Source organism: Cupressus sempervirens, chromosome 6, assembly GCF_028749045.1.
Source record: "Cupressus sempervirens isolate cs-2001-9-10 chromosome 6, ASM2874904v1, whole genome shotgun sequence".
Taxonomy (NCBI): Eukaryota; Viridiplantae; Streptophyta; class Pinopsida; order Cupressales; family Cupressaceae; genus Cupressus; species Cupressus sempervirens.
The window spans coordinates 328,579,428-328,651,516 of NC_143123.1; the positions used below are offsets into that span (position 1 = coordinate 328,579,428).

Here is a 72,089-nt window from a genome sequence, read left to right on the forward strand (position 1 = left end):
TTTTATTGGCTGGCCATTCAGAATCAAATCCTCACTCAAGATAATCTTATAAAGAGAGGACATATTATGCTTAATAGATGTTTTCTTTGTAAAAAATAGTTAGAGTTGGGAAACCATCTTTTCATTCATTGTGTTTACTCTAGGGAGGTTTGGGAATTCCTTACCCAGAATTTGGAGATTAACTGGTCCATGTCAGACAATCTCCTAGATTTTTTTAGTCAATGGAAAAGTCTATTTAAATCTTCTATTTTGCAAGAATTAGGCACCTAGATTTTGCCTCACTTCTGCTAGAGTATTTGGAAGGAAAGGAATAAAAAAATCTTTAGGGATAGAGAGGAGCCAACTTTTGTTCTTGGGAGGAAGATTTATACAAACATAAAGGAAAACTATCAAATGAAGAAGGAGGGAGAAATTGAAATTGGTGGTAGAAAGATGGAAAAGGAAAAATATAGGAAGCTAAAAAGATAGGAAGCCAGATGGCTTCTTCACTCGAAGGGATGGTACAAAGCTAGCTTCAACAGTGCCTCTAAAGGAAATCAAGGTCCCTTGGGAAGTGGTGGAATAATAAGAAATAATTTTGGTGAGGGAGTCATGAATTTTTCTCTTCTATTGGGATTCTAGACTAATCATTTTGTAGAAGCCAGAGCAGCGTGCCGTATGGTTAAACTGGCTTTTGAAGTCGAGATAATTAAACTTTGGTTATAAGGGGACTCCAATAATATGATTAATTATATAAATGGAAAATCTCTTCCTTCTTGGTCGATTGCCAATCAAATTGAAGAGACATGTGACACTCTTGCAAAATTTGAGACTATCTACATCACACATGTGTTTAGAGAAGCAAATCCAGTTATGGATTGGGTTGCCAACAAACATGTGGGTTCTAACAAGTTGATTACTTGGCAATCAAGAAAAGATATTATAGTGGAAGCTAAGACCCTTATCAACCTGGAAAAAATCTAGGGGTGTATAGTGGAGATCTAATTGCAATAATGAATATTAAAAGAATTTGGGAAATAAGTACGAGTCATAAAGGCTTTTTTGGTTTTCGCAAGCAGCTGAAGTTATCATTGTCTTTTCAACATGTTTTGTGGGTCAAAATCTTCAATTACTATTTTTGTTTTTGTAAGGTGAATTATTTTGGTGCTTATTAAAGAAACAGTGCCAAAATTTTGTCTATTAAGGAGTTGCAAAGCTTAGAATATATGAGAATTTTAGGAGCTAAAAATGAAGAGATGGTGGTAGAACATTGTAGAAAGGAATAGGTGGGGGAAGTGGAGGAATGGAAAAATAGGGGAAAAGTTTGGAAAAAGTTGGAAAAGGGAGGGGTTGAAAGTTACATTGCAAAACTTCATGGTTTTGATCTTGAGGTCACCAAAAAAATGGTCAATTCATGGAAACATGGCAAGGTGAAGGTGAATGATGTCTCATTTTTGATCACAGAGGAGGTTTTTGCTATGGTTACTAAGATTCCTATGGAGGGTTTCAAGTTTTACAGGGATAAAAAAATCTCAACCAATGCAGTGAAGAATTTTGTGAAGTGTACTAAAGAAATGAATGAACTAATTAAAAGTGAGATATTCTATGTGACGAATTCCATCAAGAAGCTTCAGAGGTATGTTTTGCGTGTTATCATTGAATATATTACTCTGGACCCTAGGTTTGATCAAGTAAGAACCCATCATTTTGTTCTTCTTAATCATTTGCAGCATGATAGTAAAATTTCTTTCCCTTACTATTTATTTACCTCTATGAGTAAGGAAATCAATAGCTTTAAGAAGAAACCTACTATCAACCCTGCTCTGCATGAGGGATTATTGCTACTTATCCATGAGTACTTCAAAGCTAGGATGGTTTGCAATAATCCCTCGCTGGATGTGGAAGCTAACAATGGTAGCTCCAACTACTCTTCTGATTATGATGATATTCAGAGCATAAGCTCAAAGGAGGAGGGGAATGTTTCTGCTGGTAAAAATGTTAAGGGTCATGCTAAGAAGCCATCCTCTGTTATAACCTCGAGAAGAAAGAGCCCTAGGGACCATGACCAAACCTCTAGTAAAGATGATATGGATTATAATGAGGATGAGGAGGACATGGCTTTTGATGATGAGGGAAAGGAGATAGAAGAGGAGATTAAAGAGGAACATGTAGGGAAGAAACAAAAGAGGGATGATGCAGATGATGAGAGGGTTTCAAATTAGAAGCTAGATGTTATGATTCTCCCTCCCTCCCCTGTTCATCCTCATTCTCATCCTGAGGAGAAGAAAAAGGATAATACTGGTGATAAAGAGGGGGAAGTGCTTGTCAGAAATAGGAGAAAAGCTTGGAGAAATTTCAATGTTAGGACTATGATGATTGGAATTTTTAGAGAAGCAATGAATCCTCAGATTCTGGTGGAAGACCAGGAAAAACCTTGGCTTGAAGAACTCATTGACCTTGCTATTTTGGCCATGACTGATAATGCTAGGGAGATAGGTATGAATCTTTTGAACAATGCTCGTAACAACATGATTGATAATTTTATATTAATCAAGTAGCTATACCATGAGTTGGAAGAGGTCAGAGAGAAGGTTTTTCTGTTGGAGGGCACCAAGAAGAAGACTGAAAATGAGAATCAGGAGGATAGAGTAAGTCTAGCTAAGAGGAGAATTAAGAATCTTGAAAACTAAAATCATAATTTGGCTAGTTAGATGATCTCTCTCCTCAATTCAATCAATGACAATATTCTCTTCTTAACCAGTGTGCTAAAAGACAGAGGACTGCTGGCTAGTGAGGATGGAAAGGACAAAGGTAGAGCCAAGTTGGATGAAGATATGGCCACTAATATCACCTTTACCAATTTGGACCAGGAAATTGAGAAAGTCCAGGAGCAGATGGTCGAGGAGCACTAGAAGATTTATGAGGTTGCCTAGACCATGCAAGACCTTGAGAAGAAGAACACAGAGTAGCCCCTTATTTTTTTTCTTTTTGTGTTTTTGCTGTTTCTTTTTTGGCTTTTGCTAAGTTTTGTTAAAGATAGTTATTTTTTCTAGCCTTTTTTTTGGCCTCTATTATTGGCTAGGCCTCGTGCTTATTATCAGCCATTAGACTTGTTTAATTTTGGCTGGGCTTCTTTTGCTTATTTTCAGCCATGTTTATGTAATTACTTTTGGGTTTCAGGGTCCTTGTAAAACTTTTTTATCTTATCAAAAATAATTGTATTGAAACCATATAACAAGTAACTTATTAAACCTTTAACATTATAAATAAAATTGCAAACCTAAATACTAAAATTTCCACATATACAATAGTTTAAAAATAAAGTGTAATCTAATAACACTCATGTTTAAATTAGTAAATAGATAACTTATTAAACCCTTGATTCCCAACATTGAAATTGAGATTTAAAGAATCTACTACACTAGAATTTTAAAAAAACTAAATTTTATCATGTAACTTATTAAAGATTGACCCCAAAGTTTGGATTGAAATTGAAATTAAAATATCTTAACACTAAATATAAAACCTTAAAACTAGTAAATTGAAATGAACTCTATATCCCTTTGAAGTGAATTTGAAATAAAAAATTAGATAACTTATTAAACTATTAATTCCCAATATTGGAAATAAAATTAAAAAGATCTAGTGCACTAAAATTGAGAATCTAAATCATGTAGTCAAGAATAGAGAACATCTAAAAGAGATTTCCAATCTTGCATCTTAATGTATTATATTGGAAATCTCAAACACAAAAAATAGGAAATGAACACTAATGCAAGAAATATCACTAGATTACCATCATGTTGGCCTAAAAATACATATATTACAAAACTAAGACATGTTCTATGATCACCATTATCAATATACAACTTCAACAAGTTATATGCATTTATTGCTTTCATCAACCTAATTACAAATAACCATTCATCAAAATCAGGACACTCATATAGACAACACGACCTTGGTTTCTTCTACCAATCCATTATTCCTTTGACAAGGACCACTAGATACTTATATACAAGATTACCATCTATAGGTTGTCTTATCTAATAATTAAATTACAAGATAACAAAAACTATAACAAATAGATAGGCCAAGACTAAATCTATAAGAATCCTTCCAAGTAGATACATTAAATCATTTGAACACACAAGAGGGTTAGCCATACATGTAGCACATGAAGAAAAAACATGAATACACTTAATGCACAAAGTACACATGTAAAACATAAAGTATGAAGTTTGAAGAAACTACATGCTTAGATACATGCAAGACATAAATATTACACAAGCTATTAGCAATGGAGTATTCAAATGAGTTATGAAGTAGGTACATGTGACTACACATAAGACATGAAATGTACATATAAGGCATGAATCTTAAATATACATAGGGAATGAAGGCATATAAATGCACACAATGCATGAAGTATACATTTTAGGCATAAAGCAATAATTATATGTTATACACTTAAAGCACAAGGAAACACACTTAATTACATACCCACACATGAATTAGTACATAAATACTTGCCAAAAATGTAAGGCATTAAGGAATCAATAAGTACACATCAAACATATCATACATGTAAGGGATGAAGTAATTCATAAATATGTATTAGTCATGTTAAACATGAAGAAATAAATACACATTATTAAGTACACACATCATTCATGTAGAGTAATAAAGTTGAAAAGTAGGCATGAATTATACACCTAAAGAGTATCTATCAAATTCTCTCAAGGTAAGCATGTAGTTTAAGGACATAAATATAGAAACACAATGTTGGACTACTCAGTTATACCCTTGGTTCTTAAGAAAAGTTGCTGAATATTGTTGGTAAATAGATTTGTCACTTGAAAAATATGTGGTTTGGCCCAATGGAATGAGTGTGGAAAATAAATTTCTTCAATAGTTGGATCAGCCCTTGATATGTGGCCTTCCTCTGCATTTAGACGAGCAACTCCCTAGTAAGATACAATTTTTTATTTTCAAATAGAGATGTATTCAAACTTATAAGATATGAGGAAAGTTACTAAAAATGAATGCACCAAATGACATCCAAGCCTTCCTTTATCAACTTAAACTACTACTAAGAACAATCAAGAAATATGCTTGAAGATAACCATTAGCACAATTTTGATTCAAGATTCATGAATATTTGCATAATACCATGAAAATACTCGTTGCAAAGAAAATCAACACTTCAACAATTCATATTTAGAAAGAGAACCCAAAATGCACTTTCCTTTATTTCTTTCCACCAAGACATAAGAGGAATTTATAATTACAAAGACAACATCTGTACACACTTTCCAAAAATCATCTTGTCACAAAAATTATACATAAAGTGTTCCCTTATTCTCAAATCCAAAATGTCCCCCATTACATGTGATATTCATGAATTTATAATATATTCTAGCATAATCAAATTTTTGAGTTCATAACTACTCAAAAATTTGGAGTTTGGACTATTCTAAACATGATTCATAACCAACTCTAACTTTTATGACTCTAATGCTCAAACTCTAACTTTCTAACCTTAACTTTCAAAAAGTTATCTAATGCTCAAACTCTAACTTTCTAACCTTAAATTTTAAAAAGTTAAGGTTGATAGAAAGAGAGTAAATTTTAGTGTGTAGAGAGAGAAAAAATTAGTATGTAGAGAGAGAAAAGTTTTAATACGAAGGTTTTAGTACATGGAGAGAGAAAAGTTCATAGAGAGAGAAGGTTTTAGTATGGGGAGAGAAAAGGTTTTTGCAGTTTAAATTTACTCTAATTCTTGAACTAAACTTTCTTTTAACTTCTTGGGTAAATTATCAAGGTAAAAATTGGCTCTCTTTGGGGACAAGGACTATGTAGGATGTTGAACAAACCCAGATTTAAGCAAGAGAAGTGCTTTATCACAAGGGCTATAGAGTCACCTGAAAAGGAGATAAATACATGAAACAAGATTAAGCATGCCAAAATTGAGAATACAAGCCAAAAAAAGGGAGGAAAATTCTCAAAAAAAACTCCAAATTAAAATATGCACAAAGTATGGAACCCCTACCTCTAATAGCTCTAGCTCCAAATGATTCATGAAAACCCATTGAATGGCTAGGAAAAGTATATGCCATGGTAATTTAAAGGCGATGACTCCCTATCACTCATGAACTCAAATGTAGGTTTGCTCCTTGGATTCCAAATTTTTGATTCCTAACATACTCCATTTCTTTGGACAAGGGAATGTATCCAAATAACCATGCCTTATCAAAGATCTTTGACTTGAGGACCAAATTTTTTTCCTATTGCATGTCATCAATGATTTCATCTTAAAAGAATTACATAATTATATTATGAAGCTTCTAAATGCAATTTTGGTCCTTTTCTCCATCTCGAAAGCCCTCTTGTTGGATTTTTTGTGATCAATCATCATAAATGCTTCAACTCTTTTCTAATACATATAGGCCTTCTTTTTCAACTATCATGGTCCTTATTGAAAATCCTGAGCAATACTTTGGGTTTGAAGGTAAATCTTCCTTGCATGAATTGCATTAGTCAAGACTCATGAGCATGTAAACCTAGGATGATATATCCCTCTTCACAATTTGGTTGTGGTTGTGGAAGTGTCAGGTTCTCATCTAGTTCATTTTCATATTTATCTACTTCTTGATTTGGACATACTTTATGAAAATTTGACCTTTGTGCAAATTGACGTGATGCTTCTATAGAACTATCTCCTCCATCTGAACTATGTAAAATAGCATGATCCTTTTTAATTAGTATAGTCAACTAAGGAGTAAATGTCTCTTTGGATGTATGTATGTTTGTATATGATGAATCATAATCATGATCAACAACTCGAGAGGACTTACAATGAGAGTCACCTCCTGAAGCATTAGGAATTTGATCAAGAGGGAATCTTGAATATGTTTGGGAATTACCATAAACCTCTATTTTAACCACTCACACTTTCCTAGTTACATTCCTTGAGATTGTCTTCAATATCTTTACTTATAGAAAAAGAATGGATCCTTTCCAAAACTGCCTCATCCTTGATATTAGCATTGTTCATATCTAGAGAGTTATTTTCAATGCTAGGATAGATAGTTTTAGATGACTACAATGGAAAAATCTCTTCTAACTCCTTATGATAAACTACTTCCTTAATGTTTTCCTTGACTTCAAGAAGATCATCATAAGTTCTATTATTTAGTAACATACTTGAGGAAGATATGCATGAGTTCATATTTTGAATTTTATCAACATTTATCTCCTCTTCAAAGGTCCATAATGGATGAATGAGAAGATCTTCTTTACAGAGGAAGTCATCATCTAGAGCATCAAGACACCAAATTGGAATAATGACCACCTAGGATTCATCTTTTGACACTCTCTCTTCATCATTCTTTTCAAATTGTGGGTCACAACATGTATGTAAAGATTTTGATGCCTCTTCACCAAGATCCTTGATTTTAGATTCACGAATGACTTCTATTTTCTTCTGTAGATTTTTGAAATGCTTATTATAAGGATCAATAAAATATTATTTTCCTATTTCATTCACTTTTTCTTGATTAGTTTCTTGGCATGCAAATTTTGATGAATCTATCTCAAAATTTTTCTCATAAGATATTTCAATAGCAAGAAAGTGATTCTTGCCTTTATCTTCTTTTTCAATATCCTATAATTTTTAAAGTAATGAAGGGTTTAATTCAGTAGGGTCAAGTCTTTGATTACTATAAAATATTTTAAAAAACTAAACCTAATTATGATCACTAGAAATACAATCCTTTTGAGAAACTAGTGCAGGTCTTGAACTACTTTCTTAATCAACAACATCCAAATTTGATTCACATGAATCATACTTTTTAATGAAGTCTTCTTTATTCTCATATGGAGAACTTATTTCTGACAATGATCTTGGTTTGTATGAGAAAAATTGATCATATTTACTATCTTCTTCTTCTATCTTTTGCAAAGTTCAAAGTAAAGATGGATGAATCTTTTTTGGATCAAGCTACAAGCCACCAAAAAAACTCTTGAAGAAATCTACTTGTATGGGTTCATCAGGAGTCTTCTTCTTTGGATATGAAAAGTAATCATCATTACTATCACTATCACTATCATGTTCTACTTTTCCTTTGTACCAAACCATGATTCTAAATTCACAATTTTAGATAGAGTCACCAATACTAAATCTTATAAAATAAAGTTACCAACCTTCATTCTAGGGAAGGTACATTTTATCGACCATCATATTAATTATTGTTTACTTAACCTTGGATGTGACCAAGATTTTTCCCCTTCCTTCTTGGAATAATATCTATCCTTTCAATAACCACATTATTTTGACCAGTAGGATCTCTTTGCAAGATTTCCCCAAAATTCTTCTTCTTCTTCTAGAACTCGATTCACTTGATGATATTGATGAGCACTTCATCTACACCTCTAGGAAAAAGTATTCAAATATGAAATTATGTCTTCTTGTGTATCTTGGAAACCAATATTTAGTTGGAGAACTAGAAACATATTTTCATGCGGTAATACCATCTTGCTTCATCATAAGAAACTGATTAATCTTTTTGTTCATTTCCCTAGTGGAGTTGCCAAAAAGTTGTTGGTACGAAGATTTTTCACTTGAAAAATATGTGATTTGGCCCAATGGAAAGAGTGTGGCAAATCAATTTCTCCAACATTTGGATAGGCCCTTGATATATGGCCATCCACTACATTTAGAGGGGAAGCTCCCATATAAGATATAATTTTTTATTTTCAAATAGAAATGTGTTCAAACTTAGAAGATACGAGGAAAGCTACTAAAAATTGAATGCACTGAACAATTTCCAAGCCTTCCTAATTCAACTTAAACGACTAATAAGAATAATAAAGAACTACACTTGAAGATAATCATGAGGACAATGTTAATTCAAGATTCATGAATATTTATATAATACCATAAAAACACTCATTGCAAATAAAATCAATACTTCAAAAATTCAAATTTAGAAAGAGAACCCAAAATGTGCTTTCCTTTATTTCCTTGCACCAAGAACATAAGAGGAATATTATTACAAAGGAAACATCTATACACACTTTCCAAAATCATCTTGTCACCAAAATTATACATAAAGTGTTCCCTTATTCTCAAATCCAAAAAGCCCCCCATTACATGTGATATTCATGAATTTATAATCTATTCTATCGTAACCAACTTTTTGAGTTCACTACTACTAAAAAATTTAGAGTTTGGACTATTCCAAAGATGATTAGTAACCAACTCTAACTTTTATGACTCTAACTCTTAAACTCTAACTCTCTAACCTTAACTTTCAAAAATTCATCTAAATCTCAAATTTTCACTTTCTAACCTTAACTATAAAAAAATTAGGTTGATAGAAAGATAATAAATTTTAGTATGTAGAGAGAGAAAACTTTAGTATGAAGAGCGAGAAAAGTTTTAGTGTGTAGAGAGAAAAAAATTTAGTGTGTGGAGAGACAAAAGTTCGTAGAGAGAGAAGGTTCTAGTATAGGGAGAGAGAAGATTTTTGCATTTTAAATTGACTCTAATTCCCAAACTAAACATGTTTTTAACTTCTTGGGTAAATTATCAAGGTAACAAATAACTAACCTAGTTAGATAATGATTAAGGTAGGTTTTTCCTTTAAAATGGTAGGATTATGCTTTGATACCAACTATAATGTCCCCTAATAGAACTTTAATTCTTTATTGTAAATTGTATCAAGCTATTCAAGTTTGTAATCTCTAGTATAAATTGATATTTTTTGTGAAGGGTGTTGTTGACTAATCACTGAGTTTATTTTCACTTAGATTCTTCACCAAATGGGATGCATACTCTATTGTAAGCTCTTATCACAACATGGGACTATTGTCACCACAATCTTACACTATTCTAGACTCTTTAATAGATAGTGATGGGTTTTAAAAATTGTTAATCTTGTTCATTGTCACTATAATTAGATATGGTTGTATGGTGCCAATGAGATATGATGTTTAATATCTTTCAATTATTCTATTTGAGGTGTTCTTTTACTTTACAACCTCTCACAAATAGATTCATTAATTTTTTTTTGGGTACTTTAGTATTATTATACCGTTGGTGTAGGGTAGTATATTGTTGTGATTTATGCATAATTAGTTTAATTACTAATTTATTTCTACCAATCATAGAACTTGATTCTTTATTTTTTAGAATACATTTAAGTTCCAGATAGTTTGAAAATATTTTTCTTTCTTCTAATTCTTTATTTAGCTATTTTTTGGGTTTGTTTTAGATTAAGGTAAAAATAGGTTTTGAAGGGACCCAAAACCCTTTAACAAAAGCAAAAGATCAACATTAAGCACCACTAGGTTTTACATGGACCTAAAACCTAAAGTTTATCAAAAAGTCAAAAATCCAAGTTTTACATGGACCTAAAATTGCAAGTTTAAACCAAGCATACCTAGGTTTTACAAGGACTTGGAACCTAAAGTTTAAACAAAATCTAGAAAAAATAAAAAATAGAAACATCAAAACCACACAGACCAACAACTAGCACACCAACACCTACAACAACTCTTTAATGATCTTCTCCACCTCCTTTCCTACTTTTGTAGTACTCTGGATAATATCAACCATGATAGAACCATAAACCTCAGGTGCTTCAATAATCTTTTTCCTCATACTATGCCTCATTCTCTTAGTTGGCCCTCCTGGACTCCTCACCCCAACTATATCTAGAGACATAATCTACTCATTACTTTTCTTGCCTAGACTAGCCACTACAACACACAAGCTAGAGGTAACCTACTCCATTCTTTGCCCCCTATCCTTTATTAATTGACAGAGTTCCAACTCAGACTCCTTAAGTTTTTTAGGAATGTTTCCAACTTGTCTTTCCAGATGGGCCCTCGTAGCAAATTCATGGTCCAGTTCTTTCTGAATAACTGCAACTTTTTTCTTGAGCACCATGATCTCATTGTAGATCCATGAGTCACCTTGAAGAGATGCCTCCACTTTAAGCTTGGTAGTATGAAGGAAAGATAACTTCACTTGATGAGACTCATCCCTACACCCTTTAGCATGCCTATTCACCATGTCAATAGTAGTATCCTTATTTCCTATATTGACCTGGATCTTGGTGTTTGCATCCTTCTTCTCATTGAGCTCCTCTTTATTCTCCTTACTTAGCTTGTGCTCTTTCATGACAAGACTTTACCCTTGTTATTATTTTTAGTGTCCATGTCCATTTTCTCCTCATTGGAATTCCTTTTAGAAGGAGAAAGGTGAACACTTTGTTTCCCCTCTTCATCCCCTAAAGCTTCAAACCCCACATTAGACTCAATTTTCCTATCTTTACTAATCTCCACATGATCTTTTTTAATTGACATTCCATTGCTCCTAGAATAACTTTCTAGGTTAGAGCTGAGGTCCCTCATTTCCATTTTATTATCATCCTTGGTAGAATTCTCAGAATCCATAACTTCCTCCACATCTTTCTTTTTAATCTCTTGTTTGTTACCCTTTTTGGTACTCTTCCTGTCACTAGTGCCTTCCTCACTTATAAAATTAATTTTCTTTGAGTGGGGTTCATTATCAATCACTTTCTTTTTCTTCTCCATAGTTAGAGATGGTTTAACAACCTTGCTTTTACAGTAATTTTCAGTAAGTAAGATTAAACCCTCATGGAGCATAGGACACATGACTCCTTCTTCCTATGGGCTTAGAGGCTTTGAATCAAAGAGTATCTCAATTGTATTCTATCTTTATACCTAAAATGATTTAGGAATACAAAATGAAACATGTGGACTCTCTTAGCTCTACCATCAAGGATAAAATACTCACAAATGCATGATAAAACATCCCTCCAGATAACCTTAATCTAGCTTAGGTTGTAGAAATCACCATTCTTCTCCATCTTTTTCTCCTCTTCATTAGTTTTAGGGAGTTTATTGAAGGCTGCATTCAAAATATTTGTCTCCTTGCTGAATTTAAGACCCTCTATTGGAAGACCCATAATCTCAGTGATAAATTCCTTTGATAGCTTGATAGTGACACCATGCAACTTAACCCTATCTTCAATCTAATTTTTGAAGAAATACTTTGTAATGTGGGGCTTATACCCATGAAGTTTCTTGATATATGTCATGACTTTCCCTTTTTTAGGATATCCCATACATCTAAATTTGCCTTCCATTCTTTACAATCATTCGGCTCTTTCTTTCTTGGTTCCCCTCCCATCTTGTATTCAACTCTACACCTGCAAGTAGTCTGATAAATGGTAACCAAATAAAAAAGGTAAGGTGTATTTGATTTCAAAAAAACCTTTAACCTTGCATGTGTACCAAGTACAATCCATAATTATAGCCACCTCATGATACTCATAAAATCTGCCATATACTCATAAAATCCACCATAAACCTATCACTTCCCTTAGTAAATTCCTCAATCTTGAATGATCTTTCCTTTGCTAGCATGTGTCATATCATAAGTAACAATTGTCATCAACTCCACTTCCTTTCTTCGGTCATCTTGCCAAATCAACTTTGTTTCCCTATAGACCACTTGATTTGCAGTCCAGTTAGTAGCTTTGTTGCCCTCCTAAAAAATATGAGAAATAAAAACATTATCAAATTTTTTCATAAGGTATTTTATTTCCAATATAATTCCCTCAATAATCTAGATTATTAGACTCTTATTATTCAACATGTTAATAATATTAAGGGAGTCTCCTTCCAACCATATATTCAAAAAACTAGATTCCACTACCATCCTTGTAGTGAACAAAGCATTTGTTGCCTCAACTTTATGACTAGTAGACTTGCCTATAGGTATAGAAATAACATGCACAACCCTACTATCAATAGTATATTTGGATCCATTTTTCTACCAATTTTTTTGACCAACACTATGAATCCTCTTTATTTTTTGTTTTCATTCATGTGTTGGTTGCAAATTTTTTTCCCCCTTTGATCAAAATTTTGACCAACGTCAAATTACCCAAAGTGGGTCATAACAATTTTTTGACTAACTAAATTTGGATAAAGTTGATGTGAAGACTAGAAGTGCCAAATATGTTTGCCCACATTTTCTAAATTTTGGTGAGTGCATGCCAAATATGTTTGCTCATGTTTTCTAAACTTTGGTGAGTGTAGATATCGGATTGGCATTTCACATAGGGTTTTCCCTATTTTCTAAACTTTGGTGAGTGCAGATATTGGATTGGAATTTCTCATAGGGTTTTCCCATGAAATTTTTTTCTTGTAGGTACCCTATGTTGACTTGGTCCTGTGTGGAACCATTCTTTCAATACTAGCTACGAGCAACCGGTGATAGTGAATAACATTCAGGTGATTGACCATAGCCTGCATTGAAGGGATAGTCAGGTGTTGAACAAAGCATAACTTAATGGGAAGGATTGGTTCACAATTGATTTTAGGATTTGGGTGTTTGTAAATTGATTATTATAGGGTTTACTAGTTGATATTGAAAAGTGGGTCCTTTGTCTTAAAGGAGAAATTTTGTATTTTCATGACACATGACTCTAATTAACCTAATTAAGCATTTGTGAGCCATCAAAGATCATTATTCAACATAAAAAAAGTGAGGATTTGGCATGGGCTTATTGGATAAGGTATGCATGGTTGGAAGACAAGGAGCTCTTTTTATACTTTTTGATTTACAATTTCCTTCAGTCATCCATATTAATTACAACTACATAGTCAAGTGAACATACCATCCTACAACATAGTTTGTAAATATACTTTTTTATACATTTCCTAAACACTAGCATAATACCAAATAGTTGTCAGCTACTTTTATCAATGTTTCAAATATGTATCTAGCTCATTCAAGCATATTCTTATCATATTGTTCTTCTGGACCCTCTAATAACATGTGCTGCTATTGATAATCACCCTTTCTGTAGTTAGCAAACATGAAAGCAATTAACCACTAAGGTCACTCAATAGTTATTCTTTGAACATTGAACAAGAAATGAACTTTTTGTAAGCTTCCTTGATAAATAACTTGACCAATTTTTGAGAATAATGCATACTAAATAGAGAATGAGTAGTCCAATCTCTTGAACTCCATTGTTTTAGATTATGGTAAAAAAAGGTTTTGAAGGGACCTCGAAACCATTTCGCATCCTCAAAAAAGGAAAAAACAAGCCATCCAATAGGAAAGAGTCCTTAAACCTACTAGCAGCAGAACCAAAATTAGGTTTTACAAGGACCTGAAACCACTAATAAAGTCCAAATAAAGTACCCAAGTTTTACAAGGACCTAGAACCATTAGTACAATTTAAAAACTAAAAGCCAAAAAATAGGACCAAACATAGGAACCAGAAGTAACGACCAACTAATAGGATCTGAACAGGAACCCAACTAGAAAAGAAGACCCAGGAAACTATTGCAGTTGTGTAATCATCTTAACTACCTCCTTACTAATCTTAGCCGTGTCCAATCTTGAACTCCATTGTTAAAAACTACTATCAAGATCAAAAATAAAATCCTAACCATTCCAATGTGAATTTAACATATGTGCACCTGCATTATTCTTGCAAATGTACACTCTTCCAATAAGTCCAATAGATTCCTTCACAATTGGTGTCTTAGTGCATACTACTTAGAGAATGAGTAGTCCAATCTCTTGAACTCCATTATTTATACTACTGGAAGGATCACAAATAAAATCCTAACCTTTCCAATATGAATTTAACATATGTGCACCTGCATTTTTCTTGAAAATGCACACTCATTCAATAAGTCCAACAGATCCTTCAAAATTGGTGTCTTAGTTGCAAATATACACTTATCTCCTTCCCAAATCTTGAACCAATACTCATATTGATAGAAAACTAAGCACTTTTTTGTTCATAACACTTCCATGACAAGGAATAAGACAAGCTATTCATGCTACGAAATACACTTTCATTGTAGTCTATAGTAACAACAATATCCATGTCTAAATTAACTTTCTTTTATATTGTACATCAAGAGCACTACATATCACATAAAAATGTATCCTAGTCCCTGTAGTCTGATTAGCTCATAGCTGATAGCTTTTAGTTAGTTTGTAGTGTTTATTGGGTTTAGTGTTAGTTTGTAGTGTTTATTGGGTTTAGTATATTCTTTGCACTATCATTAATCTTTGGAAAAGGCCAAACAAAGATATAAGACCATGACTATCACCCTTATTAGGTCAGTAAAGAGATGTAAATTTGGATCTACTGATATTTTTTATTAGGAAAGTCACTTAATGAGATTTGAAATTGTGATCTTATTCAAGAACACAAGTCTTCTCAAGTCCTGTGTCATAAATATAGGACTTATAAGTACTCTAAAAAGTATAATAGTTAACAAAAAACAAAAATATTGTCCCATTTTATTTCTATGACACAAACTACCTAATAATTACTTTTAAAGTACGGTCCCACAATGATGACTTGTCCTGCACAATAAGCCATAGAAGAACATAGATACAAACAAAATGATTGAAGGTAACCAATAATCACAAAAATCTACAACATAAAAAAAAATAGAAAGTCCAGAGGTTTGATTCCATCCACCAGATCATGACAAAACAAATTGTGGACACTCTGCACACCCTGAATGAGAACATTGTCAATTTGGGGGATTCTTTGATGAGAGCCGGCCTTGGTGGGGACATGATGCAGAAGACCAGGTTGGACTTTGGCCAAGAAGTGGCTACTCAGAAAGACTTCAAGGACTAGGTGAACTAGGTGGAAACCCATAACAAGAACCAGGAAGGAATAGACAATTAGAAGGATAACAAAGCTACAAAAACTTTACAGGATTTGGATAAGAACAACCATTAGTCTTTTTTTCTTTAAGTTTTTCTCATAGTTTTTTTGGGTGTTGGCTTTTGCCTCCTGGCCTTGGGCCTTTTTTTGGTTTTGGCTTTTAGTAGAAGTTTCATGTTAGCTAGACTTTTTTAATTTCCTTCTTTATGCTATATAACTTTTGGGTTTCAAGATCCCTGTAAAACCTGTTTTACTTAATAAAAAACAAAACTATGATGTAGCAATTAAAATCTTGTTGAGAGAATAAGATTAATGACTATTGCTTACCGTATCCCAGTGGAATAGATGTTACATAAACTATATTTAGCTAGCCTTCATGAGAGAGGGTTTCAAGTCCAATTGTCTCAGAGCATTTTCTATAGCTAACATAACCGACACAAAAAAACAAATTGATATAGATATATATCAAGAAACCATTATTCATTAACCATTGTCCTTTACATGCTACTACATCGTTGATTTGGATTAAATTTAATTCATACCGTTAACATACCTTCAACACTATCATAATAGTGTAGTTATCATTTATTCATCATTGTTATTTATACATCCCTTTTACAACCTTTGCATGCTCACCATACAATTCTTCAATATTATTATAAGGACCTCATAGGTCTGTTACATCATGAAAATTCCCTTTGAGCTCATGGAAATATTTGAGACCTCAGTCTTTTTAGTGCATCTTTTTCTATTACATAATAGACCTCTCTATTTTTTCATGTCCTCATAATGGTGTCCTCCATGACTACTCTGATGGATATCTCTACTTTGTCTTGCATATCCTAGTCTGTTGTTCTCAATTTCAATAGCAATGTCTTTCTTTTAGGATCACTGATTAATGTTCCATCATTTTAAAGCACTATATTTGAAGGCAACAATAAAAGATAATATGGGCTAATCTTCATTGTGACAGTCTCACAACCTTTAATTGTTTTGTATTTTACCTTCTAAGGTCTTCAAGACCTATTTCTACTCACTATGAATTAACGTATTTTAGAACTCATTCCATGATTTATTACTTAAAAACCTATACCACATTTAGTTTGATAAGAATGTTGTTTCTTAACTTTATAGTATTATACTTGACAATCAAACCATCCAAAAATTTTCATCAATACAATAATGACATATTTTCTTTCCAAGAAGCATCATCACCTAAACATTACCACATTTTCAAAGAAAGGGGGATCTACTAGAGTCTCATGTTTGAGAAGATTGGGCATTTGTAGATGCCTGAGAAGATCTACTAGAGTCTCAAGTTTGAGAATGTTGGGCATTTGCCAAGGCACTAAGGTCCAGGTTGGGAAAAACACAGAGATGAAAATGAGGACATTTAATGCTAAGGTGCAACCATTGACCAATACATTTAACATCATCACCACCTTCGCCAGTGTCACATTATCCAATGTCATCAAATGTAATCAATGCTTCCAACTTGAGCTTGCTATTCAACAAGTACTTGTCCCTTTGAAAACAATTGCACCATATTGCCAATACTCAGTTGTGTTCTGAAACCACTGATAGAGCCTAGTAAAGATGGATTTAAGGACGCTACCAAGGATAGATTACTGGACCAACAAATCTCATGTTCAAGCCACTAACATTTTGATTTTAATTAGTCATAAAGGTGACTTTGAATCCCTCATCATATGGAAATTCTATGTCCAATAGCTGTGATGTGGTTGGTAAATCAAACTTTTCTTGATCCTAGTGTATGAAAAAAATTTGTCCCCTTATCGAATATAATACCATGTAATTAATTTCAAAATTTGGGAAGAGCATATAAAAGCAAGAATATTTTTCACACAGAATAAGAGGCTTCTTTTCTTTACATTGTTCAAACATATTCATTACCTTTTCATGGTAGATTCATCTCCTAGTTATAGAAGAGTTCCAATAGCCTCTCCCATTCCAATCTAAAAATGATTCCTAACTAATCATAATAAATGTTCACAGGTCCTAAAAAACTTTAAAACAAATTAATAAATAGCTATTACATCCCTAAAGACATGGGAATGCTCTAATATTCCCAAAAATTGTGTCTTACATACATTTGTGGCAGTCCACCAAGAATGAAGAAAGATAATAGCTTAAGCATAACTGTAGCTCTTGATGAGACTGCCAAAGGGAGACAAAAGGGTTTCATCCTTTAGTTTCAAATTCAAGGGATTTTTTTCTCAAATCAGCTATAGAACACTAGTGTAGAAAACTAATAGCAAAAAGGGAGACCCTTATGATAGCTAAACATCTCTCAAATTTCACAATAGTTAAAATCTGACTCCATTCCCTGAATAGAAAATGCTATTAAAGTCAAAATGCTACTATACTCATCGCCCCAACTTTGGTAGGATACTTGATCTCTTTGAAAAGTCAAGCATAACTCCCATACTGCACTACAAAAAATTGACATAATTAACAGAAAGTGCCATTGAATGTTATTTGTCATATTTAATTTTCCAAATTACAACCCCCATTTGAAGAAACATTTTCCTCCAGGCTTCCATATCATCGAAAAATTTGAAGGAATAGACTAATGTGGTGTTGTAGGATAAATTAATAGTAAGGGGACAAGGACATGCTCTCAAGCCACCTTATCATTGCACATGAAAGTAAGATATATTCCACAACCCTAAAAGTTTCATTTTGTGGTGTGAGTAATAATGGCTTGTTTTCCATTCACTAACTATTGCCTCTCTTGAAAAGTGCAAATGCAATGTAGTTCCAACATATGTCTCTATAAAATGTCATTAGATAATTACTTCTAGCCATTAATGGTTTCAACTTTCAAGAGCTTTCCTTAGGGCTTGTTCAAATTAACTAAAGATATGTATGTGTAAAACTATAAAAGCACAAAGAATGAAGGCAATAGAGTTGATAGGAAACTAAAAAAAAGTTTTTGGTCTTTGATTTTGATGGTAAATGATCTTATCTTCTGTTAGACTTTGGAAGCAATAAATTTTTCTTATGATACAAAATTGCATACATAGCCTATCTAAACTTGAGGCTAACTCTTTGACACCCTTGGTATCCAAGAGATCCTCTCAAATGCCAACCACTATGAACATAAAATTTAGCCTTTAATTTGGACTATAGTAATAAAAAGCTTTTAGGTGCACTTATCTTTGATAGAATTTTGGAAGCAATGAGTTTTTCTTATGAGGCAAAATTGCATAGATAGCCTACCTAAACTTGAGCCCAAGTCTTTGACACCCTTAAATATCCAATAGATAATCTCAAAGGCCAACCTCAATGAACACAGAATTTTGTCTTTAAAGTTGACTATGGTATTAAAAAGCTCATAGGTGCACTTATCTTGACCTTTCTTCATTCAGATTAAATAAAGCCTGCAAGCACACATAACTTTTACCTTAAAATGTTCTTTTCATCTTTGACATAGACAGTAGCAAAGTAACATGCTTTTAGAAGTAGTTTTTGCACTTGATGTAGTGCTTGCCCCTAGGTCGCATTATTTTTATCATTGTCAAACTCTTTTAGGATAGTTTTGTGATGATGATAATTAGTAACATTATTTTGAGATTATCAGATATTGTTTTATATTTAGTTTATTATATGATGAGATCATTTGGTATTCTATATTTCATGTATGGATGATGATTATTGCAATGTTTGCAGTTATTAATGATGATTAGTTAGTTGATTTATTATCATATGTGTCTTCTTATGGATACTTACCCCATAGTTGCATGTGTATGGTGTGTGTGTTTGTTTCCTTTCTGTATGGCATTTTTGATGTGGTTAAGGAAGGGAGTCGTAGTCACTTGCTAGTTAGGATATACACGATGCACCACTTCCTACCATTTCCTGTTTAGCTTAGTATATATTATGCTTGTACATGCATGGATTTTATGCAAGTTGTAGGTACTGGGTATCGACTTCCTCGAATTTTCAGGATGAGCGTACCCTATCACATTATCTCAATGGTAAGAGAGGGGAGATAAATTCTCAAGTCCAAATCCCAACCCTTTAATCCATTTTCATAATTGAGAATTAGGACAAGTATCTAAGTTGAATACCCTCTGAATGCATCGGATGACGTAATTCATGATATTAACCCTTGGTTTGATTTTGTATGTATTTTGGCTATGATGGGTTTTTTTGTATTTTACTTTATGAGTCTTTAGTGTATTTTCTATTAATTAAGCTTAATTAAAAGATTTAATTAATGTCTTAATTTAATGGAAAATTAATATGATATTTAATATTTATTTTATTTAATTAATTGGGAAATTAATTCAATAAAAGAATTAAATTTGGCGATGAAAGTTATAAGTTTAAATTTGGAACGTGACAATATTTATTTTAATAATAATATATTTAGAGTTCATTTTTAATAAATGCTAAATAATATTATTATATATTTTAGCAATTAAGTTTCAAAAATGAATTTAAAAATGGGAAAGATATTAAAATTATTAAAGATTCTAGATTGCATGATGTGTGCATGTGATTAAAATATATTAAGATAAAACAAGTGGATTTAATAAAGTGAGTGCATGATATTTAAAATTAATAAATTAAATTAAAAAGAGTAAAGCGATTATTAAAATTAAGGTGCATTATTTTAATATCTAGTCACAAAGGAGTATGCAAACTCTTGTAAGTTGTCATGTTGACAACATAGGAGTTTGCACTCTAATTATGCACGTGTTGTCTACACTTAGGAGTTAGCACATTATTTGAGCACATGGTGTCTAGAAGATTCTAGAGACCTCATCATGTCTATCTTCTTGTCATGGAAGTTACATGCTTAGTTTTCATTCTTATCTCTTAGTTCTTTCTAGACACGTCCTAGTGTGTATGGACAAGCTTACATGCATTCGAGAAGCTCATATGCTTCTACATCCTCATATGCTTCTAAAAGCACTCCTTGCCACTTGGGGGTTTCGGTTGGTTTGATTCTTGGAGGAATGGCGAATGTTGGAGAAGGAAGGGATTTTTCTATGAACTTCTAAAACTCGTGATTTTCACATATTCCATTTGCACTCTTTCTCTTCCTGTCTTCATCGTGTCTATTATATGTGTCTGAGTAGACTCCTTGAACAAATCTTCAATCTTGAAATTGGAATCTAGATATGTATGTTAATTTTTATTTGGTTGCAAAGAAACATTAGGAAACCCTAGTTTTATTTATGAAGGAAATTCATCACAAATTGCCCTGTCGCTGCCCCTTACATAGACCCAAACTTAGACATTCATAACTTTTTATCTAGAACAAATTTATTCAATCACTCTGGTAAGATTTGGCAAAACTTTGCCCTCTCTAACATATTTCAAATTCGTCTTGATCCAATGGTTCATTAGGGAGATATGGCCCCCGTACTTGGACTATTTTATTCAATGACAACCATTCCTCCATTTTCCATAACTAGGAGTTCTTTGTGCTTAAACTTCACCAAAATAATCTATCAAAGCATGGAATGAATTATAAACTAAACCAACATAGATCTAAGACATTTATAATCAAGATTTGGAAATTGATTTGGGTTTGGGTTCGAATTAAGATAGAATCTTATTATCATGCATTAGTTTTATATAATTTATTAACTAATCTAATTAAATTAAATTTAATTAAGATTAGTTAATAGTAGAAGAAGTGTAATTAATTATTAGTCAATTTTAGTAAATGGATTTTTAAATGAGGCAAATTAAAAGAAAAGAGACATCAATAAGTATTTAGTGGAATTAAATAATTGAACTATTAATATGATTGATTTTACTTAAAATCAATGAAGATTATTTTAAATGAACGATTGTTCTTGAAGTGTTTTAAGGAAATTGTGAACTAATTATTTGAAGGTTGATAAGTATTATTCTAATAATTTGAATAATGGGAGACAGTTCTTGGAATTATTAGTAACATGGATTTTAGTAAAATAATGTGAATGATTTTATCTAAAAGTCAATGGGAGTTAGTTTAATGTTTTTTAATAAATAAATAATTATTTTTTGAATCATCTTAGAAATTTTTTTTAAAACAATGGAGGGATAATTCTATGTTGACTTGGAAATTCAACGTAGAATCTTATACACTTGAAATGTACTTGAAAACAAAAACTGAAACCTAATATTTGGCTTAACCATGTGATTGCAAAAGCAAACCAAAATATGTGTTTGTATCTTGTTTCTTTATGCTTTCCATGTTTGGGGTTTGGGTGGTCCTAGAGTGTTGACCAGTTAGGACGTCTACCAAAGGCTTGGGAGTTATGAGATGTGATGGCATGTTGATGTTTTTGATCTTGATCTTTCTAAACCCAACCATGGTAACGTGATGGCATGCTCTATGAGATGTTTGTATTTACTGATTGTTATTGCTTTCCAGTCTTCTTGTGTGAAGTTGAGGTGTATGTATTTAAGACACTTGACCTAATCATTTTTGAGTCATTGATCAATTATACTTGGTTTACTTTCCAGTTGCCTTGATGGGACTAAAGTGTTGATTTATTCTTGATGATGTCATGTTGTGACATGTTTTGGACTTGACCATTTTGGAGTCTTCGATCAGTATTATTTATTTTGAGATGCTTTTTGGTTGCTCATTGAGAACCAATGGATATTGTGATTTATCATCAATATGGATATTGTGATTATCATTGATACCTTCAGTTTCCAATAGAGAACTGTTGTGATCATGATTATCAATGGATGCTTTTAAGTTGCTCATGGAGATTTGATATTTTTATTGTGGATTAACTTTTGGTATTTTTCCAGTCACTTGTATAGGACTGAGGTGATTTTTTGATTTATGATTCCATGAGCTTAGGGTAGGTTATCTACTTGTAGTTTCGAGAAGAGGCTTGCAATGGGGGCTGGGGCCCTAAGTGGCTTCCAGGGTAACTCATTGTAAGTTATTTAATAAGTGAAAATATTTACACTGAATGGGGATTAAATGAACCTAATAAGATAATTGTATGTTCTTGCCCATGCCTTGAGTGCTAGTACAGACTAGGATGGGAGTAGAGGGAATGCTTGGTTGTGACCTTGCATTCCGTAGTATGCTTCATCTATATGAGAGGGTACTAGTGGCCACATAGGGATCACTAGGGGGCCGGGGTCTATTGAGAGACTACTAGGGTAACTCTAGTGTGATCCATGCGATCAAACTTTCCCGCTTGCATAGTAGGTTTCTTACATGTCTTTGTTGTGCCTCTGGGATTAGATGTCGATCTATGTGTTGAAAACTTTGAGTTATATACTTTTAGGATTCCTAGACTTAGAGAGTACTTGTGTTATGTGATTTTTTCTCTTATGTTATGTGATTTGATATCCTATTTGGGACTTGAGATTATCTCCTTAGCGTGGTCAGAGTGGGCCATTTAGGTTCCACATGGTCGGGTGGTAGTGCTTTTTCACTTTTACCATTTGAGATCCGTTTGAGACACCGTGGCTGGAGCATTCTTTATTGGCATTTATCTCCATTCTATTCATGGATCATTATGATGGATATTATTTACTGGTATGTTCCTTTATATTTATGATTAGCATGTGATAGATGATGTTATTTTCTTATCTTATGCTTTATTTTGCATGATTAGATTTATGATGCATATGTTGTAGCATGTTAGATTGCTTTCTACATATGATGTAGTATGTATTAGGAGTGATGTACCTACTATGATAATATCAATGATCTCTTTGGTGACTTGGGATGTTACACATGAAGGGATGGCTAGGACCCACGATAGTCTAATGATACTATTTACAGTTGGGAGGAACCGCGCACTTAGATAATTATGTGTTATGATTTATGGTTATCTTTTACGATGGTTTCTATACCTTTATTGATGGATGGATGTATCATTTATGTTAATGGTTTCATTTAATTTATTGCACTTGTATCATGGATTAGATTAGGATGATGTATCTTTATTTCTACATATGTTTATTCTTTTAAGCCTTTCGTACCTTGTGTCATGTACAATGGATGATTGAGCATTCTGAATAGGCATTTAAAAACAAATGTATTATATGGACATTGGACTCTTCAACTATTCTTTCATGTGGATGTGGTAGTTGTTAGAATTAGTATTAGTTAGATTAAATGTGACTCAACGTCTTGGGATCCTTAAGGAATGTAACCCATTACGTATGCTTATGTATGCTTAGGTTGATTGTATATTATGCTTCTGCTACTATGTGTTTGATATGAATGGTTTATCTTTCATGATTAATTTTTTTTTTTTTTTGGAAAACTTAGTAAAAATCTAGGTTAATTCTTTTGGATCCCTTGGTGGGGCGTTACACTTGTTATCACCTAGATACGATCTCAATTTATATGTTGGAGAATTTCTTAATTAAAATCAATGTAAAATCACAAAAAGAATGTTATACAGTGAAAGTAAACTCAAAACTAATCTCCACTGCACTTGTTTTAGAATGCAATTTCAATGAAGACAAAAATCAATGAATCTAAGATGGGATGCCACCGTAGCTTTCTGCCAACAAATCAACATTCCACAGAGCACACTTTTGAATTTTCTACAACTAAGGCACAATAACTATTGTTCAAACTCTATAGAATTTTTTAAGAAAAATTATTTTGTAGCCATTCAGAACCATCGAAGTTTAAGTTACGCTTTTAGTTTTGTTATTTATGTGAATAAAATTTCTTGAAAACTTTTGTATTTGATTTATAGCAATTATAATTGACAAGTTTTCCTATTTCATAAAGATTTTTGGTTAAATATGATTAGTCTAAAGAATCATTTATTTCATACCCAAAAATACTTGTGGGTTTTTAATCTTAAGTGGATTGGCAAGGGTGTGTTACTTGCTGAGCTTGATCAAAATTTTGTGGATAGAATTTCAGAAAGTACAGATGGTTTAGTGAGAAAATATTCTTCCTACAACGTGAATCTAGTATATTCTAGTTGACTATTGAGTGTGCTACTACCTAAAAGATTACCTCAATATATTAGTGTTTAATAGAGTGATGAAGTTGGGGTCTATGGAAAAGAGACTTACGCTAAAAAAATGGCAGTGCTTGTTTGAATTGATAGGTTTGGATACATTATTATAGGGAGGTCAAATTTCAACACCCATAGGCTGTGCCCCTATTTTTTACCATAGAAAGGTCTTTAGTTTAAAATTTTTACAAGGTCTTAAGTATTAAGACTTCTACCATTAGGTTTCTCAAGTACTTTGCCCATATAAAAGATGACTTGTGCATAATTGTTATCTTATGGTTATTGTGGTGAGGTAGCTAAGGAACACCACCTCAGAAGATCCCTACAGCCTTGAAATACTTATTATATCCATGATTATATCAAAGGCTACAACATAGAAGTTCACAGAACATTGATGTCTTGTCCATGGTACAAATTCATCAACAAATATCTTTACCTATTCCTGTATAGTGTCAATGGAAGTGAAGCTTGTGACTTTTGATTCATGATATAATTATTATTAATTAAGGCAATAATTTTTGCTATTGCATCTATTCTTCATCTTTTCTATTGTTTCTTTATTTTGGCACATGGTGTTGCTTCCTGTCAATTAAATTTTGGTTACTTCAGTTTGTGCATCTCAATTCATTTTTGTAATAAAAGTATCTGGGGCAAGAAGTAGTCTGACTATGATCTCAAGAACTATGACATCTATGGTTGATGTGAATGCCTACCAAATGAAAGGTGAAATATTTTATCAAGGTAAAATGGTAATAATTTTTTACAACTTGTGAACTTCATCTGTCCTTGAGTTGTAATTTAATGCCATTTGATGAATATTTTTTCTAAGTTACCGAATGTTAACAATCATTGATCATATAAATTATTCATAGAATTGGGTGGACAACCAATGCCCAATTAGTCATTTTGAAATATCATTGTTATTTGATAATTTTTTGAAAGGTAGCATTGCATCTATCTTTTTCATTTATAATGGGAATGTGTTGGCACATACCAAAATCACTTTTCAAAATCTCATTTACGTTTGACAAAGACTTCCATTTGTTTAAAGTTATCATTCACCCCTTAATATAAGATCCAAACATTTTGTTTAGTAGTAATATATCTATTAAGTACTTTGATGAATCAACAATGCTTTTTTTTAATTGCTTGCATAGGAAAATATTGTCTACTAATGGCAAGCACTGGTAAACAATTTTTTTACTGTAACAATTCAAAAATTTGAATTTTTCAAACAAAATTCTTATAATGTGATTTATAATATTATTATGAATTATCTGCATGTCATATGTACAAATCTATAAGTTTATTTTTCCAATCTACAGTGTGTTCTTAGATATTTGCAGAGTCATGGAATTCTATAATCCTTCTTAGACCATTGTTCTTCAATTCTTTCCAAAGCCAAGTGTAATCACCTAAAAATGGTCATCTAAACTATTAGCCCCCTTCTCAACATTTTAGCTAAATTAATTAAATCATTTACCTAGACCAAATTGCTAATAATCAATCAATTTGATTATAACCTATAGTTTGACTATGCTATCCTAAGTTCATTATTTGATTAAAAGAACATGTTCCCTTTTAATTAAATAAAAGACTCCATTCTTCTAACCCATTTAAAGTGCACACATAAAGTCCTTTTTCTATTTTTGCAATTAAAAGAAAAGACTTTGTGACTTTTGTCTTATATGACAAGTCAACTTATATTCTATTAGTTGACTTGTGTGTGCACATGGATCACTCCTCTTTTCAAATTCCACTGTTGACCATCCACCATCTTCATTTTGATCTCTACCATCCGTATGACTTTAAAAGGGAGAGAGCTTTCCCCCTCAATCGATCCATTTTTTGAGTATTGTTATGCTGCAATTTTTTTAATAGGTTTTTTTGGAGCTTTGTGGAGAACTTCTATTTCTTGTCTACATTCTCTCATGCCATAGCATTTTAGCTTAGATTCATGTTGCATGTTAGTTTAGCTTCTATTTTGCAATAATCTATCTCACATAGCTTAATATTTGGATTGTAACACTCTCATACATGTTTTAGCATAGCTGCACTTTGCATCTCATTCTAGCTTAATCTTTATTTGCATTACATCCTTGAGGAACTCTTTGAGACATTTTCTTTCTTGCATCTTGTCTTTGGAACCTCCCATTTCATGGTTTACTAGCAAGAAAAGTATTCCTAAGGCTCAGCTGAGAGCCCTTGAACTTGAAATACACTCTCTTGCACTCCGTGGATAGAAAGCTCTAAGCTGGCATCCAAGCATTTCAAACTCATGGAATCATTTGGATAGAAGGGTTTATAGTGGGACACTTTCAAGTGTACATTTTTGGTGCCCACCGTGGGACTTGAATCAAGTTTCTAGCTCCATTTGATTTCATTTATTATCTCTGATTGTTTTTATAGCAACACATTGGATCTAATCAAGTGCTTTTGTAGAATTATCACTTTGGTTTTAAGGCCAACACATAAGTAGATTGGTTTGAAGGAAAAAAATCTAGTGGGTTTAAAGATTTGATCATATCTTTTAAACCAGTTGGATTTTGGTTCTAAATTTTTTTTAATAGGTTGGAAATATGTCCAACATGTCTCTATCCAATTTTCAGAGCATTTTGATGTGATTTGCGAAAGTTATGATTTTTTCTTTATTTTTCATAAAAAGTCATTTTTGATCGCAAATCAGCGTATTTTTTGGAAAAACTTACATTTTTAGATTTTTTTTTTGAATTATAAGGGGGTACTTTCTTTGTCTTTTGACTTTTGAGGTCATATTAGGGATCAAAAACCTGCTTTGATAAATCTAGCCTGTTTTGACAAAATGGGTCTCTAGGGTACAAATGAAGAGATTTTTTTGAATTTCTTGCATTTTTGAGAAGCTCTCAGATTTTTAGTAGGGGTCTCTTCTTTTTATTTCTATTTTCAGATCCTAAATCATAGTAAAAAGGTTTAATCTTGTTGACTAGGTCAAAAGCAAAGAGTAAAAATGAGAGCATTTGTGATTCATTTGCACTTTCTTTGCATACACTTGATTGGAAGATAAATTGGATTTTTGAGGCAACTAACCACTTTTTATTGCAGATTTTTATGTTATTTCACACTAACTTTTGGTGCTAACAAGTTGTGATTTCAGGTTGCCATTCTTGTGAAAAAATTGAAACATTGCATAAAAAGAATGCATGTCAAAGCTTCAAATGCACAAAGGCTGCTAATGATTGTTTGCAGGGCTGCCCAACACATAAAAACCCAATTTTTCTTGTTATTTACTTTTTACATGTGCATAATATACTAGTTATTTATTTTTAGGCACATTAAAACTTACAATTGGAATCTTTTGGTGATAGGAGAGTATGCTCTTCACCCTTGTGGTGAATCAAAAATTTTGACTTACCATTTGGTTTCAAGAGTAAGAGGCAACTGAATCTTCTTGGTGTGTTTGGGGGAAGCAATCAAGGTAGGAGAGTATGCTCTTCACCCTTGAGAGTCAATCCATTTTGTAGTAGTTAGGATCATTTAGAGGGCCTGCTCTCAAACAACCTGAGAGGAACGACCAAGTGGGGACAAGAAGATTACCTGGCTCTTCCAACCCACTATAAAATCAAGGGTACCATGGACACAAAAATTTGGTAGATACAGTGTTTGTCTTTGCCTAGTGTGATCGTTTATGGGATTTCAACCATAGGGAGATCAATAGGCAAGAATGCTTAAGGTACTCTTGTGGTCATGAGATCGGTTACTCATTGCAAGGTGAGATGTCTTGTAATTGGGAGCAAGAGGAACACTATGAATGGAAGCCCTATCTAAACACCCTAAGTTAGTAACTACCCTTTTTAGCAGCTCAACTTCTTGGTGCAAGGATCGATCCTAGTGGACTACCCGAATCACCTCAAGATTTTACACTCACCATATGTGTTCCCTTGGTTGTACTTATGACACTTCCATGAAAAATCCAATATCTCTTGTGGGAAATCACTTGGTGTGAGGTGAAGGAGGATCAAGCGTGGGCCAAGTTGTTCAGTAATGAAGCATGAATTCTTGGTAGATATTGCTTGATGTCTTCTCGAATGTGCTAGACCTGTGGAAATATTTTGAACATATACATGATGATAGTTCTAGGGATTTCTTTTAAGACCTCACATATGCTTGTATCATGCAAGGTTGCTTTGTCCCTTGCTTGATTGTTTGAAGGCTACTCCATGTGTCACTAACTTACTTGGAAAGAAATTGCTTTTGAACATCAAATTTTCTATGCTATCAATTATTGTCAAACTTTGTCAACCAAGTCAAAATTTCAAGTGCAAAAATTTTCTTGTGTTACTTACTAAGAGGAGTCTTATCATTTTACTTTTCTTTTATATGTCTCTAGTGCTTGAACATGCTTAAAGTGACTCTTTAGTCTTAGTGCTCATGGTCTTCCTATCTTCATGGTCTATGTTTGCTTGCTAGTTATCTTTTTGCTGAAATGGTTACCTTGATTTATTGACAACACTCTTGGGTTGGGAAAGTTGTTCACTTGTTACCCCACTTTCTCTATCTACTTGGCTATTGGCTTCTTTCCTAGCTCTTGACTTGAGTCACTAGTGTCATAAGTAACTTGGACACTTTCTTGACAAGTCACTTTTCTCTATCTTTACTATATTGGCAAGTGAATAATCTACCTCTCTAGTTTGGACATCAAGTTATCTTGTGTCACCTTATTAGCTTCCTCTAGTCTCCTTCATGCTTGATTATCTATCTACCACTATGGAATTCAAAGCTTGTGCTACCAAACCTCAACCAAATCTAGATGATCATGATATCCTGCATGTCACTAAAGAGTTTCAAGATCTATATGCACAATACAAAGAACTAGAACAAACAAATGATCTTTCTTACCTTCATCTCTCTAAGCACATGATAGAAATGAAGTCTAAAGTTGAGAAAAGGTTAGAGGAGAAGATTGAATCATTACATGAATCTTCCTTAAGGTCTTTACATGCATGTGAGTCACCTTGTTTGAGGTCATCCTCTTCTTCTAGGTCTACATGCTCTACTTCAAGACATCAAATGTCTTCATCTTCTAGATCTAAAGACCTCTTTAGAGAACAAGGAAGTTATACCTCCTTGAGCCTATGCCAAAATTTCATGATGGACCTATCTTTGACCAAGATAATGATGAAGACATGGATGCATACCATTCACTTGAGAAACAACAAAAGGACTCTAGACATACTTCTAATAGAACTTTTGCTCCCTTGGAAAATTCTTATTATGACACTTGCAAAAACTTCTTAGCAATAAGATCATCATGTTACCTAAGTATAGCTCATATGGAAACCCATTCTTGGATATCTATTGCACTTATCATTGACATAATGAGCATAGTACTTCAGATTGCATTGAGCTGAAACATAAAATCCAAGATCTTATTGATAATGTAATTATTGATACCTCTAATGACTCATGTAATGAGGATAATTTTCTTGAGAAAGATCATATTAATGAACCTATGTCTAGTGATGGTTTCCTTGATACCTCCACTTCTTCCAACACTCATGCACCTCCCAATACTTCAAATCTTTCTATCATGCCTCTATCAAATAAAGAAACTAATGCTTTTCAGGTACACTATTCCTATCCTCAAGGGCTACCTCTAAAAGAAACTCAAGCTAACCTTCACTTGGCTGCAAACCTTTTCCATGCTACTAATCCTAAACATTCTCAACCTTTATGCACTACTATGCCTAATCCAAGCACTAGTCCATTCACTCTTCATTCTCCCTTGTCCTTAGAAGTGGCTCCATGTCAAGAGGACTCCGAAAAAGAAAAAGCTATAAATGTCAAGAAAGATGAAGATCAAGCACCCTTTCATCTCTTTCAAGATTGTCCCTCTCCATATCCTATATCTTGTCCACCTCCTAAGTATGATGAAGATAACACTTCCATTATGTCCCTTGAGCTTACTGAAAATTATGAGAAAAGTTCTCTTCATATGCTATCCAAAGCTACTTTTCAAGATCAAAGCATCCCCTCATGTTCTACTTCTCCACATCCACTTCAAAATTGTGCTCAAGCTTCAAGTGCTTCTATTAAAAATGTTGTTCTTATCAAAGGTACTCATGAGTCTATTGATGGCTTTGGCCATGTTGCTCATTCTAAATATGTTGATATCCCTTCCCACCATCTCTTTGCATCTTCTAAATCTATCCTTGGTCCTTATCCATCTAAGCTAAAGCATTCAAACCTTCCATCCATTTTGGGGCCTTATGTTCCTGCATCTCCTACATTCACTCCTATCTCATTCCCTAGCTCTCCTATAATACCTCAAGATCAACAAAGACACTCATCCTTGATGACTTTTCACCCATCTATACATCTAAACCAGTCATATCAGTCTTATTCATCCACAAATCCCAAGTCCTTTGGAAGAGAGAATAAACATAAGAATCCATCAAAAAATGAAGATCACTATGTCCCATCTAATTGGCATGTGAATGCTAAGAAGGAGAATGCACAAAAGAGACTGCAAAGGTCCACTATTAAAAAAGCTAAATCAAAGAAAATATGGGTTCCTAAACTCATTATTGAAGAAATGTGTTTTGGTGTATTGAAAGGAAAATCTAAAGCTATATGGATTCCCAAGTCTCTTTTAAAAGACTTGAATATTGAAAATACTTCAAAGTTGACATTCAAGCTTCCAAAGGCTTCCATTCCAACTTCTTCCAAAAATCTTCCTAAAAATATTCCAAAGCCTTCCACTCCACACTTTTCCCAAATCTCTTCTACCACCTCATACATCTAAATCTCAAGCTATTTCATCCATGATTCCTCCATTGTTCCAATACCCTTCAAGGTGTGTGTCAATGTTGATCTTATCTAATATTTCAGCTACCCTCTCTCAAATAGCTGAAATACTCTATCACTGCTTAGGAGCATTTGTTTGATCTTCTCACTTGCTCTCACTCTGTCTGCTTTTCTAAGTGTTAGCATTCTTCTTGAATTCTGACATCATCTTTTCCTAGTGTTCAGTACTACCACTATCAGGCTGTACATTCAGGACTTGCTATCTATTTTTGCATTTCACTCTTCGGAATCAGACATCTATATCTACCATTGCCTACTTGGCTTCTATTTTCTTTGACATAATGTGTTTCCAAATCGATCACGCATTAGTCAAAGAGGGGCAAATGTAATCACCTAAAAATGGTCATCTAGACTATTAGCCCCCTTTTCAACATTTTGGTTAAATTAATTTAATCACTTACCTAAGCCAAATTGCTAATAATCAATTTATTTGATTATAACCTATAGTTTGACTATGCTATCCTAAGTTCATTATTTGATTAAAAGAACATGTCCCCTTTTAATTAAATAAAAGACCCCATTCTTATAACCCACTTAAAGTGCACACATAAAGTCCTTTTTCTATTTTGCAATTAAAAGAAAAGGCTTTGTGACTTTTGTCTTATATGACAAGTCAACTTATATTCTATTGGTTGATTTGTGTGTGCACATGGATCACTCATATTTTCAAATTCCACTGTTGATCATCCACCATCTTCATCTTGATCTCCATCGTCCATACATCTTTAAAAGGGAGAGAGCTTTTCCCATCCATAATCCTCATTTTGAACATTGTTATGCTGCAGGTTTTCTAACAGGTTTCTTTGGAGCTTTGTGGAGAACTTCTCTTTCTTGTCTACATTCTCTCATCCATGGCATCATGGCATTTTAGCTTAGATTCATGTTGCATGTTAGTTTAGGTTCTATTTTTCAATAATCTCTCAAATAGCTTAATATTTGGATTGTAACACTCTCATACATGTTTTAGCATAGCTGCATTTGGCATTCTCATCCTAGCTTAATCTTCATTTGCATTGCATTCTTGAGGAACTCCTTGGGACATTTGCATTCTTGCATCTTGTCTTTGGAACCTCCCATTGCATGGTTTACTAGCAAGAAGAGTATCTCTAAGGCTCATTTGAGAGCCCTTGAACTTGAAATACACTCTCTTGCACTCTGTGGATAGGGAGCTCTAAGCCGGCATTTGAACATTCCAACTCATGGAATCGTTTGGATAGAAGGGTTTAGAGTGGGACACTTTTGAGTGTACACCCTCATGAAATCCTCTAAAACTTACACTTACTTTCTATACATGAACTCTTATCCTCAATATATTCTTCCTAATACCATTTCTCTTTCATCACCCTATCAACATCTTTGAGCATACCTTTCTATGGTCTTGGCTTATCATGACTTATCTTTCCTATCGGAGCACTATCTACATTCAAAAAGCTTGAGCTCTTTCTAAAAATTCAAAAAATTCAAAAAAAAAAGAAAAAAGAAAAAAGAAAAAATGAAAAAAAAAAAAATGTGCCTTGGTGAAAACCACTTCTTGTGGCACCTTGGTAGCAAAAGTAAAGAGAAATAAATCCATCCTATGGTGAAAACTACTTCTTATGACACCTTGGATAAGTACCATGATGAAAACTTGGTAAATAGGCATCACGTGTAATTCTTCCATCATCCATCTATCCCCTTTTCTCTCTTTGATCTTGACAATGTTGAACTATCTTTGCATATTGGCTATCTTATCCATGAGATTCTCTATTTTTGCTTTCTCATTCCCTCATAGCCTCCATCTTGAGCTTTATTTTTATTGCTCTATCCCATCACTATCCTATCTAGTTGACCTCATAAGTCTTGATCACAATATATAAAACATGGTTCTCATAGGCCTCTTGACATGTCTACTCTCTTGGATTGCATGCTTTCATGCTATCTTACTCATTGGCTTCCATCACTTATCTTATATGCTATCATGCTTGTTGGCTTCACCACTTATCCTACACGCTATCTTTCTCATTACTTCCATTGCTTATCCAAAACGTGCTTCATATGACTATTTCACCTCTTTCCCTAGCTTGGTTACTCTTGAGGAGTCAGCCCTTGAGGATCACTGTTACTTGCTTCATACTCTTTTCTTATCCATCTCTGCTTATCCATTGGATTGTTTCTCCATCATGTCCTATACCTTGCTAGACATTGGGAGAAAATGATGTGATCTTGCTTGAGAACTAGTGATCTCTAAATTATTCTAAAAATTTCTAAAAATCAAAAAATGTCTTGAAAAAATGATCATCTTAGTGAAAACCTAGCAATAGGTGCTTTGATGTATCACCAAAAAAATTCAAAAATACAAAAATACAAATTTTTTTTTGAAAAAAGTCCTGAAAAAAATCTGTCAAGTGGTGAAAACCTAGAAATAGGCACTACTTGAAACCCTTGCAACTATGTCTATTAGTCTCAATCACCTACTTTGCTACGCATTTCCTAGCTTGAAATTGTTTCTTGTCCTTGTCTCAGGGGCATAGCTACTTAGCCTATTGAGGTATTCTTGTGCATTAGGGTTTCTTTAACAACTCACAAAATAGTATTTCTCAACACTTCCCCCACCTTGACATCAAGTGTTTTTTAACACTTTTTAGATAGTTTACCTACGGTCTTTGATGTCGTGATATTTCTCACTATCAAAATCAAGTCTTGAAGAAATGGCCAAGTGACTTACACACACACACTTTAAAACTTAAACAAATGAGCTATGCTTATCTTTATCTAATTTTTGTGCTATCTATGATGATTTCTTTTCCATGTGTTCCCTCCCTAATATTCTTTTGGGGATGTCATTGACTAGAAGACTGGGGGCATGGGACATATTTTCTTGATTTCTGCTTGTGGGTATACTTTTTTTGTCTATAGTGTTGTAAGCATTTATGCTTGTCCTATTCAACATTTTGACTTACAAATGTATCATCCTTGACTATTTCACAAGACCACACTTAGGGTTTATCCTGACACTTATGCCTTGATACATGTATACTCTTGCTAAATTAAACTTAGGGAATCTAATTGCATAGTTATCTTGACTTACATGTCTCTGATGCTTAGATTGGATTTCCACATACCTCTCTAATATCGATCATATTCATATCCTCATAAGTTATACTAGTGATGGTTGTATGATCTCATGATGTCCCTAATAAATGCTCAATGATGAAATTAAGAGTCTAAATTCTATGCACTTCTTGCTGGTAAACCACTTTGCATATTAGCTTGCATTTTAGGTTCATTTTCTAGCTTAATCTTATATTCTTGCATATGGGAAGAGCTCTCTCTTCATCTTTTTGTGGACATATTGGCTAACTCCTTTCATATATTTCTTTACTTTCTTCTTGTTCATGTCTTTTCATCTTCTTAATCTATTGCTTCATCTCTTTTCTATCTTATCATCACATTATATAAAGTTTTGACCTCTTAAATAATTTCAACATCATGGATTCATTTTCGGGATCAAAATCCAAATTCGAGTTCATCTTGATGGTCAAAATTGTCTTTTAAAATTCTACTTTCTTCTGAGTAGTTAGTTGACCTTTTCTCTGAATCATCACTGGGGCATCTTCATTTCTTCATGTCTTCATCATCTCCATACTTCATATCTACCTAAATTCAACCTTTTCATGTCTAAAATCATCTTTCTACTAGATTTGACCTAATTTTACACTGTATCCTTCATGGTCAATTCTAGTCAAACTGCGGCATTTTACTAGTCTCTTTAATATTCATTCTTGGGTTCTAATCATCTATCTATCATCTTGGACATTTCTATATTCTGATTTTCTCATATCTAGCTTGTTTCTACATCCCCTTACCTCATTTCAATTTTGATCCTGAGGGGGTAGAAATACTCTATCACTGATTGCTACAACTATCTATTTCTTAGGAGAATTTGTTTGATCTTCTCACTTGTTCTCAATCTATCTACTTTGCTAAGTGTTAGCATTCTTCTTGAATTCTAACATCATCTTTTCCTAGTGTTCAGTACTACCACTATCACGCTATACATTTAGGACTTGCTATCTTTTTGTACATTTCATTCTTCAAAATTAGATATCTATATCTATCACCGCCTACTTGGCTTTCTATTTTCTTTGACATAATGTGTTCCCAGATCAATCACACATTAGTCAAAGAGGGGGAAATGTAATCACCTAAAAATGGTCATCTAGACTATTAGCTCCCTTCTCAACATTTTGGCTAAATTAATTAAATCATTTACCTAGACCAAATTGCTAATAATCAATCAATTTGATTATAACCTATAGTTTTACTATGCTATCCTAAGTTCATTATTTTATTAAAAGAACATGTCCCCTTTTAATTAAATAAAAGACCCCATTCTTCTAACCCATTTAGAGTGCACACAGAAAGTCCTTTTTCTATTTTTGCAATTAAAAGAAAAGGCTTTGTGACTTTTGTCTTATATGAAAAGTCAACTTATATTCTATTGGTTGACTTGTGTGTGTAGATGGATCACTCCTCTTTTCAAATTCCACCGTTGATCATCCACCATCTTCATCTTGATCTCTATTATCCGTACGACTTTAAAAGGGAGAGAGATTTCCCCCTCAATCGATCCATTTTTTGAGTATTGTTATGCTGTAGGTTTTCTAATAGGCTTCTTTGGAGCTTTGTGGAGAACTTCTATTTCTTGTCTACATTCTCTCATGCCATAGCATTTTAGCTTAGATTCATGTTGCATGTTAGTTTAGCTTCTATTTTGCAATAATCTATCTCACATAGCTTAATATTTGGATTGTAACACTCTCATAGATGTTCTAGCATAGCTACACTTTGCATCTCATTCTAGCTTAATATTTATTTGCATTGCATCCTTGAGGAACTCTTTGAGACATTTTCATTCTTACATCTTGTCTTTGGAACCTCCCATTGCATGGTTTACTAGCAAGAAGAGTATTCCTAAGGCTCAACTGAGAGCCCTTGAACTTGAAATACACTCTCTTGCACTCCGTGGATAGGGAGCTCTAAGCTGGCATCCAAGCATTCCAAACTCATGGAATCATTTGGATAGAAGAGTTTAGAGTGGGACACTTTTGAGTGTACACCAAGGAGTCAAGACTTTCACAACATCCATTCTTGATGTTAAGGCACTAGTGATATGAGTATTATATTCACTTCATTAACAAAATGATTAAGAAGAATGAGCAGTGTTATGAGATTTCTTTAACTATTAATTGGCTTTTTGTAATAGGTTAGATGGGGTACCCAACATCAAAGTCCTAAGGGAATAAGGAATCATTTTACAAGACTTGTTTAGGATACTGATCTCATGCAACAAATTTCTATTTTTCTCTAGTAGTACCATAAATTTAGACTCCACATTGTCCTTTCATAGTTTTCTATTGAGATCTCTTTTCAAGTTATTCCTTATTTCTTCATACATTTTATTTAACCCCATATCACTCTTGTGAATGCATGCTAAGTTTGGATTATACAATCTCTTGCTTCTTCCACAGTTATATGCCTGACATCTGTAACATAGGAAAACAATTTGATACCGTTGTGGCATTTGTGATATTTTGTGTGGTTTATAGAGAGGAGATGACAATTTGGCAAGTCCATTCGTTCCTTTTACTGCTGTTATGTATTTACAACATCTAATCTCTATTTATATATTTTCATTGTATAATGATCTTGTCAGTACCCCTTGCAATTGCATTAAAATTTAAAATTATATATTATTCTTGTATTCTAATATAAATAAAAATGGTATCTTGATTTCCCTACACTTTCAAACTCACTCATTGATTTTTAATTCACTTTGGCTTTAATTAGACTACTATTTCAACTTTGTTATAATGTCCACATATTATAAATTTTGAAATTATTGAATTATGCATGCACATAAGCTGGTTCCTAAGGTGTGGTTTTTAAAACTTTTGCAGGGGCTAGCAACATATTGAATGCCCTATTGTTTCCTCTTTTTATTCTCATTCACATTACCTTTCCCAATGCATTTTTCCTAAGATCAAGGAGCGTATCATGTAAATGTATGCATCATCTTTATTTTTTAAGGTTGACTTTGTCCCACATGGCTCTATTTAACATCTGCCAATGATCGTAGTGCATGATGGTATGTGCTCCTACCAATTGGCATGTGTAGATGGGATATCTATGGTGGAAGATAAGTTTTTCCTCTATCATGTTGTGCTTTGTAGGATATGTTTTGTTGAGATATTTGTGGTGTGCTCTCAAGATTTTGCTCTCTTAGAAATGATGGAACATGGCTCTTCATCTTGGGATTCTCCCAACTGTGGAGATGTTTCAGATTGACAGGCTCCAAAATACCATTATGATTCTTGATGTTGATGCCTAAAAGATTATTAAGATTATAGTAATACTAGGGTAGGATTGTAGTGGGAGTATGGACATTCTCAAAACTAGTGCTTTCATTTTTGTTAATTTCAAGGATAAACTTAATGCTTACATTTATCATTTGGCTGTCAAGAGTGAGTCTTAAAAGTAGTTTTCCTTTCTATAGGAAATATTATTTTATATGATAGTTCAAATGAAGGTAGTATGGGAACAACAGAGCAATTATTTTATTTGATAGTTCAAATGAAGATTGTACAGTCATGGCAGAGTAACCAACTAAAAGCTTGGTGGGGGAACTCATAACCTTATGTAGGGAGATTTAATTGGTTTATTTTCAAATAGAGCTAGTTTTTTTGGGTTGAGATCTCACAATGGATGTAGATGGATTGCTAGTAATTCTCTGTAATGAGTCTCGGAAATTTCCAATTTTATTAATTCTTCCTATTATTTCAAAACATGGTTTGATTTGCACTTTAAAAACACTCTTTTAAAGAGCCTAGTGTTCAAGTTGCTACTAGTTCTGATGGTAAGGGAGTAGGGGAGGAAATTGGGTGCTGTGTGAAATATGTTTTAACTGGGAAAATCTTAGGGCTATCAGCTTATTACAGATATGGCTAGGTCCCTATTTCCACAATATAAACAAATCTGTTTGCATGCCAGCTTGAGAATGGTGGATTTTGGTATAATGTCATTTTTTGTCCATTTGCAGGGTCAATTATTAGGCAGTTTAGACCCTGCTCATTTTGGTACATGAGTTTTTATTTGGTCTCCAATTATTCATCAAAGGCTTACAGGTGTCTAGATTTATCTAGCTCTTGTATTTAATATAGTTTTTAAATAGCTTTAATGGGTTGGGGCCCCATAATAATCCTCAAATTATCAATAAAAATTACAAGTGTGACATTAAAAAAAATAAAAAATGGTGTATTCTATCTCTAGTTGAAATCTTGTACTCTTTAAAATGAAAAATAGCTCTAGGAATAATTTATTGTCAAGAATTATGGTTGGCATTGTTTGGGTAGTTCTTATTGATATGCTATATTAAAACAAATGTATTCTGTTATGAGATTGATGAACTCTTATATGGTCTAGAACTTAATCCATTTCTTCTTCATAATGTATCTATATATGAACATGGTTTAAGTTTGACATAACTTTTGCTATTCCTGTAGAGAAAAAGGTTTTAAGTGGCTTTGAAATTGGTGTAGCAAGCATGCAAGCATGCAAGCATGCAAGCATGCAAGTTGTTGAATGTGCTATTGGGAATCTGAGTGAAAAGATCATTGTAAGAAGAAGATTGAAGATCAAAGAGGGAGATTGTTGTTAAAAGAATGTTTTCAATCATTTTTTTTTCATTGATGTCAAACCTTCTATTTGTAGGAATGACATTTGCTTATAAGATGCAAGTACTATCACTTAGTTGATTGATGAAGAGGATTTAATCAACAAGATGTAATAAGAGTACATAAGGGAAAGGTTGAGTTATGATGTTGCAATGAAGTGCAAGGATCAGTTAAGCTGACTCTTTCCTTCAGGTCGACTCCTGGGTTTATAACAAAATAATGGGGCTGAAGAAAAAAGTGGATACCTTGCAACAAAACTAGGAGGCTAACCAAGTTATTATTCAATGCATAGAGGTGCAAATGGGAGATATCCAAGAAAAACTAAAGGATTATGAGAAGAATCTTAGAATTCTCATCAAGGAAAGTGGAACAAAAATGGAGCAAGTAGCCTCAAGCATCTGTGCAGCTATGGTGACATTGGGAAAAAGAGCTAATGAAGGAACCATATCTTCAGAGGGCCCAAGAAAGAGGACAAGATAGAGTTTGAGGAAGAAAGCTTTGATTGCTACTACTTCTTTAGTTTTTGACTCCATCTAGGACACGACTAAGATTGGTAAGGAGGTAGTTAAGATGATTACAGAACTACAATATTTTCCTGGGTCTTCTATTCTAGTTGGGTTCTTGTTCATGTCCTGTTAGCTGGTTGTTACTTCTAGTTCCTATATTTGGTCCTATTTTTTGGCTTTAAGTTTTTAATCTGTACTAATGGTTCCAGGTCCTTGTAAAACTTGGGTACTTTATTTGGACTTTGTTAGTGGTTTCAAGTCCCTATAAAACTTGATTTTGGTTCTACTTTTTAGTAGACTTATGGTCTCTATCCTGAAGGATCCTTTTTTGAGGATATGAAAGGGTTTCGGGGTCCCTTCAAAACCTTCTTTTACCGTAATCTAAAACATATTAAAAGATACAAGGTTGGTCACACTTAGAAACATTGGAGGAACAAGTTGTAACAAGGTTGACTGCAAAGCTTAAACTAAGTTCATTAGTAGGTGTCGAGCAAGCTAGTTGAAGCTGAGCAAAAGAAAAGTCTAGTGTGTGCCAAGTGATCTTTAGGTGCCGAGTGAAGTTCAAGTGCTGAGTGTTAGAAAATCTTAGTTGGTGTCAAGTGAACTTTAGGTGCCGAGCATCAGTAAAAATGTAGTTCATGCTGAGTAACATAGTATGTGCTAAGCATCAGGATTTCAAGAGTGCCGAGCTATTGTATTATTTTAAATGACAAAGATTCATCAAATTTGAGCTAACATAATTGTTACCTTGAATTTTGTACATCAGTTGGAGGATAAGGATGATGAGCTAGTCACATAAAATTCTATGTAAACCATTTTTAGGAAAATTCAAAAGGACTATTCAAGAAGTTTCTAGAGGAAATAGCTAAGACCATCAGAAGCATCGTAGATGGTAGTCAAAGAACTATCCTAGAAGAAATTTTTTTTCATAAATTATGACGATTATCTCATGGAATATTCAAGGGTTAAATAACCCTCACAAACAAGATATTTTGAAGAATATGATCAAAGATAATAGGCTACATATTTTGGTTATTCAAGAAACTAAGATGCTAAAAGACAAGGTGGAAAGTCTCCTAATGTTTAAGAGTGGAAAGATTATTGGGAATAATTCGGTGGGAGCTTCAAGAGGTTTGGCTATTTTTTGGTCTAATAGACAAATTCAAGGGGAGATCATTTATCAAAACTCTAATTTTATGAATGTTAGATTTAATAATTCCAAAGATAATTTTTGCTAGATCCTCACCAATGTTTATGCTCCCTATACTAAATGGGGAAGGAAGGCATTATGGACTAAAATTTATAATTAGAAGAAGTCTTTTGAGGATGACAATTGGATTATTATTGGGGATTTCAATACTTCACTTAAAGAAAATGAAAAATGGGGAGGGAGCCAGACCCAACTAGATTACAAGATTGATTTAATGGAGTTTATTGATCAAAACACTCTTTGTGATATTGATTTACATGGTATTGAGTATACTTGGATGAATAGAAGGGCTAGTAATGATCTTATTCAGGTCAGGTTGGATCATGCTCTCATTAGCTATGACTAGCTCCTTATGTATAAATGTAACCTTAGTGCTTAAGTAAGGGTGGGTTTTGATCATTACCCTATTTTGTTGTTGTTGTTGATAAGATTAATTACCATAAGAACTTCTCTTTCAAGTTTGAAAAAATGTGGACTCATCATCTAGGTTTGAAGACCCTTATCAAGGAGTGGTGGGACATTCAAGTTGAAGGTACAACAATGTTTAAAGTTGTTGCAAAACTGAAGAATGTTAAGAAAAAGATTAAAATTTGGAATAAAAATACTTTTGGTAATATCTTTGAAAACAAAAATAAGATTATGGACGAACTTAAAGATATTCAAGATAAGATTCAAATGGAGGGTTATGAGACCTTTTCTAGGGAAAAGGAAAGTGGAAAATTGGTTGAATTGCATGATATTATAGCGAAAGAGGAAACATTTTGGAGGCAATGCTCTAGAAAGGTCTTCCTTAAGGAAGGTGATCATAATACTAAGTTTTTCCATGTGACTACTCTCAAGCATAGGATGGAAAATAGAATTTGCAGACTTAAAATGGATGAGGGATCAATGGATAGTGAAGAGATCATTAAAAGGGAGGTAGTGGGCTTCTTCAAATATTTGTTACAAGAATCCAATCTAGATTTGGATAAACAAGAGTCTTTTCTTGAGTGTGTCCCTTCCTATGTCTTTGAGGACCAGAATCTATTTCTCACTTCTATTCCCTCGAATGTTGAGATTTCTTAGGCTATTTTTTCTTTTGAAGGAGACAAAGGCCCTAGTCTTTGATGGATTCTTGCTCTTTTTCTTTCATAAGTACTGGCATATTATTGGAATGCACATTTGCAATGGGGTAAAGGAATTTTTTGGGTCCAGGAATATCCTTAAAGAGTTGAATGGTACATTCCTTGCTCTCATTCCTAAAAATCTAGGAGTTGATAGTATGGACTTGTTCAGACCCATTAGTCTATGCAAATCTTTTTATAAAATTATTTCCAAGGTTCTTACGCTAAGGATTATGACTATTTTTCCTCACATTATTTCTAGTCAGCAGGATGGGTTTGTTCCTAGCAGGAAGATAGTGAACTCCATTATTATGGTGCACGAAAATATCCATTCCATTTGGGTGTCTAAGAAGGAAGGTTTTTTGCTCAAGCTAGATCTTTCTAAAGCCTATGACAGAGTGGATTGGCACTTTCTCCTTTGAGTTTTGGAAGATTTTGGCTTCAGTAAGAGATTTTGGGATCTCATTTTTATGCTAGTGTCGTCGACTTCTTTCTCAATGCTCATGAATGGTTCCCTTTCCTCTTTCTTCAAGGCTTCCAGGGATCTAAGACAAGGAGAATTTGTGGGCCTTAATACTTCTCCTTCACCTTTAGTCTACTCCCATCAAAAATTCGTTGATGATTCTATTGTTATGGGAGAAGCCTTGGTGAAGAATGCTAGGATTTTAAAGAAGGCTTTGGTGGATTATGGTTCTGGTACTGATCAACTTATTAATTGGAATAAGAGTTTGATTTACTTCATGAATTTTAATATGGAAAGGCAATTGAAGATCAAAAAGATTATTGGTTGTGAGATTGGTTCCTTACTCGGCTCATATTTGGGTTTACCTATGGGTTTATCTCCTCCTAACAGTTTCAAGAACTCTTTGATTGACAAAATTCACTCCAAACTTGAGGGTTGGAAGGGATCTTTATTCAGTTAGGTAGGTAAGGTTGTTGTTCTCAAATCTATTTTTCAAAGTGTCTCGCTATATGTACTTTGAGTCTTTTTAAAATTCCTAGAAAATATGCCCTCGCTATTGAAAAGATCCAGAAAACTTTCTTATGGATGGGCACGGAGAATAAAAAAAGACTCCCTCTCATTGCTTGGGAAAATGTTTGTATGCCTTATAAGAAGGGAGGTCTTAGGCTACAAAGGGATTCTTCCATAAATGATTTTTTAATGGAAAAACTGTTATGGCAATGGCATAAAGAGAATGGGGAATGGAAAAATATTTGGAATGATAAATACAACTTTGAGAACCTTGACCTTTACCATTTCCTTAATAGTAATTTGGAACAAGGGGGGTCAATGATTTGGAAAAATTCTCAGAAGCTTAAAAATATTATTAGAAAAGGGATAAAATAGAAGGTTGGCAATGGAAGAAGAGTTCTTTTTTGGGAAGATGTTTGGATTTTGGACCACCCCTTGTGTGATGACCCAAGATGGAATAGGTATATGGAGTTGTGTAAGACCTAGTTTGGTTCTCTTGTGGTGGACTATTGGATAGAAAATGAATGGGTCGATCTATTTAGACTAGATACCAATTTGGTAGAACTAAGAAAGAGCCTAAATGCTTTTTTCTTAAACCAAAAGGAGGATGAGCTCATATGGGGAAATGAACCTAATGGTTTTTTTCTATCACCTTTGCCTATGCTGATTCTTTTGATAACCATGATGAACCGTGTTGGGAAAAGGTGTGGATGAATGGTATGACACTCAAGGTCAACATTTTCTTTTGGATCCTATTGCAAAATAAAGTTCTTACTCTAGATAACCTTAAAAAGTATGGGATTATTATTATTAATAGATGTGTACTTTGCAAGAATGATGGGGAATCAATTGATCATATTACCTTACACTGCCCTTTTTCTGTGAAGATTTGGGATTATATATTTAACTTATTGAATGTTGAATGGGTTTTCCCTTCCAATCTTTAGCTATTCTTTATTAGTTGGAAGGCTCCTTCAAAGAATTCTTTGATTGGTAATTGTGGGATTTTATTTTGATGTATGTTGGATGGGGTATCTGGAAGGAGTGTAATGACAGAATCTTTAGAGATGTTGAATCCAACCTGGTTTAGGTTTTCCATAAAATAAAGACTCTTTTGATTGAGAACATAAAAAATATAGCACTAGAGCATCAATCCTATAATGATTAGGATACTAATGTTCTCCTCAATTGGAATTTAAAGAGTGAGACTATGGGTGATCAAAGACTCAATCCTAGGGAACATGCTAGATGGGACTGCCCTCTTGACAACTAGTACAAGATTAACTTTGACGGAGCTTTGAAAGGTAACCTTAGAAAAGAAGGGTGTGGTATTGTGATTAGGAATTCCAATGGGGATAATGTGGGAAGCTTGGCTATTCCAATTGGTTTTCAAACTAATCACATTACTGAAGCCTCGACTGCTCTCCATGGTCTTCTATATGCAAAAAAGTTAAACTTGAATAAGATCTGGTTAGAAGGGGATTCACTCAATATTATTAATTGTCTTGATAAAAAAACTACACCTTCATGGACAATTAGTAATATAATTTATGAGTCTATTCAAATTATTAATTCTTTTGAAATATGTGTTGTTTCCCATAACTCCAGAGAGGCCAATAGGATGGTTGATTGGGTAGTGAATGTGGCAGGCAGAAATGATCAAACTATCATTTGGGATACTCATGACCCCTTACCATTGGAGGCTTGACTTCTTTTCCATAATGATAAATGGAGGTCATCACAAATGGCTTTTTAATTATGACTATGTCAGTACGAGGGTATGATGTAGAGTTATGTGACCATAGGTTTTGTGTTTTAATTCCCAATGCTTTATGTAAAACCTTGCACAGATTTTGGGTCTATATTGGTATTGTGCTTACTGTCATTTGTGAGGCCTTCTTTATTTGGGAGTTGCAAATGAAGAATTCTATGATTTTAGGTGCTTTGCAAATGGGTGGAAAGAGGAAATGAGTTGAACTAGGGAGCTACATTGAGTGGATGAAGAAGGAAGAGGTGTGGGAAATTTTGAGAAGGGACAATTTCACTGGGTTTATGGAGAGGCTGAATGGCAGCAATCCCACCATCACACAACAATTTCTCAAAACTTGGAAAGAGGGCTCGATCATGGTGGGAAACCAATGCATGGAGATAATAGAGGAGGTGATTTTTGAGGCTATGGGCTTGGAGCTTGAGGTTCCCAATTTCTATAGGGAGTGAAAATTGTCTGATAGAGCTGTTAAAGAGTTTGTCGACTCAGAGCTTGAGAAGAGTCATCTGGTTAAAATTGGTAAGTCTTACATCAACCAGGCTTTTGTCTCTCATCCATGTCATTTTGTCCTATTTGTTATCATGGATTATTTAACTTTGGATGAGAGATTTACCAAATGTTATGGCTAACACTTCATGCTGGCCAACCACTTTAGTCACAATGCTAAAATTAATTTCCCTTACTATCTGAAGCAGTCACTTACTATTTCTATTCAAGCTTCACAAAAAGACCCAAATGGAAAACATGTCTACCATGAGGATCTCATGGTGCTCATTTTGAATGTTTTAAAGGCTAAAATAATTGTGAGGAGTAGGGGTCGAATTAAAGATGTAAATTATGAAATGGAAGGGAGTGCCTAAGAGAAGGGTTATGAATCCGAAAGCCAGGATGAGGCTGAAGGGGGTGAGGTTAATGTGGTCAAAGGATTTGGGAATAGGACTAAGAAGAAAAGAAGAGTTGCAGGTCACTCTGATTCTAAGAAGGAGAGTAATTTTGTGGAGGATTTGGTAAGGGGTTATAAGAAGAAATCTAAGATTAAAGGCAAGAGGATTAAAGAAAGTCAAGGGATGAGGGCTTCTTCCCCTTTAGATGATGATGAGACCCTGGCTCAATGATTAGAGAAGAAATGATACCCATCCAGATGCCTTGAAAAGGATTTAGGAGATAAAGTGTAGTGCCTCTCCTATTTGACTTCTGTAAGTTGCATTGATGGATGCAACCTTGTTGATCTTTTGTTGTGATGGATCATGATTATGACCATGAGTGGTCTACATCGTAGAGGTGATTTGATATATGTTTATGTATCATTTTCTTTTTTTATGCTTTGACTATTAATGAGATTATGATGTGATTTGTGGTTCACTGAGGTTTGTGCTAGTGGTTACCAGGATCAATGTGGTATCATGAGGTTGTTCTGTGATTACCTTGAGATGTGTGCAAAGATTGCACTATGTTCTTGTACCATGCTACATGAGACTAGATTCCTGTAGCAATGGTTAGTCATGTTTATGATAATGTTTGCTTATGTATTTTAAGTGCCTTTTTGTTGTTCTTTAATCAACCTTTATTAAATGCTTAAATGATTAGAAATGGATTGTCCATTTGGATTACTTGGTTATGTGCTATAGACATTTACCTTGTCATATTTTGATTTGAGAGATATTTGTTACTTATGTTATGTTTTACATTTGAGAGGACTTGAGGGTCAAATGTTATACTTTGATTTCAGTATCATAGATGTTAGACTACTATGCTATTTAGTTGATAATATTGCATGATGATGCAATTTTGAGATGATAGTGTGTTTTATGATGATATCTGGTTATCTGGTATTCAGACATATCTCTGATTATGTTATGTGATGGATTTAATGCTATGGTTTTTTATTTTATTCTTGTGTTGTTATGCTTTATGCGAATGTGAGTGATGTAAATAGATTATTTTAATATAATTAAATAAATAGTTAAATTAGGTGATTTAATGCATTTCTTGCTTCTGCTATGTTATTATATGCAATTGCACTTGATTGTGTTTTTAGTGTGCAACATTTATATCCCTGGCAGTGGCACATGGAGTTTGTGGTTCAGCCATTCATATTTGACCAATATCGTCCCTGTATGGTTGATGTATCCTTATTTAAATGTTTTTTCAGTGATTATTAAATTTGAACTCATTTGCATTATATGATTAGACTTGTGAGCGTATTTGTGCATTTAGAGTTTCGCATTGTCGCGAAAGTTGTTAAGGAAATTTTTGTGTTTTTGGGTTTTTAGGCTTTTAATTGATTTATTTTAATTTCTGGCAGCTTAGCCATAGATGAATTCCAATTTCTAGGAATAGCTTGTTTTCATTTGGGTTGATTCAGGGTTTAACTAGGTTGGCTAGTTTTTTTCCCTAATCAATTATTCACTCGAAAAGTGAGTAAATATCCAAAAAGGAATTTAATTCCTCACTTCTCACTTTTGAATTAGAAAGTTGGAGAGTAAAACCCAAAATCCTCTTCATGGGGATTTACTATTTTGTTTGTTGTGGGAGGTACAGGCGTGGGATCGTCGTGAGTTTGGGCTCATTGGATCCAACTTGGGGAAACCTTGGATAGCCACAATTTTCAGCTACTTCTATGGGCTATTTATTTTATAGTTCAGATTTCCATTTTTCCCTTTTGGCTATGAGGTAGGGCTTTCCTATTTTATTGTTTCAGCTCCATTTCTACTTCTGTTTTTGGTAGCCATTTGTTTGGAGGTTGAGAACCAGTGTTCCCCTCCATTTCTATATGCTAGTTATACCTGGTTGGGTAGGTACAAACATTTCACTATTTTTTGAGATGAGAGTTTGGGTTTTTGTGCCATTATGCTGGCCATTTTTGCATACGATGTCTGAACTTGTTTATTTTTGAATTTTTGGGGTTTTTGTACCTAAAGGCCAAATGGGTTTTAATTTCAAAGTTTTCCAATTTTTTGGAGTTTTTACTTTGTTTTGCATGCCGCCCAATTTTCTTGAGTTTTCTTGGTATGGGTTGGGTTGTGGACTTGGATTATTTGTTTGGATATCAGTCAGACCCTTGTTGAACTTTTTTGTTTGCATTGGGATGCATGTTGCATTCAAACTTTAGACGTTGTGTTCAGTTGAGTGATTTTTATACATGTTGTTATGGTTTCTCTTGGACCTTTGTTTTAGTTTTATGGACACTAGGATTTGTGTAGAATCCATACTCCCAGATTGAGGCCGGTTGAGTGAGTTCATGATGTTTGGTCTTGTTGCATCACTAGGATTCGTGTAGAATCCATACTGTTGGATTGAGGCCAGTTGAGTGATTTCATGATGTGTGGTTTTATTGTCTTTAGGATTCATGGAGAATCCATCCTCCTGAGTTGTTTTTGATTGAGTGATCTTTTTCATTGTGTCCTCATCTAGTCCTTGTGTTATGATCTTCATGATGGTGGTGTGCCACACATGAGTATGTGCACATATATTTTTCAGGTAACTTGCAAGGCCCAATCTTCCATGGATTTTTCAGAAGTTACGATCATTGGGGTTGGGTTGGGAATATGCATGCCCACGGGCACTTGTCATAGGATGAGCATGGGTAGGGTAGGGTAGCATATGGAGGGGGATTCTGTCATACATTTGGGTGTCCATTTCCCATTTGATTGCATAATTTTTAAAATAAGTGATAACTAAATAAAATGTGTGAGTGGTAATAAAACTTAAGATAATAAAATGCTGTGCCAAGCCATTTCGTTGACGGATGTTGAATCTGCATGATCCAAGCTTGGGCTTTTTGATGCCAATTGAATCTCCATGATGTCAACCCCTACTTAGTAGCCTATTGAGTGTCTGACCAGGACTTGTACTCCTTGCATTGTCTTAGGTTCTTGGTAATAGCCATCATATTGGCTGACATGAGTGTTGGCCATGAATGTTATTTTTGGTGTGTTTGTGGTTGGATCTTTATCTCCATTAGCATGGTAGATGTGCACCTATGGCTGCCATGTGGTTGGGAGGCATAGCTACCTCTACCACTGCTAGGGACTAGTGCACAGAGACAATCTTTTATCCCAGTACAACCGTTGCTAGATGTTTTCACTTGATACTTTGGGTTCCATAGTAGGCTTTCTTGTGATTTATGCTTTCATTGGAATTGTTGGATATCATGTTTAGATGATGTTAGTTTATTTGACACATTCTCATATTATGATGTTTAGCATATGACTAGATGATGTGAATTGCTGTATTGGATTATCTATTGCTTATTGGTTTAGCATGTTAGATTTCCCTGTGATAGGAGATGTTATCTACTTGTAGGATTATCTTATGCTTTTCTACTACCATGATTAGATTTATTTATGCTTATATTGTAGCATGTTTTAGTAGTGATGTCCCTATCATGATAGTACTAATGATCTAAATGGTGGCTTGGGATGTTACACACGAGGGATGGCTAGGATCCATGATGGTCTTATGATGCTATTGACAGTTGGGACGAATCGTGTACTTGGTTGTTCATTTATTATGATGTTATTTCTATACACTGTAATGTTTCTTTCAATACATTCTTTACTGCTTGGGTTTAGCTGGATAGATGTTCCTCTTTCTTGTTCCTTGGCATATTGTTGATTATGCACTCAAGTGTTCACTCCTCAATCTATGTGGATCTAGTACTCCCCAGTGTGGAGGTTTGTTTTCCCATTTCATTCCTCATTTTGACACTTAGAGTGGTTTTCTTTCTTTCCTAGGTGACCATTTATCACCATGGTGTGATACAATATTGTATCGCACACCCATTGATATTGTGTTGTGCGTCCCTTGATTTTATCACACACCTCTTGGAGAATTATCATGCGATACTTTTTTGTATTGCACCTCCTTGTAAGAACTATCATATGATACCCTTAAAGTATCACACACCTTCGAGAGAAGTATTGCCCAGTCCCTGAAAGTGCCACCCTCCTTCCTTAGGAATGTTGCATGATACTTTCCAGTGCTGTATTAAAGTATCACCTGGATTTTTGGAATGACCTGTGCGAGCGAGCAACAACCACTTTTCAGTTTGATTCAAAATTTTTGGGAGTTTTTAGGGGTACCCTCTTAGGTGTTCTTCAGTCCTTTGGTGTCACATTTTGAATCTAGAATGTGTTTGATTTGAATTCAGTTATGCATTCTTCATCTTTGGTCATTTGGTTTGTTAGTGGCATTTGGAGATTTGTTGGTTGCTCGGATTGTTGGTGAAGTCTTCCATTGTGATCTATGTGATCCTTGTCTGATGTTGACATGTGCATTCATACTTGTAATTTTTTTAAAAATCTTGCCTTGAATTGAATCCTTGTTCCAAGGATCTCTAGGCAGGGCATTACATAAAGGGGAGTCAAGAGATGAGGAGTCACAGGAATAGGGGATACATGTGGATTGGGAGGATAGGTATGAAGGTACCCCTAGGTCTATGAAAGGGATGCATGGTAACTCAGGAACTATTCTAAAAGAAAATGGGGTCATGAAGAGCCAAATGCAGAGACATGCAAGACCTTAGGAAGGAAGTTGTGCATGCTAGTAAAACTGCATGTGGTGAGCACACCCTCGACCAACATATTGATAGGCTTATGGAGGTGGTTGGGAGCACTAAGGATGTTAAAATTCTTATGTAGAAGATTCTGCAATTGGAGCCGAAGAATATGGCTATTGATAGAGACTTTAATGCAAACTAGGGCAAGGTCACTATGATGGAAGCCAAGATGTGTAACCTTGAGAAGTTGATAGAAAAAATGGCTGATAATGTGTCTACTCTGTTGAAGAAATGGGATACGGACAAAGGCTAGGATTCTCCTTAGGCGGTTGATAGCCAAGGTCCTAGAAAATGCACTAGGGCCCATTCTAAGAAGATTGATGACATATGCAAGAAGGATGTGGTGAAGGCTATGGCAAAAAACATGCAGATTCTAGCTGATTAGGCCCTGGACTTGATTAAGGCCATGTAGCTGGTTCTTTATTTTCTTTTGTGTTGTCTTTTTGTTGTCTTAGTGCTGTCTCTTTGTTATTTTTTTCAGTAGTTATGTTTGTGACCTCTTTTGTATTCTCTTTGGAGGTCTTTTTTGTTTATGCTTCTAAATGCTCTATCTATTTTTAGATTGTCCTTTTGTAAAAAGGTTTCAGGTCCTTAAGACCTACTTTTACTTAATCAAAACAAAATGTGGTTTAGATATAATGAATCCTACCTAATCCATATGAATTGGAATTAAAAAATGGAATAATCAAGTAGGAAAGGAACTCCAAGATTTCTATTTAAGGAGTCATAGACCAGGAAATAAATGCTGCTACTGCAAAAGTGCATAAATTGTAAAAATGATAAGAAGGGTGTTAAGGAGAAGACATCTAGGAGAAGGAAGAATAGGGCACAAAGGCTCTACTTTCACAAGTGGTCAAGAAGAGATGATTGCACTGGTACATTAAGCATGGAGACTCAAGGAGACTAAGCTTGAAAGGAGGGCAAGTTGTCAAGGGTTGCAGAGACTAAAAGCCAGGCAATGATATGAGCTGAGAAGTGATCTAAGATCTACAAGTTAAGTTGTATGTTGTGATCTAGTCAAAATCCTTAATTGTTAGTCTCTAGCAATTTTATCAGTTAGGATAGAAGGAAAACCCTAGGGACTTAGGTTGGCCTAGCAGGCATTTGTAAATCCTTTCATAGGGTGGCATTCCAAGTGAATGTTCTAAAGTCCTCTAACTAGGACCACTTCTAATAGGGTGGATAAATCCTCTAACAAGGTCACATTTAATAGTGTGTTGTAAGCCTTTAACAGGGTAGGCTTTTCACATGGCATCACTTCAAAAGAGTGAGAATTGAGTAGCATGTTACTAGTGGTTTTTCCCAAATTGGGTTTCCACATAAATCACTGTGTTATATGTTGATCTTTTATGTGTTATGATTTCATGTTGATTTATAGTAACTTGTTGAATAGGAATGTTAAAGCTTGGATGAATGGGCTCACTATACTTAGTGAAAAAGTTTGAATTGGACATGTTGGACCTTAAATAACTGATTCACCCCCCCCCTCTTAGTTATTCTAAAGCATTTCTAACACATGCATTGCTTCATGTGGGATGGCAATTGGGATATGGGGAAGAAGGAAACTTTTCTTTTCCAAATGTTCCTCCTAAGGTTGATATCATATATGAGCTTGAGCTTATTGGTTTTCAAGAAGCAAAGGAGGTAAGTCTAGTTGTTCTCTTCTCACACTAATTGTTTTGACTATAGATGTAGGCACTAAATGTGTAAGAGTAACAGAGGCTCAAATATTAAATGCTATACATTGTGTGATCCAATTTCCTTTGGAATGACTAGTATTACGAACAGAAAGGGTGAAGGATGTGGTTATATGTCAATGCTAATTTTATTTTATATCATTCTTAAATCTTAATGTCTTTCAGTAAGATGACAAGTAGGCTCTATCTAGTGTTAAATTTGAGTGCTTGCTACACAATAGACCTAGGTCAAATTCTTGCTAGTCTTCCCCTTCAACAAATGCAAATTAGATTGGATACTTATTCCAGCAATCTTGGCAGCCTCCAATTGCAAAACTAATTGTCTTGTGGTGTAGTTATGTTGCAATTCATAAATTATAATTCTCTTTTCATTTATTATAAATTTGTCAGGGTAAGGCATGAAGTGATATGACAGTAGAGGAATGGATTGAAGCAATTGATATGAGACATATAGAGGGTAATGCATTTTTTAAAGAGAGAAAACTAGCATAGGCGATGCAACAATATGAAATGGTGACATATCTATTCCTTTGTTGATTCTTCTATTTACTGTATTCCAAATTACCTAGGTTCAAGTTGTTTGCCTACCTAGTAGACTTTTCCAAGATGTGGTTTTGTGCAAGCCCTGGCATACATGGGAGATGATTTTATGTTCCATTTATTTGGAAAATATAAGGACATGGAAAATGCTATTAAGAATCCATGCCATCTCAATATGGCTGTATATTTGTAGAAATTGAACCATTATGAAGATGTCATTGGCCAGTGTAACATGGTATGCATTGTGCAATGGTGTATCGATTCATTTTGTTTTTATAAAACTTGTGATACTTTTGTACCCAATCTAATTTGAGGCCAAGGATTCCATAAATTGCAAGTGTCAGTCTCCTTTTACCTCTATATATAGAAGAGATCAGGAAATGGGTCTCAACTCTCTCATGTTCAATTTCCTTATCTGCAGGTGTTAGTTAAAGATGAGAACAATGTGAAGGCTTTATTCAGATGTAGGAAGGTAAAATCTACTCTTAGGCAGACAAATGATGCAAGAGAGGATTTCCAAAAAGTTAAGAAACTTTCTCTCGAAGATAAGTCAGTGGTATGAGAGCTGCATCTCCTTGCACAACATGATAAGGAGATGTATATGAAACAAAAGGAACTCTACAAGGGCCTGTTTGGCCCAAGGCCAGAGCCAAAGCCTAAGAGATCAAACTGGTATGCCAAATGGAAATGGTTGTATATATGAATGAATTGGAATGCCGCATATGTGTAATTCAAATTACTCTTTGTATTTTAGATACTAAATATGTATTCCATTTTTGTGGTTTTGAGTTTTTAGAGCTTATAACTTTTGCTACTGCAAGAATGGCATCATTATCATCAGATTCTTGCTCAATTTCTATCATTTGTTGCTGATTATATGTAATTACCTTGATGATTTTAGCATACTGTAAACATTGTTCTTCTTGTTACAAACTAATTTATATTGTCTTAATGTTGGTACGCTTAAACTTTGTACCACTGAAGGCCCAATTTCATAGAACAACTAAAAAGAGATCTTTCTTATAACTATTGTTATAACTATTTTAATGAAATTTTATTATCTCTTTTCTGTATAAATGTTATGCCCTGTTCATTTTTAGTAAACTTCAAAAGTAGTTCTAGTGCTGAAGTTCTTGTGAGATAAAATGCATAATTTTCATATAGTAGTGTTTAGTTTAGGATACTTTTCTTCAACTTGTGTACTGTACTATACTATACTTTGAAAACTAACTGTCATGAATATGAAATTCCTTTGTTACTTTGATTATATAATACATCATTATTCATAGTTGAAATTTTTTTTGTTAACTTTGGCAATATCAAGAGTGCTTAATGAGGCATGTTACACTTCAATAGTTTTGCTTTTGCATATATTCTTGGATGCTTTCATTTCAAAGAATACATGTCCATGTTATATGTTTATGTTCTTCTTTGTTGCATGTTGTATCAAGCAATTGTTTCTTATCCAAGCCATTTAATTTGCAACCTTTTAAATCTCTGCAAAGATAAAGTTGGAGTAGGATAATTTTTCTTCTCAAAGGTGTCCTCTGATTGTAAAGGGTCCATTCCATTATCTGTTCAAAAAAACAAGACATATCTAGTTAAACAGATAATGGAATGGATGCTTTACAATAAGAGGACACCTTTGAGAAGAAAAATTCTCCTGCTCCAACTTTATCTTTGCAAAGATTTAAAAGGTTGCAAATTAAATGGCTTGGATAAGAAACAATTGCTTGATACAACATAATTTTTTTTTTGACCAAATATTGGTGGAAATTTCAATCAATTCTTGATAGTTTTTTACCAAGAATTGGTCAAAATTTCCACCAATTATAAATTTTTTTTGACCAAACATTGGTGGCAATTTCAACCAATTCTTAGTTTTCTACCAAGATTTGGTTGAAATTTCTACCAATTATAATAAAAATTGACCAAACACGGGCGAAAATTTTCTACCAATTCTTTATAGTTTTCTACCAAGAATTGGTCGAAATTTCCACCAATTCTAATTTTTTTTGACCAAACATTGGTCAAAATTTTGGCCAACAATGACAAATTAGAGCTAACAAAAATTAAATTTTTTCGACGAATGTATTGGTCAAAATTTTGACCAATATGTAGGTTGGTCAAAATTTCAAAGAGAAAAATTACCACAAATTGCTTGGTCAAAATTTTGACCAAAAATCGTCAAAAATTGAGTCCAAATTTACTAGTGTATAATGGTCTCTCAAAACACCTCCACATCCAGCTTTTCTCAGATTCCCTTTAGCTAAACCATCAAAATTACCGTTGATTCATCCCATTGGTGGAGATCTCCACTTTACTTTTTGCTTTTGATCCTCCTATTTTATTTTTGTACCTTTAGCATTCATAGGATTACTTATTTGAGTCTCATCAAACATTTTTATCTGATATTTGAAGTTCTCTTTGATAGCTCTAATAATATTTTGACCTAAAACCCAATCAAGAGTCTCCTTATTTTTGAAATTTCTATTGTTCCTCTCCTTCCAGATACTCCAATAGAGATAATGGAGAGAAATCTTCCAAAGAAAACCAATATCATCATCCTTAGTTGGACATGTCCAGCTCTGAAAACATTGATCAATGTTATTATGTTGAACCCAAACTAAATTCTAGTAGATAAGGAGATGACTCCATTCATTCTAGTTAAACCACAATTTAAAAAAAGGTGATTCATATCTTCAAAGTCCATCTTACAGAGACAACATCTGTTGACTCTGTAATTCTGTATAATGTATGTTATTAGTATTTTCCATAACTAGTTATTAACCAAATTCATTTAAACCAATTAAAATGATTTTATTTTATTTTTTTAGAATTCTTAAATAATTTTCTACACTATTTTAATTTTAATAATGAGTAAATAAATATATTTCTTATAAATATTATTTTGATGTTTTATTACAAAATTAATTTTAAAAAAATCTACAGTGTTTCATAATAGTACTACAAAATTAATAATTACTTTTTAATTAGCAAATGCTAGTCACTACATAACACTTGTTGATAAGATATAAACATTAAATTAATTTTTTTTATATATCATTTCTAATAATATACCTATGTAAAATATATAGAAATAGTGACTTCTATTTTTATTTATAATTTATTTTTAATATAGTAAATTATAAAAGAGATATACAAAAATTGCTAGTGTTAGCCTAAGTGCTCCTTATTTTTATTATTCTTTATAATTTACGTCATTAGTAAAAGAGAAATAATTAAATTAAATTTTTGACTATAGTTTGTCATATATCTATATCAAAATATATTTTTATATTTTTAAAATATTCTTATACTCTCGCGAATATTCTTTTGACTATTGCTAATAATATTTGTGTATGTGTGTGAGTGTGTATCTCTACATATACATATACATATACATATACATATACATATACATACATACATACACATACATATACATATACATATACATATACATACATATAGATGTACATATACATAGTAAAATCAGTTTTTATGTTTTTAAAACATTCTAATTATTTTAAAAATATTCATCTACTCAAAAATACTCTTTTGATTGTATTTCCCCTTTCTAAAATTTAATTTTATGTATATCTCATGGAACTATTTTGAACATGTAAAAATCAAATGTACATGGTTTTACTTTCCTCTTCACTTTATATAACAAGTGCCACGTAGTGGCATGTACTTGCCTTTATAGTGCATTGTAATAAATATAATTTAAACAACAATTGTCCAAATAAAAAATACACAATTAATAAAGATAATTTAATAATAAATAATATATAATTATGCAATTAAAAAATAATTCAATAAAAATGTTTTATCCTTAGAGAAATCTCATTTTATTATTATGACAAAAACATAATTCAACAAAGATTATCCTATGCATCCATATAAAATCATAAATGGAAGTAATTGTAATTTTAAATTTGTAGTAGTTACTATCGAAAAACACTTAATACTTATCTATTATAAAAACAAAAACAAAAACAAAAACAAAAACAAAATAAATTTTAACATTGATCCACTTTGAAAACTAACAAACATTGTCCACCAATAAATGTTTGAAGTTTCCTCATTTAAGATCTCTCAATTCTTCCCGTATGAAAGGGAAAGGTGAAAAACACTTCTAGTAATATAAGAGATTAAAAATAAATTAAAAACTTTTCTTACTTGGCCTAAAATCATAGTGTAGTCATAAGAAATTACACTTATAAAATGTTGAAATAAGTTTTTAATATTGGTGGCCTAAGGAATATACCTACATTAATTTACTTTACTATTATTTAGTAACTTGTTTTACTTTACTATTATTTATTAACTTTTTAAAATAATATAGTTCATTTTATTTCATTTAAGAGCATCACTATATTACACAAGCCTTGTCAATTTAACAAAATTAGTTTGGTTTTTACAAAATTAAATTTATATTGTTTTTCATAGTTGAAACTAAAATTTTGAAAGATTACAATATTTGCATATCCATAATAATGGGCAAAGAAAATGGAATATGGAGAAGTCTAAAAAAAGGGGTCCTAAGGTTTTAAATAAATAATATTTTTATTGAAAAAAATTAAAACTACAAATTTGAATATTGCAAAAACTATTATCTACAAAAGCCAAAAAAAATAATGTTGTCTAATTGGTGACAACTATTTTTTTAATTTGTGAAGTGAATGCAATAGTATTTGCCTACGACAAGTACAATAAATTAATGCATTTAAGTTAAAACTTAGTAAACTGTATTAAATTTCGTTAGATCATTCATTTTCAATAATGCATTTTATGTAGTTATGATTTAAACTAGTAAATAGTATTCAAATCGATTAGAATTATTTATTATTAATTTTGGATTAGAGTATTAGATAATTTAAATTTATTTTTTATTTATAAAGAATTTTATTTAAAAATAATTATTATAAATTATATTCATTGATTTATTAAATCTATTTTTTCAATTTTAGATAGTCTAATGAATATAGTTTCAAAAGATATCTTATTATTTCTAATATGTAATCTTATTTCCTAATATCAAAATAATTTGCACAACATATATAATTTTACATTATCATAATTCAAAACTACAATTATTCTTAGAAGTGAAAATTAAAATAGACTCTAAAACTAATTAAGGTTCAAAGATACCATAGTATCACCATGATGACTTGGTAAATATATTCATTTTCCCAACTCCAAAGACCAACAATATGCAAACACGATAGAGAAGGCTTACATGTCCCCCTTGAGAAAAGGACAGAGTCATATAAATGTGATCATAACCTCTTATTGTATTTGTCATAGGCAATATATTATTGCAATCACCAATATTTAACTAGTGATTAATCATTTCAATGACAACCAATCAGATGTAAGTATTATTTTTTTAAAATTTAAAATTTAGATTTTTGTAATGTTTATTTGTGAAATTTTTTATTTCTAATTTAAAAAAAAATTAATTTACTTGAACTTGATTGGTTCATATAGTTGGGGTCTTATAAGAGCAGATTTTAAGCAAGCACTACCCGATATTTTAGCGTGCTTCCTTAATAAATAAAAATAACATTATATGATTTTTTTTTGAGTTGTATATATTTTAGCATACAATAGTAATAACTTTGATAATTCTTAATGCTATAAACTATTTATACATAAACAAACAAGTGAAAAGGTAAAAAAAATAGTTTCTCTCAAATGATTTCGCTTTGAATTTTCTTAGAATCTGACAAATACTGGGCCGTTTCTGATTTTTTTTGCTCTCTATTTCGACGACCTAGTCTTCATTTTTGGCGAATATCTCTGCTCTCTGCGCTTCCCATTAGGCAGCGACCTAATCTCTTTGTTGCTGCTGTGAATTCAAAGATCTAACGTTGCAATTTTGATCATACATTGTGAATTTGGAGGGCTTTGTCAAGGTGGTGACCTCTAGAAATGCCAATACTGATGGCGTATCCCTTTCTACATCCAGCATGAAAGTCTTTAATATGGCTAAGGTGAATGGTATTGTCAAGACTGCCAAGAAAGCATCAGGTATTACATTTTCGACGAAGACTAAATCTGCTCCAGGTAATGGCATTAGTAACCCAATCTCCCATAGCAGCGATCGACCTAAGTCTTTTTCTGAGGCTGTGGGTCGATCATTGATCATTAACGATAGGGCAAGGTTTGAGTTTGCAAGCGCGGGTAACAATGATGTCTTCGACTTCGGTAAGACCCCTTCGATTTCTCTATCTCCTTTTGCCATTGTTCCTAATCCTAAAATGTTAGATGAAATTGTTAAGGAAAAAAGTAGATTAAGAAATACTGCGATTTTTTTCTCAGCTATTGAAATTGATAAATGTCTGCCAAGGAAATTTATGGATGACTGGTTCCATCATTACTGGAATAACAAACTTGGGTTGCATATTTCTTTCTGTAGGCAAATACAAAAGGGTCTGTATGTAATTTTCTTTGTGAATCATGATGCTCAAATAGAGGTTCTTAAAAAACAATATTGGAATGTGGGTTCAACATCTTTTAGGGCTATTGCTTGGTCACCAGAGGCCGTCCATGAAAAGGTTCTCACACTTTCAGCTCCGAGATGGATTCTGGTTAAAAACATTCCCCCTTTTTTGTGGCATTTTTTGCCGCATTTTCTTGAGCCCATTGGTAAAATTATTCGAATGGATGAAACTGTGAGACTTGTCCCACATATGGACGCTAGAATTCTTATCTCTCTCTTGCCTGGTAAGGACCTTCCTATCGATATTTCAATTAACATCATTAATGATGTATATATCTATCCTATAGAGGTTTTGGGGAGGTTGAATGCCTATTTTCTTTGCCGCAAAGAAGGCCACCTCTGTAAGGATTGTTCGGTCATTAGGAAAAAGCCTAATCCCTCCAATGATTCAACTAATAATATGGTTAATCCTCCTGTCACCAGTAATCCTCCCCTTGACAATGCTCTTTGTCATTCAACCCCTTCTTCTTCTTCATCCCCATCGCCTCCCACCGTAAACCCTAACCCCTATAATGTTTCAACTAATGTTGTTCCTAGCATTGTTTGGCCTGAGAATGTTCCAACTAAAATTGTGCCTAACCCTCTCTCTACAATTACTGTTCAGCCTGAGAACATTTTGTGTGATACCACTCCTACTTTTGGAGGTCTTCAAATGCTCCCCAGTCTTGATTTAGCTATTGATCTTAACATAGATGATGGTTTTATTGTTGTTTCAGATAGGAAAAAAAGAAGAAGGGGAAATAGTATCTTCATGCCTAAAAATTCTCGCCCCAATAACTCTAATAATCATCATATTAAATTGTTAACTGGTCCTGCTTTGACTAACATGAATACTATCAATCAACATGCTGATTTCAATTGTAAGCCCCAAACTAGTGAGCCCTTTCAAAAATTCCCTCAAAAGATCTTCCAAGAGATTGGGGAGGATTATGAATTTGAAATTATTCTGGCTGCCCCCTTTCCCCCGAAGTCTAACAATGGGCAGTGCATGGATGTGGATTCTCTAGCGGATATCGAAGATGATGTTAACACCTACTCTTCTACTGTTAGGCGAAGAGGAAGACCACCTAGTTCAAAAAATAAGCCATCTGTGCCTCAACCAAGCGAGTCTTCAAATAATTTTTTGGCCCTTGCTGATCAAGAGGGTTTTGCGTGCTCCACCTCTAACATTTTGTCTCAATGAATTGCCTATCTTGGAATGTGAGGGGTCTAGAGTCCCCAGATAGAAAATTTGTTATCAAGCGATTGTTAAATTCTCTACATTCTATAGATTTCTTTATGATGCAAGAAGTTAAGTCTGTGGGATTCACTTTGGACTCCAATCTCAATTTTATTTGGAAAGATGCTATTAAGTTTTGCACTAACCATGAAAGAGGTAAAGGAGGAATCACCCTTCTTATTAGTAATAAATGGGAAAAGCATATTACTAATAATGGGTGTTCTCCTTGTCAGAGAGTAGTATGGGTTACTTTACAGTTTGATGACAAGACCTTTGGGGTCTGTGCTATTTATGCTTCAAATGACCCTAAGGAAAGAATTGAGCTATGGAAATGGCTTGTAGATCTCCCAGATTTGCCTTGGCTCTTCGGTGGAGATTTCAACATGATTGAATCCTAGGATGATAAGTCGGGGGGCATTCCCTTTCATTGGAAGGATAATGAAAAAATTTATTGGAATAGATTTTTAAACTCTAACTATCTCTTTGATCCTATTGCTGGTAACAAGGAAACCAACCCTGGATATGGCACACCTGGTGCAACTTTCAGCAGGGCAATGCTAGGATTTATTCTAGGCTTGACAGATTTTATGCCAATAAGTATTTTTTCTCTTTTCCTCCTAACATCTCTAGATTTATTGTTTGATTTATTGCCACCACTCTGTCTGACCATCACCCTATTTTGACTAAGGTTAATTTTAACAATAGTCCCCTTCAACACAAGTCTAGAAGTAGTAAATTCATCTTAAACACCAGGCTCCTCATGGATGAGGATGTCCTTTCTGCTGTGCAGATTATTAGAGGATTAAATAAAATTAATCTTCAGAGCCTATCCCATATTGATAGATGGAATACTAACCTCTCCTCCTGGAGGATCTTTTTACAAACTATTGGGCAGAAAAAAGATAAGGACTATAGGTTCGTTGAAAAACAATTATCTTCTAATCTGCAAGTTGTCGAGGAGAACATTCAAAATGACTCTTCCAATATGGATCTTCTTTCCAAGGTTATGGCTACCAAAGATGCTCTTAGGAAGCATCAGCATGTTAGAATTCGGGGAGCCAGGATCAGGTCTAAATCCCACTGGCTCCAATTTGGGGATAGGGGATTGAAATTCTTTTTCAACCTTCTTAAGCTTAAACGTATTAAAGAGTCTATTGATAGACTTTTGATTGATAACCAGGACATCTCTAACCCTGAGTCTATTATTCAGGCCTTTGCTAATTATTATGAGACTCTTTTTTCTTTAGAAGACTCTCCTGAGGCTGAGTCGATTAGAGTTCATTGTAGGAAGCTTATTCCCAAAAAGCTTGATCCTGATGATATTGCTATTCTTGCTAATAATATTTCTGTTGAGGAGATTGAAGGTGCTATTAAGGCCCTTAATAATGATAGAGCACCGGGCCCTGATGGTCTCCCAGTTGAATTCTATAAGTCCAACATCGGATGGATATGTAAGGATCTCTTTGATCTTTATTCTGAAGCCTTGAATAAAGGTACCTTGGGTCAGAATATCAATAGAGGGATTATTAAACTTCTCCCAAAAGAAGGGTATAAAACCTTTATTAAGAATTGGAGGCCTATTACCCTTCTTAATGTTTCCTACAAGATTTTGGCAAAAATTATGGCTCTTAGGTTAGTTAATATTCTTCCTAAATTTGTTAATTCTACCCAAACTTGTTTTATCAAGGGTAGATATATTCTTGAGAATCTCATAACTAGCTGGGAAGCCATGGATTGGTCTAGATGCTCTCATCAAAACTCTGCCATGCTCCTTTTGAATTTTGAGAAGGCCTATGACAAGATTGAATGGAGATTTATCCTTATGATGCTGGATGCTTTTGGTTTTCCTCCTTTCTTTTGTAACACTGTGGCTATGCTTCTTAATGATGCTTCTACTCAGGTTGAGGTCAATGGTATTCTTTCTGCTCCTTTTTCTCTTGGGAGATCCATTAGGCAAGGGTGCCCTCTGGCACTCGCTCTCTTTGTCATAGCTTCATAAGCTCTATATTATATCCTCAGAGATAATTCCTTATCTCCGGAGGTCAGAGGTATTTATCTACCTAATAATGAAGAGCTCATCAATTGTCAATTTGTGGATGATACCGCTTTATTCCTTGAACTTTCAAAAAATAATTTCAGGAACATGCAAGTTAAACTCAATTTTTTTGTTCTATTTCTAGGGCTAAGATATCTCAAGCTAAATCAATTTGTTTAGGTTGGGATGAGCGGCCCCCGGACTGGTTTCTCCAATACAATTTTAAATGGGGTGGTCCTAATAGGATCATTAGATATCTTGGCATCCCTTTCTCGGTGAAGCCTGACCTCAAAGACATGTGGTCTTGGGTGAAAAAGAAGATTGATAAAAAGCCAAACAAATGGCATAACAGGGCATTATCATTGGCAGTCAAAATTTAGGTTTGCCATAAGATATTGTCCTCATACACCATATATTATTCTTATGCTTGGTGTTTTAATAACTATCAGATTTCTGAAATCCAGAAGTCCATCAGACAATTCCTTTGGTTTGATGGCAAAGGGAATAGAAAGATCCATTCTGTTAAGTGGGCTTGGTGCCAAACTGACAAGACCCTTGGGGGACTTGGGCTGAAGGATTTAAGAACTCAGGGTATAGCCTTGTTTGCCAAATGGAATTTTTAGTCCATGGAGGGTGATTCTCCTTGGAAAGTGCTAGTTAGGAGCAATATTGAGAGGGGTGTTCCTAGAAAAGCTAAGTCTTGGACTAGCCTCCCCTTTTGTGACCTCATTCTTGGTAATTTTACTGTCATGGTTCAAGGCTCCGTGGTTTTCAGGTCTATTTGGAAGGCTTGGGATCATGTTAGGAAATTCATCACTAACAAGGAGTTTCATTCCAATATTCAACTCCATGGTGAAAGATCCATTTGGTGGAATCTCCACCTAAATGGTAAACCTTTGGCCCTTACCCAAGGGTGTTTTGCCAGGCAGTGGGCTAATAAAGGTATTAAACAATTTATGGATCTCTTTGAATATGATCAAATTATGCCTTGGGATGTTCTTAAGGATAAATATGCTATCTCGGATTCTCATAGAATAACTTATAACATGATTGTGCAAGCTTCTGTTTGTCTTCCCACTGTTTGTCACACTGATTCTCTCAGGTTCTTGAAGTGCAAATGGCTTGGCGGTATCATTACTACTCTGCTCAAAGCTAAGAATATTTATAAAATCATTGATTGTAATATTGATATTATCAATCATATTAATGCTATTTGGTACTCTTCTTATGATGCTGATGCGTTGAAAAAGTATTTTGATATCTTGTGGAAGAATCCTGTGGAACCCAAGATTAGATGTTTCAAATGGTTAGTTTTGTTGGACAAGCTACCTATAAAGAGAGATTTTGTTAATTCTGATATTTGTAACTTGTGTAGAGTTCCTAAAACTGGTAGACATATCCTTCTTGATTGTATTTTTGCTAAAGAAATATGGAAAATGTTTGGCATTGTTTATCCTATTAATGTTAATATTTTTGATATTATTTTTGGTCATATTAATGGTCTTCCTAAAGATACCAATTTATTTTGGAATATATTATCGTCTAACATTCTCTGGCAGATCTGGAAGTGCATGAATGAGGAAAGGTATCAAGGTAAGCATAGGGATCTTACTGAGTTTTTTCGAAAACTCACTCACTTTAAAATCTTCTTGCAGGTGTAGACTACGATGATGATTGAACAGGACAAAACGAGGAGGTTCCTTTGTGATGGGCATGCTGCTCTTTACTACCTTGAGCTTAAGCGTGGGTACCAGTGGCGTAGTACTTTGGATGATCTGCATGTTTTTGAGCAAGCTTGCAATAGATTGAACAAAGATATTAGAGAAAAAGGGAATGCCAGAAAAGAAGAGTTATTTATGTTGGTGCAGATTCAAGGGCATAAAAGTATAGTTTGGATGGAAGGTCCCTTAGCCTGGACTGCCTGGGTTGACAATCACTATGATCTTCTCAGCTATATAGTTTTGCTTTTCCTCCTTTTGTTGTTTTGTATGTTCAGCTGATACTTTCTCTTTTGGGTGAGGCTTGGCCTCCTTGTGTATATTCGTATTGATACTCTGGTGTTTTTTTTTTTGGTTCTGAAACTCTTATTTCTAATAAAAAAAAAATAGTTATTAATAAGAAATGTAATTATGAGTCACTATAGTATAGTTAAAATGTAGCAACTATTTATATTGGCAAAGATGGATCATGACAACATTTTAAATTTCATAATAATTAATGTTATGAACTATTGTAGACATAAAGAATTGAAAAGTTAAAAAGAATAAGTTATTAGTTAAAAATTATCAAGTCACTATAGTATGCTTAAATGATTATATTTTTAAAAGAGTAATATTTATATAACAAAATATTTCCACACAAATTAATTATAAAGATTTTTACATTAAAATATATTAATTTCAAATATTTAATATTTAAAATAGAATGATAACTTATTAATCTTTCTAAATTATAAATTAAAATGAATAATATTTCCTTTACAAATATTTTTTCATCCACATAAGTTAATTATATATATTTTTATATTAAAAAAATTAATTTTAAATACTTAAATATTTAAAATTGAATGATTTCTTTCAAAATTAGATTTATTGTTTTGTAAAAGTTCCATCCAAAAATATTAAAATTAATCAAATATTAACATATTAATAAATTTATTTAATATATTATATTTTTTAACTCTGTTAATTTAGCTATACTTTACGGAAAACACAAGCCACTATGTGACACTTGTTACAAGTCTTTTCAAACCATTAAAAAATTACTACACATCTTAAGGATGAATAATTGCTTTTTTCCAATATTGTTTTTTTTTCCATCCAACAATTTATGCTTAACTTGTTGCAGTTCATATATTAAAAAGTGAATATAGTTCTCCAAATCTACAAAGTTTCATTATTGTAAAGTATGAAAATTATTCCATACCCCCATAGGGTCTTGATGACCCATGACTATTGTCATTATTTTCCAATCACTTATAATTCTCATTGCTAGCTGCAACTCAAGATGGCTTGGCTTTAATGATCCATAAACTACAAGGGTGTCCACTTGATAAAGGGTCAACAGACATCAAATGCATTGATCACCAAGTTTCGACATTCAATATAGTCTAAGGGTTTCAATAATTATCAAACTTGCATCCCACTAACACTTAGATTTCAGCAATGTTCAAAGATGCAAGCAAATGCATAGGTAACCTTGAGGAGAATAAAGGTGTCTCCCATTGAGGCATTGCATATTCTTCTATGTAGACATTTCAATCACTTGTAGACCTTGTATCTTTGATATTTATATTTTGCATAATGCATAGAAATTTTAAATTTCCTCAACATTTATTGAAACAACTTATATTTTATCAAGAAAGTCCAATATAGATTGGATGCTACTTTCATCCCTACAAACTGGACAATTGACCAATTTTCAAAAAATTGAAAATATCATGTATTTTTTTGGAAAATTTAGCTTTTGATCTTCACGCTCTACATAGTTTGTCGTTGAAAACAACAAAAAAAATGAAAAAAAAATCACTAAATTTTCGTGAATATGGAAAAAAATTGACTTTGTTTTGTCTTTAGTGCATTTTGTGTGGAGATTGGCCTGTCCCATATTGATTAGCCTATAGATTAGAAAATTAACCCAACTAAAATTGAATTTTGTTTTAAATAACATACTCCAAATTTTGACTTACTTAAATAATTCACTTAATAAACTTTACTTAAAATTAATATTATATATTTTAAATTTTCTTCTAAATTTTTATATCTCATTATTTCTACATGATTCTCTACTAAATAGTAAAGCATTAGGTTGTGCATAATGCTGATTGTCGGTCAACAAAGCTTGGTATGATGGAATAAAGGGGGGAATCTTTTCAAGATGATCTGGAAGCATCTCTCTTTAGCATATCTTCATTGCACTTGCTCTCATCTCAATGAATTTCTGAAAAAATATCTACAACTCTGGTAAGGGGTGGGGGTTCTTTTCTTTACTGGTAGTATTTATTCTTTGCTTAGTTGAGCGGAATAGCTTTAAGACAACATTGCCTTTAGTTCCTGTTTTCTTTTATGTAGTCCACAAAACCCCGTTTCCTCTACAAGCAAATCACATTCGCATTCACATTGGAGGGAGAAGGAGATGGTTGTAGATGATAAAATATAGTTACATCTGAGAAAAGAGGAGATCAGATCAGATAATCAGTGTGATGGGGGAGAACCCGGCTCTAACAGGCCTCTACATCTTCATGGCTCTTATCTTGCCTCCTCTGCCACTCCTCATCAAGTTTGGCATCCATGTGAGAACCACGACTTCCTTCACATCTCTACTACTGTTTTCTTCTTCTTTGATACTACGCTATTATCGTCACTAACTTTGGCAGTGAATGCATTTGCAGAAGGAATACTGGATATGTTTGATTCTAACAGTGCTTGGTCACATTCCCGGCGTTATTTATTCAATTTACATCCTCCTCACCATGGATGATGACTATTGACCCTCCACTGCTTCTTCTCTCATCTTTTCTTCCTCCACTTCAATGCTGCGAGTCCGCCCAACTTATAGTGCTTTGGGTTGTTCTCTGGCAAATAGCTTCTCTTTTGTGATGAGTATAAATCTATGGGAAACAATAAATGTTTGTAATATTCATAAATTATCTGTGAAATAAATTGCATACATTTTAGTATCCACGTTTCAGATGAGTATACATAGCTAGAAAGAGAGATTCAGTATCAATGAGTAACAATTTTGATAATAGTTGATTTGCTAACAAATGACATCTTCCTGCTTCCCGGCTTACTTTTGTGTGGTCAGCAGAGTAAAAGATAATTTCTATTTCCATTGTTTGATTACCTGAATGCTTTCCACACATCAGCTTATTTTTTCTTTTTCAATGCAAATATCAAGAGATAGAGCTTAGATTTTGATGCTAAACATCGTTTTGTTTCAATGGGAATACTGAGATTTCCCTTTATATTCTTTTGCTTATAACAGTTTGGACAAAAATGTTTTATTCTTTTAGTGGGGAATTGTGTGCCTCCATTACAAAATACAAAAGACAAAAGATTTTGTCTTATTTTTAGTTTCTTAGAATCAGAGAATCTTACTTTGGACACTTTATCTGTGTTAGTCCATTAAAGTTGATACTTCACATCTAGCGCACTCTTCAATCACGCACTCGAGCTCCTAATAAGATGCAATTCTTACATGGATTATAAAATATTGTTTCAATAATATATTGCTATGTAATTAATTAGTTATTTAAAAATCTAAGAATTGATATTCTAAAAAGATCATTATGATATTAAAAAAAAAATTAATTTATGAGAAGTGAAATATTGTTAATTAATTTATTAAAAATGAAACATTAATAAAATAAACATATAAAAAATAACATTAGTATTATTAATATTTATAAATTCTAATTATAATTTTTGTATTGAAATGCCTAAAAATTGAGGAGGCTAATTTTTTTATTAGAATGCTCATAAAAGGATCATACAATGCAACAACAATGTCAACAAAAAATAAATAATCATCTACATAATATCAAAAACATAGATTTGGGATTGCATGTTAGCCATAAAAATGTTTGTAGCTAATACTGACACAAAGGCATTCCACATAACCATTATACTTATTCTAAGGCAAACTATATTCATCATAATAGTTCTAAAAGGTATAGAAATAACACAATATATATTGTTAGTCCATCATAGAGTCATTAACTAGTAAAAAATATGATGTTTACATTGTCTCACAAGGCTCAACTAGTTTAACGTAGGATCCCAAGGATCATCTAGCCACCAAAAGTAGCCGTACAAAATGCCCCAAAAAGAATTGGGCAAGCAAAGAAACAAGAAACATTAACAACATAGGAAACCAAAGAATTGAGTACTCTTCCTCTTCTCCTTGGGCATGCACAATATCATTCAAGTCTAGTCATCTATGGGGAACCTAAATAACTCTTTGGAAGCACATTTCTAGGATTCTTGTCATTCAATTTTGTCTCCTACAACACATTGCAATAAGAGAAGAATGCATCACCTTCATAGCAAAGTGGACAAGAGCCAAAAAGTTCCCATTCAAAGTTTCTAGATCATTCTTAATTTCCAGCTTGATTTCCTCCCAATTGGAAGTAGAGGAGCCGAAACTCCCTTCCATAAATGTCTTGTCATCTACCATCACATATTTACCTTTGTCCAAAAGAGTGTGGGGAGGGCAAGTGGCCACCATGGGCAATAATTTTTTTCTCTCAACTTCTTGTTTGGTAGTATGCTCCAAGGATTTATTATTAATGCTCTTAGAGATATGGGGGTATGTGTAGGATCATGGTCAACCAAACTATGGCCTTAAGTGGCAGTGAAAAATTAACAAGTCAAAGTTGTGTCAACTTGACACATTATTTTAAAGTGGTTCTGCACTTCATATAAAAAAGTTGTAAGAAAATAATTCGTAGGAAATTGAATGTAGTTTCTAAACTACTAGGTCTTATCTGGAGAAAAAATTATTTGATTGGTCAAAAGTTTGGCTTTTAATACAATACTACAAAATTTTTAGCACAAAAATAAAAAGTAGGTGTATGTCTAACCACCTTAATCAAAATCAAATGATGAATTTTTTTAATATAATTATAGATATAAAAAGTAGACTCATGCTCAGATGTGACACATATTTTTGGGTATTTTTTATTCCAAATAAATAATTAAATATGAATTTTCTACTATAACTTTTCTAGAATAAAAAAACTCTCAGGTTTGACCACCTTAACTAATTGAAAACTTTACCAATTTTATTTTTTTCCCTTATACTAGGCAAATCATAGAATGTGATGCAACTTTTGAATTTCAAAAATGTTATACAGTTTGAAAGTTATAGCTATTTTTCAATCAGTATGTCAATCAACACTTTACAACCATCTTCATTAAAATTAACTAATAAATACTTATCAAACTCAAAATTTGAAAGTAATCATATTGATAGAATCTTGAGAGTGTTATAAAAAAACTCTTTTCGTTTTATTGAATTTCGATGAAAATAATATTGTCAAATGGCTACTCGAAGTTTGAATGTCAGTGAAACCTTTCTCAAACACATTTTTTGAGTTGACCAAATAGATTTGATAAATACCAAGCCTAATCGGGTATCCAATTTCAAATCGGGTATTTGATACTAGATAAGATACCCGATATGAAATAGGGTACCAAAAAAGTGGCGGCCAAAATTCTCTCAAGCATTCATAGCACAACCCAAATTTTTGAAATTTTGAAATTTTGGAGGGAAATCACCCTAATATTGAAGGGAAACCAAAATTTGGGAATTGTGGGCATTATTATTATTTCATATGATTATGATTATTATTATTAACTATTATTATTATTATATATGATTATGATTATTATTATTATATATAGTAATACTATATTATTATTATATATAGTAATATATATGATTATTATGATTATTATTATTAAATATAATATAGTATTATATATGATAATTATTATAATAATAATTATTAAATATAATATAGTAATAAATATGATTATTATTATAACTAAATATAATATAGTAATATATATGATTATTATTATTATATTAAAATACACAGTATTATATTATTATAATTAAATATAACATTGTCATGAAATGCATCGAAATGGCTCATAGGTTACCCCTTTTGACGCGTTCAAACCAATGAAATGGGTCCCTAGGGGTCCTAGGGTCCCTACAGACATATGTTGTCATGAAATGCATAAAAAAGGGTCATAGGTTAACATATGACCCCTATCGATGCATTCAAACCAAACAAATGGGTCCCTAGGGTCCCTAGGGGTCCTAGGGCCCCTAGACACTGTATGTTGTCATGTAATACATTGAAAGGGGTCATGGGTTATCGTATGACCCCTTTTGACACATTCAAAACAACCAAATAGGTCCCTAGAGTCCTAAGGCCCCTAGGGACCTATGTTGTCATTAAATGCATCAAAACGGATCATAGGTTCATACAAACCAACCAAATAGGACCCTAGGGGTCATAGGGCCCCTAAGGACATATGTTGTCATGCAATGTGTTAAAAGGGGTCATAGGTTAACCTATGACCCCTTTTGATGCATTCGAACAAACCAAATGGCTCCCTAGGGGTCCCAAGGCCCCTAGGGACATATGTTACCATGAAATGCATTGAAAGGGGTCATAGGATAACCTATAACCCCTTTCGACATATTTGAACCAACCAAATGTGTCCGTAGTGGTTGTAGGGCCCCTAGGGACATATGTTCTCATGAAATGCGTTGAAAAGGGGTCATAGGTTAACTTATGTTAACCCCTTTTGATGCATTCAAACAAAAGAAATGGGTCCCTAGGGGTCCTAGGGCCTTTAGGGACATATGTTATTATGAAGTGTGTCGAAAGGGGTCATAGGTTAACCTATTACCCCCTTTTGATGCATTCAAACCAACGAAATGGGTCCCTAGGAGTCTTAGGGTCCCAAGGGACATATGTTGTAATGAAATGTGTCAAAAGGGGTCATAGGTTAACATTTTGACACATTCGAACCATCCAAATGGGTCCCTAGGGGTCCTAGGGCCCCTAGGGACATATGTTATCATGAAATGTGTCGAAAGGGGTCATAGGATCACTTATGACCCCTTTCGACACATTTGAATAAACCAAATGTATCCTTAGGGGTCCTAGGGCTCCTAGGGACATATGTTGTCATGAAATAGGTTGAAAGGGGTGACACATCAAACCAACGAAATGGGTCACTAGGGGTCCTAGGGCCCCTAGGGACATATATTTTCATGAAATAAATCAAAATAGGTCATAGGTTAACCTATGGTCCCTTTTGATGTATTTGAACTGAACTAGGTTCCTAGCTGTCCTAGGGCCCCTAGGGAGATATTTTGTCATGAAATGTGTTGAAAGGGGACATAGCTTAACCTATGACCTCTTTTAACGCATTCAAACCAATGAAATGGGTCCCTAGGGGTCCTAGGGCCATAGGGACATATGTTGCCATGAAATGCATCAAAAGGGGTCATAAGTTAACCCATGACCCCTTTTGATGCATTAGAACTAGCCAAATAGATACCCCTAGGAACATATCTTGTCATGAAATGCGTCAAATGGGATGATAGGTTAACCTATTACCCCTTTTGATGCATTCGAAAAAAATAAATAGATCCCTAGGAGTCCTAGGAACCCTATGGACATATGTGGTCATCAAATGCATCAAAAGGGTCGTTCGATGCATTCAAAACAATCGAATGGCTCCCTAGGGGTCCTAGAGTGGCTAGGGACATATGTTGTCATGAAATGCATCAAAAGGGGTCATAGGTTAACCTATGACCCCTTTCGACACATTTAAAATAACCAAATGGGTGTTGTCATGAAATGCATCGAAAGGGGTCATAGGTTAAAGGTGTCATAGGTTAACCTATGACCCCTTTCAATGCATTTGAACCAACTAAATGGGTCCCTAAGGGTCACAGGGCCCTTAGGGACATATGTTGTCATGAAATGTGTCAAAAGGACCTATAACCCTTGTCGATGCATTCAAACCAACCAAATGGGTCCCTAAGTGTCCTAGGGCCCCTAGGGACATATGTTGTCATTAAATGTGTCAAAAGGGGTCATAGGTTATTGTATGACCCCTTTTGACACATTTGAAACAACAAAATAGGTCCTTAGGGTCCTCGAGCCCTT

The 72,089-nt window shown here is 33.6% G+C and overlaps 1 long non-coding RNA gene and 1 pseudogene across 1 annotated transcript; both read left to right on the forward strand.

The window, feature by feature from the left end:
• Window positions 1-1,382: 1,382 nt before the first annotated feature.
• LOC149552497 (peptidyl-prolyl cis-trans isomerase FKBP42-like) lies at window positions 1,383-56,646 on the forward strand (annotated as a pseudogene).
• A 9,837-nt stretch (window positions 56,647-66,483) lies between these two features.
• LOC149552498 (uncharacterized) lies at window positions 66,484-67,067 on the forward strand. The gene is made up of 2 exons (XR_016353361.1): window positions 66,484-66,680; window positions 66,780-67,067. It is a non-coding gene; the product is annotated as an uncharacterized LOC149552498 (long non-coding RNA).
• The last annotated feature ends 5,022 nt before the right edge of the window (window positions 67,068-72,089 follow it).